Here is a 63,169-nt window from a genome sequence, read left to right as displayed (position 1 = left end):
TAAATCTGTTAATTTTAATTAAATTTTTCATTAACAGGGTCAGGGTCTTTTAGAATGGGACTTTTTGTTGATCTTTTAAAATGGGACTTTTTTTGTTGATTTGTCAGCAGTTTATGAAAAGAAAGAAAAGTCTGAACACCAGTGGAATTACTTCTGTCTATCACTATCCTAAAGCCTGAGTCTCAAAATAGTGGCCCATCAGGCTAAAGAATATTAGGGGTATGGGGTCAGTGGGTTATATCAAGAGTGTTTTAAAAGTTAGTTTATTGGGTGGATGTTACATTTGGCTCCAGCAGCCTAGCTCTTAGTGCCTTAGCAACTGGACTTACACAAATATTGTAAACTCTCCACAACCTACACATTTGTGGTGTAGGGTCTTGCTCACTAGTTCACATTATGTAGTTAAGCTCTATGTAACAGGCATGGACAAGCCACTGAGGAGTCCATAAATGCATACCAATTTATGAGGCTTATGACACTTAAAAGGTGATTATACTACAAGCCTGAAATTAAGATTTCAGAAGTTTGAGAGACCAATGAAATTATTTCCTTAGTTCAATTTACTATTGAATTTAAAAATAAATTATCACTTACTGTTTGTTACATTGATGGAAATAACATTACTGCCCACAAATGCATCCTTGAGCATATAAGATTTTTTTTTAATCCCTTTATTTTTATTGACTATCCCTTTATTATTATTCTATGAAGAATGGACATGTGTTAAAGCTTCAGAAATCTTACCATATTTGTTTTTTCATTCAGCAATTACTATTTTAAAATGACTGGCTATGTTTTTCTCTAGTTAAAACATATATTAATTATGCCTTGGAACTATACAGTTACAATTGCAATTCAGATTCCCAGATGCTGAAATGATAAAATCTGAGTGAATTTGACTAAGTTAAAGGAAAAGTCATAGGTTATAGTGAAAGAAAATGTCAAAGTATATCACAGTCTAATTGCAGTAATCATATTATTTACTGTTACTCAAATTTGCTTTTTATTTTTTAACAAATATTGCCTTTTTTCCCCAAAAACTTCTTCCTATAAAGAAAGGAAAGGAACACTTAAATCAAGGTTGTAGAATTCAGAAGCTCACTGTAGGCAGTGTTTTGCAGAAGTATATTTTTTTGGCCATGCCCTGCAGCATGCAAAGTGGCATGCGGAATGTTAGTTCCCTGACTAGGGATCGAAGCCATGCCCCCTGTGGAGTCCTAACCACTGGACCACCAGGGAAGTCCTTGGCAGAAACCTTCGAGAGAGTCGGTTGACGGTGTAGGCCATTTAACTTTTTTTTTTTTTTTAAGAGATTTTAGTAACTCAGTCCCTTTATTCATGTACCTTTCTTTACAGCAAACACAGACAGGGATTAGAGACCAAGTCTTTGCCATTTCATGGTTGAGATCCTTTTCCTCAAAACTGATGGATATATGTGATAATTTGCTGCCTTCGATAAGTATATTTTAACATACATTTATTACAAAATTGAGTTACCTATATAATAACATGTACAATTTTACCATTTCCTTAACATCTACTATTTATTGAGTAATTAATATGCATAAGAAACTATTAAAGTAGACATTCATTCAGAAGAAACCTACTGAAGGCCTTTTACATGCCAAGCATTACAGGAAGAGTGACAGACCAGACAGAGTTGGTCTCTTACGGAACTCAGGTAAGTAACAGTCTCACAGGGTGACATTAATACCCAACTAAGGTTATATGAGTAATAATAAACAGGGATCTGGGATTTAAACCTACCCCCTAACCAATATAAAACAGCACATATACCCTTACCCCCAACAACACACACCTTTATTTTAAAACTTGAAGGGGAGACTGCATCTTATGTTTCTCTGTACCCTCAGTCTAGGGCAGTCCTTACCTGGTTTAAAGGAGTGCCCTGTTGTGTTAGTCACTAAGTCGTGTCCGACTCTGCGACCCCCACGGACTGTGAAACTCAGTTGTGTCTGACTCTGCAACCAACTATACAGTCCATGGAATTCTCCAGGCCAGAATCCTGGAGTGGGTAGCCTTTCCCTTCTCCAGCCTTTACCCTCTCCAACCAAGGGATCAAAGCGAGGTCTACCCATGGATTCTTTACCAGCTGAGCCACAAGGTTCCTCTGTCCATGGGATTTTCCAGGCAAGAAGAGTGGGTTGCCATTTCCTTCTCCAGGGGATCTTCCTGACCCAGGGATCAAACCCAGGTCTCCTGCACTGCAGGCAGATTCTATACCTAATGTTACTTTACCCAGGGTTACATGGTAAATAGCAAAACCAGGGTTTGGACCTAAGCTTGATCAACTCCAGGCTGTGGTCTTAACCTAGAGTGTACCTTCTTAACGTGTGCTGGAAAGTCTGAAAAGCTTCACTGAATCTGCACTCGAATAGCACAGATTCTTAAAGATCTATTTAAATGTGTCCACTAGATGGCAACCTCCGTTCTAAAAAATCACAGAAGTTTTACAAACTTTAAAAATTACACGGAAAACTACACGTTACCATATCAAATCCTTGTACATGCACCATTCAGAATTAATAAATGTTAACATTTTGTTGCCTTCAGCTCATTTTCTGAAGAGGAAAAAATGCACAGATAAAACTCATCTTTCCCTAGTCCAATTTTTCTCCCTGAAGGGAACCACTATCATGAATTCAGTCTGGAACCAGTCCGTGTTTTTATGTTTACTACATGAAGCCATAAATAACATATCAGACTGTAGTATCTCTTTTAGAAGTTTATAAATGGTACTTTAACTCCCCAAATGAAAGATCAAGCAGACCAAAGAAAATTTAGGATTTTAGCTATGATAAAGTAATACTTTCTTTTGGAAAAAAACCTGAATATGAGAGCAATTTTTTTTTTAATCAGATGACAATTCTTAGAATTTACCATCAACTCTGAAAAAAATACTTGCCAACAAAAAAAATTTTTTTTAATCATAAGATGTGCAAGAAAGTTTAGACTTAGTTGATAAAACAGTAAACAAAAACACCTACAGTGAATTTTAAAAAGAAAAAAGTCACAATTTCTTTCCCCACTACCCACTGCCATCATAAATAAGCAATCAAATAAAATTTTGAGGAATTAACTGCTCAGTGAAGGATACTAATTAAACATGAAACATGGTGTTTCACAACCTCAACTACTTGGAGAAATGACAGAGGACATCGGAAGACCCCTCTACAAATCTATGCATATTAGTAATCATCATAAATGTAAATGTACTGAGCATTTTAAAGATTGCCATGTTCGATTAGAAAACAAAATTCAGTATATGTTGTTTATAGCCCTAAAATATAAGGATACAGCAAGGTTGAAAGTAAAAGCACGGAAAAGGTTATATCAGCCAATTATTAGCCAAAAGAGTACAAAGCATAAATATAGTACAGCTATATTTATGTTGAACATAAAAAATTATGGCTTGGGACAAAATGTCACTATAAAAAGATTTTAAGTCACTTGCAAGATAAAAATACATCTAAACTTAGGGTCAAGATGTTAAGCAAAATGCAGAAATAAGAGAAAAAAATTTCATAATCTTAGTAGAATTTAATATACCTGTCATCAGTTCAGTTGCTCAGTCGTGTCCGACTCTTTGTGACCCCATAAGCCGCAGCACGCTAGGCCTCCCTGTCCACCACCAACTTCCGGAGTTCACTCAGACTCACGTCCATCGAGTCGGTGATGCCATCCAGCCATCTCATCCTCTGTCCCCTTCTCCTCCTGCCCCCAATCCCTCCCAGCATCAGTCTTTTCCAGTGAGTCAACTCTTCTCATGAGGTGGCCAAAGTACTGGAGTTTCAGCTTCAGCATCATTCCTTCCAAAGAACACCCAGGGCTGATCTCCTTCAGAATGGACTGGTTGGATCTCCTTGCACTCCAAGGGACTCTCAAGAGTCTTCTCCAACACCACAGTTCAAAAGCATCAATTCTTCAGCGCTCAGCCTTCTTCACAGTCCAACTCTCACATCCATACATGACTACTGGAAAAACAATAGCCTTGACTAGATGGACCTTAGTCGGCAAAGTAATGTCTCTGCTTTTGAATATGCTATCTAGGTTGGTCATAACTTTTCTTCCAAGGAGTAAGCGTCTTTTAATTTCATGGCTGCAGCCACCATCTGCAGTGATTTTGGAGCCCCCAAAAATAAAGTCTGACACTGTTTCCACTGGGTCCCCATCTATTTTCCATGAAGTGATGGGACCAGATGCCATGATCTTAGTTTTCTGAATGTTGAGCTTTAAGCCAACTTTTTCACTCTCCTCTTTCACTTTCATCAAGAGGCTTTTTAGTTCCTCCTTACTTTCTGCCATAAGGGTGGTGTCATCTGCATATCTGGAGAAGGCAATGGGAACCCACTCCAGTACTGTTGCCTGGAAAATCCCACGGATTCAGAACCCGGGTAGGCTGCAGTCCACGGGGTCGCTAAGAGTTCGACACGACTGAGCAATTGCACTTTCACTTTTCACTTTCATGCACTGGAGAAGGAAATGGCAACCCACTCCAGCGTTCTTGCCTGAAGAATCGCAGGGGCGGGGGAGCCTGGTGGGCTGCCGTCTATGGGGTCGCACAGAGTCGGACACGACTGAAGTGACTTAGCAGCAGCAGCAGCATCTGCATATCCAAGGTTATTGATATTTCTCCCGGCAATCTTGATTCCAGCTTGAGTTTCTTCCAGTCCAGCGTTTCTCATGAGGTTTAACTTCTGCATTTAACTTCTGCATAGAAGTTAAATAAGCAGGGTGACAATATACAGCCTTGACGTACTCCTTTTCCTATTTGGAACCAGTCTGTTGTTCCATGTCCAGTTCTAACTGTTGTTTCCTGACCTGCATAAAGCAGAAATAGATGTTTTTCCGGAACTCTCTTGCTCTTCCGATGATCCAGCGGATGTTGGCAATTTGATCTCTGGTTCCTCTGCCTTTTCTAAAACCAGCTTGAACATCTGGAAGTTTATGGTTCATGCATTGTTGAAGCCTGGCTTGGAGAATTTTGAGCATTATGTTGCTAGTGTGTGAGATGCGTACAATTGTGCGGTAGTTTGAGCATTCTTTGGCATTGCCTTTCTTTGGGATTGGAATGAAAACTGACCTTTTGCAGTCCTGTGGCCATTGCTGAGTTTTCCAAATTTGCTGGCATATTGAGTGCAGCACTTTCACAGCATCATCTTTCAGGATTTGAAAGAGCTCAACTAGAATGCCATCACCTCCACTAGCTTTGTTCGTAGTGATGCTTTCTAAGGCCCACTTGACTTCACATTCCAGGATGTCTGGCTCTAGATGAGTGAACACACCATCGTGATTATCTGGGTCTTGAAGATCTTTTTGGTACAGTTCTTCTGTGTATTCTTGCCACCTCTTCTTAATATCTTCTGCTTCTGTTAGGTCCATACCATTTCTGTCCTTTATCGAGCCCATCTTTGCATGAAATGTTCCCTTGGTATCTCTAATTTTTTTGAAGAGATCTCTAGTCTTTCCCACTCTGTTGTTTTCCTCTATTTCTTTGCATTGATCCCTGAAGAAGGCTTTCTTATCTCTCCTTGCTATTCTTTGGAACTCTGCATTCAGATGCTTATATCTTTCCTTTTCTCCTTTGCTTTTGGCTTCTCTTCTTTTCACAGCTATTTGTAAGGCCTCCCCAGACAGCCATTTTGCTTTTTTGCATTTCTTTACCATGGGGGGATGGTCTTGATCCCTGTCTCCTGTACAATGTCACGAACCTCATTCCATAGTTCATCAGGCACTCTATCTATCAGATCTAGGCCCTTAAATCTATTTCTCACTTCCACTGTATAATCATAAGGGATTTGATTTAGGTCATACCTGAATGGTCTAGCGGTTTTCCCTACTTCCTTCAATTTAAGTCTGAATTTGGTAATAAGGAGTTCATGATCTGATACAAAAAGTAGGAAAGTAATCAGTATAGACACTTGAACAATGAAAAAACGACCTAACATACTGAATTTCATCATCTGTAAGCCATCACTGATTGATTATAAGACAAGCTATTATCTTAAGTACCACTAAGAAGGAAAGGCCATTGCCAGTTAAACTATACCATGCCATTGATGGCCAGATGCATACTTGATTTCAGAGATGTTTCAATGTGGAAAACATACATCTTTAAACCAATGAAATTTGATGTAGAAAATGCAACTGTAAATAATGTATGAATATTATTTATGAAAGTAGAACCATATAATATGGGCAATAAAGTAAGTCTCAACAAATTCTGAGGGCCTCCCTCCTGGCTCACCTGCTGAAGAATCCGCCTGCAATGCAGGAGACCTGGGTTTGATCCCTGGGTGGGGAAGGTCCCCTGGAGAAGAGAAAGGCTACCCACTCCAGTATACTGGCCTGGAGAATTCCATGGACTGTATAGTCCATGGGGGTTGCAGAGAGTCAGACACAACTGAGTGACTTTCCCTTTCAACAAATTTTCAGAGTTGGTTTGATACAGACTATGTTCCATTGGTCTATATGTGTCTATCCTTTCAATAAAACCACTGTCTTGATTACTGTAGCTTTATAATAAGTCTTAAAATCAGGTGGTATAAATTCAAGTTTGGTTTTTTTTTCCCCAAAATTATTTTAGCCATTCCAGTTCCTTTGCCTTCTATATGAATTTTAGAATCAGCTGGTTTGTATCTACAAAAGATCCTTCTAGGACTTTAACTGGGGTTGTGTTAAAAATATACGTAGATCAACTGGGGAAGTACTGACAACAATATTGAGGCATCCAATCCATAAATACAATATATCTCCACTTAGTGTTCTCTGATTTCTTTTTTTTCTTCACTGTTTTGTACTTTTGGGCAGAGACCATGTACATATTTTGTTAGATTGTACCTAATTACTTTTTCTTTTTTCTTATAGGTATTTTAAATGTTTAAATTGTTCTTGGCTAATACATGAAAAGAGAAATTTTGTCCTGGGATCATACTAAATGCACTTAGTAGTTCTGCTGCTGCTGCTGCTAAGTCGCTTCAGTCGTGTCCGACTCTTCACAACCCCATAGACTGCAGCCCACCAGGCTCCCCCGTCCCTAGAATTCTCCAGGCTAGAACACTGGAGTGAGTTGCCATTTCCCTCTCCAACGCATGAAAGTGAAAAGTGAAAGTCAAGTTGCTCAGTCATGTCCGACTCTTCACGACCCTGTGGACTGCAGCCTACCAGGCTCCCCCATCCATGGGAGTTTCCAGGCAAGAGCACTGGAGTGGGGTGCCATTGCCTTCTCTGTTATTAGTTCTAGGAGCTTTTAAAACAGATTTTCTTGGGGGGATGGGGGGCGGTTTCTATCTAGACAGTGATATTTGTGAATAGAGACAGTTTTGTATCTTTCTTTAAAGTATGTCTTTATCTTGCTTTATTGTACTGCCTAGGATTTTCTGTACAGTAGTAAATAGCACTGGTAAGAGTGGACTTTTTTTTTTCCTTTGGCCATGCTCTGTGGCTCGTGGAATCTTAGCTCCTGTCCCAGGGACTGAATCTGGGCCCCGGCCGTGAGATCACTGAGTCCTAACTATGGACCTCCAGGGAATTCCCACTAGTTTTCAACATCATACTGTTAAGTCCTAAAAACAAGAAAAGGAGATAAAAGGTATACAGATTGAGAGGGAAGAAATACAATTTTCTTTGCTTACAGATGACACGATAATCTATGTAGAAAATCCAAAAGATTTGACAAAGGAACTCCTGTAATTAATAAGTGATTACAGCAGGGGTGCAGGATACAAGGTTAACATATAAAAGTCAACTGCTTTCAAATATAACAGCAATGAATAACTGGAATTTTAAATTGAAAATATAATACTATTTACATTAACACCCCCCAAAATGAAATACTTAGGTATAAATCTAACAAAATATGTACAAGACCTATGTGAGGAAAACTACAAAACTTTGATAAAAGAAATCAAATAAGAACTAAATAAATGGACAGGTATTTCACATGTCAGTGGATAGAAAGACAACACTGTCAGGATGGTAGTTCTTCCAAACTTGTTCTACAGGTTCAAAACAAGCCCAATCAAAACCTCAGCAAATTATTTTGTGGATATTAACTTACTCTAAAGGTTATACAGAGAGGCTAAAAGGCTCAGAATAGACAACATAGTATTGAAGGAAAAGAACGGAGGTGAAGAGCTGCCAGTACCTGACTTAAAGATATACCATAGAGCTACAACAGCCAAGATGATATTCACAAAAGGACAGACAAATAGGTCAATCGAATAGAACAGAGAGCCCAGGGACAGGCTTACATAGGGATAGTCAACTAATCTTCAACAAAGGAGCAAAGGCAATAAAATGGAGTAAAGACAGCGCTTTTAATAAATGATGCTGGAACAACTGGAGATCCACGGTAAGCAAAAGGTGAATCTAGATATAGACCTTCTATCCTCCCCAAGAATTACCTCGAAATGGGCCACAGACCTAAATGTAAAACACAGAAGTGTAAAACTCTTAGAAGATAACATAGAAGAGGGCTTCCCTGGTGGGCCACGGGCCAGGACCCCATGCTCCCAATTCAGGAGACCCAGGTTCAATCCCTGGTCAGGGAACTAGATCCCACATGCTGTAACTAAGACCCAGCAACAGTTCACTAAATAAATAAATATTAAAAAAAAAAAAAACAGGAGAAAATCTAGATGACCTTGGTTTTGGCAATAATTCCTAAAGTATGATCCATGAAAGAAATAACTGATAAATTAGACTAAAAGTTTCTGCTCTGTGAAAGACAATGAAAAACTACAGACTGAGAGAAAGTATCTGCAAAAGACATACCTAACAGAGGACTAGGGGCTTTCCAGGCAGTGCTAGTGGTGAAGAACCCACCTGTCAATGCAGGGAACATAAGAGACGCAGGTTCGATCCCTGGGTCGGGAAGAGCCCGTATGCTGTAGAGCAGCTAAGCCCGTGTGCCACAACTACTACAGCCTGTGCACCACAACAAAAGCAGCCCCTGTTCACAACCAGAGAAAGGCCACAGGCAGCAGAGAAGACCCAGTGCAGCCAAGAACTAATTTTTAAAAAAATGAGATTCCACTAACACACTCACTCACTGCTCAGCTGCTAAGACTCTGTGGCCCCATAGACTGCAGCACACCGGGCTCCTCTGTCCTCTACCATCTCCTGGAATTTGCTCAAACATGTCTGTTGACTTGGTGATGCTATCTAACCATCTCATCCTCTGCCACCCCCTTCTCCTTTTGCCTTCAGTCTTCCCCAGAATCACGGTCTTTTCCAGTGAGTTGGCTCTTCACATCAAGTGGCCAAAGGACATGATGGAGTTTCAGTATCAATTCCTCCAGTGGATATGCAGGGTTAATTTCCTTTAATATTGACTGGCTTGATCTCTGTGCTGCCCAAGGGACTCTCAAAAGTTTCTCCAGCACAATTCAAAATCATCAGTTCTTTGGCGCTCAGCCTTCTTTTTGGTCCAGTTCTCACATCCGAACATGACTACTGGAAAAACCAAAGATTTGACTATACAGACCTTTGTTTGCAAAGTAATGGCTCTGCCTTTTTTTTAATTTATTTTTTAATTGAAGCATAATTGCTTTACAGAATTTTGTTGTTTTGTGTCAAACATCAACATGAATCAGTCATAGGTGTACATGTCTCCTCCCTCTGGAACCCCTCTCCCATTCCCTCCCCATCCCACCCCTCTAAGTTGATACAGAGCCCCTCCTTGAGTTCCCTGAGACATATGGCAAATTCCCATTGGCTACCTATTTTACACATGATAATGTAAGTTTCCATGTTACTCTCTCCATACATCTCACCCTCTCCTCCCCTCTCCCTGTGTCCATAAGTCTGTTCTCTATGTCTGTTTCTCCACTGCTGCCTTGAAAATAACTTCTTCAGTACCATCTTTCCAGATTCCATATATATGTATTAGTATACGATATTTATCTTTCTCTTTCTGATTTACTTCATTCTGTATAATAGGCTCTAGGTTCAGCCACCTGACTGAAATGTGAATATTCCATTGTGTATATGTACCACAACTTCTTTATCCATTCATCGGTCAAACATCTAGGTTGCTTCCATGTTCTAGCTGTTGTAAATAGTGCTGCAGTGAACACTGGGGTGCATGTGTCTTTTTCAGTTTTGGTTTTCTCAGGGTATATGCCTGGGAGTGGGATTGCTGGGTCATATGGTGGTTTTGTTCTTAGTTTTTTAAGGAATCTCCATACCGTCTTCTGTAGTGGCTGTATCAACTTACATTCCCACCAACAGTGCAAGAGTGCTCCCTTTTCTCCATACCCTCTCCAGCATTTATTGTTTGTAGACTTTTGGATGATGGCCATTCTGACAGGTGTGAAATAATATCTCATTATAGTTTTGATTTCTATTTCTCTAATAATGAGCATGTTGAGCATCTTTTCATATGTCTGTTAGCTATCTGTATGTCTTCTTTGGAGAAATGTCTGTTTGGGTCTTTTTCCCACTTTTTGATTGAGCTGTTTCTTTTTCTGGTATTGAGTTGTATGAGCTGCTTGTATATTTTGGAAATTAATCCTTTGTCATTTGCTATTATTTTCTCCCATTCTGAGGGCTGTCTTTTCACCTTGTTTATAGTTCCTTTGCTGTGCAAAACCTTCTAACTACATCCCACTTGTTTACTTTTGTTTTTATTGCCATTACTCTAGGAGGTGGGTCATAGAGGATCTTGCTTTGATTTATGTCATCAAGTGTTCTGCCTATGTTTTCCTCTAAGAGTTTTATAGTTTCTGGTCTTATATTTAGGACTTTAATCCATTTTGAGTTTATACTTGTGTATGGTGTTAGGAAGTGTTCTGATTTCATTCTTTTACATGTAGCTGTCCAGTTTTCCTGGCATCACTTACTGAAGAGGCTGTCTTTGCCCCATTGTATATTCTTGCCTCCTTTGTCAAAAATAAGGTACCCATAGGTGCATGGGTTTATTTCTGGGCTTTCTATCTTGTTCTACTGGTCTATATTTCTGTTTCTGTGCCAGTACCAAACTGCCTTGATGACCGTAGCTTTGTAGTATAATCTGAAGTCAGGAAGGTTAATTCCTCCAGCTCTATTCTTCTTTCTCAAGACCGCTTTGGCTATTCAGAGTCTTTTGTGTTTCCATATGAACTGTAAATTTTTTTGTTCTAGTTCTTTGAAGATGTGATTGGTAATTTGATAGGGATCACATTGAATCTGTAGACTGCATGTGGTAGCTTAGTCATTTTCATAATATGGATTCTTCCTACTCAGAAACATGGAATATCTCTCCATCTGTTTATGTCATCGTTGACTTCTTTCATCAGTGTCTTAGAATTTTCTGTTTACAGTTATTTTGTCTCCTTAGGTAGGTTTATTCCTAGATATTTTATTCTTTCTGTTGCAATGGTGAATAGGATTCATTTCTTAATTTATCTGATTTTTCATTGTTAGTACACAGGAATGCAAGTGACTTCTGTGTATGGATTTCGTATCCTGCAACTTTGCTAAATTCACTGATTAGCTCTAGTAATTTTCTGATAATATCTTTAGGGTTTTCCATGTATAGTATCATGTAAGCTGCAAACAGGGAGCACTCTACTTTTCTGATCTGGATTCCTTTTATTTCTTCTGTGATTGCTGTAGTCTAGACTTCCAAAATTATGTTGAATAATGGTGAGAGTGGACACCCTTGTCTTGTTCCTAATCTTAGAAGAGATGCTTTCAGTTTTTCACCACTGAAAATAATGTTTGCTGTGGGCTTATCATATACGGCCTTTACTATATTGAGGTAGGTTCCTTCTATGCCCATTTTGAAGAATTTTAATCATAAATGTGTGCTGAATTTAGTCTGTTTATCTATTGAGATTATCATATGGTTTTTATCTTTCAATTTGTTAACATGGTATATCACATTGATTCATTTGCATATATTGAAGAATCCTTGCATCCCTGGAATAAACTCAACTTGATCATGGTGTATGAGCTTTTTAATGTGTTGGTGAATTCTGTTTGCTAAAACTTTGTTGAGGATTTTTGCATTTATGTTCATCAGTGATATTGGCCTGCAGTTTTCTTTTTTCGTGTTGTCTTTGTCTTGTTTTGGAATCAGGGTAATGGTGGCCTCGTAGAATGAGTTTGGAAGTGTTCCTTTCCTCTGCAATTTTTTGAAAGAGTTTTAGAAGGATGGGTATTAGCTCTTCTGTAAATGTTTGGTATAATTCACCTGTGAAGCCATCTTGTCCTGGGCTTTTGTTTTCTGGGAGATTTTTTTATCACAGTTTCGATATCAGTGCTTGTAATTGGGTTGTTCATAATTTCTATTTCTTCCTGGTTCAGTCTTGGAAGATTGAACTTTTCTAAGAATCTGTCCATTTCTTCCAGGTTGTGCATTTTATTTCCATACAGTTGCTCATAATAGTCTCATAATCCTTTGTATTTCTGCATTGTCTGTCGTAACCTCTCCTTTTTCATTTCTAATTTTGTTGATTTGATTCTTCTTTTTTCCTTGATGAGTTTGGTGAAAGGTTCATTTTGTTTATCTTTTCAAAGAACCAGCTTTTATTTTTATTAATCTTTACTATTGTTTCTTTCATTTCTTTTTCATTTATTTTTGCTCTGACTTTTGCGATTTTTTTCCTTCTGTTAATTTTTTTCTTGGGGGGGGGGTCTGTTGTTCTTTTCCCAGTTGTTTTAGGTGTAAAGTTAGGTTGCCTATTCGATGTTTTTCTTGTTCCTTGAGGTAGGACTGTATTGCTATAAACTTCCCTCTTAGAACTGCTTTTGCTGCATCCCATTGGTTTTGAGTTGTCATGTTTTCATTTTGTTTCTTCTTGATTTCCCTTTTGATTTCTTCAGTAACCTGTTCCTTATTTATAAACGTATTGTTTACTCTCCACGTGTTTTCTACAGTTTTTTTCTTGTAATTGCTATCTAGTCTCATAGTGTTTTCGTCAGAAGAGATGTTTGATACGATTTCAATTTTCTTAAATTCACTGAGGTTTGATTTGTGACCCAAGATGTGGTCTATCCTGGAGAATGTTCCATCTTCACTTGAGAAGATGTATTCTTCTGCATTTGGATGGAATGTCCTGAAGATATCAATGAAATTCATCTCGTCTAATGTATCATTTAAGATTTGTGCTTTCGTATTAATTTTCTGTTTTGATGATCTGTCCACTGGTGTAAATGGGGTATTAAAGTCTCCTGCTATTATTGTGTTACTGTAAACTTTTCCTTTTATGTTTGTTAGTGTTTGTCTTATGTATTGAGGTGCTCCTATGTTGAGTGCATAGATATTTACAATTGTTATGTCTTCCTCTTGGACTGTTCCCTCATTATGTAGTGTCCTTCCTCATCTCTTGAAACCTTCTTTATTTTAAGGTCTATTTTGTATGTTATGAGGATTGCTACTCCAGCTTTCTTTTGATTTCCATTCACATGGAATATATTTTTCCATCCTTTCACTTTCAGTCTATATGTGTCTTTAGATCTGAAGTGGGTTTCTTGTAGACGGCATATATATGGGTCTTATTTTTGTATCCATTCATCCAGTCTGTGTCTTTTGGTTGGAGCATTGAATCCATTTACATTTAAAGTAATTATTGATATATATGTTCCTATTGCCATTTCCTTAATTGTTTGGGGTTTGTTTTTGTAGATCTTTATCTTTTCTTGTATTCCCTGACTATATACGTCCCTTTAACATTTGCTGTAAAGCTGGTTTGGTGGTACCGACTTCTCAACTTTTGCTTGTCTGTGAAGCTTTTGATTTCTCCATCAATTCTGAATGAGATCCTTGCTGGGTAGAGTAATTTTGGTTGTAGATTTTTCCCTTTCAGTACTTTAAATATATCCTGCCATTCCCTTCTGGCCTGCAGAGTTTCTATTGAAAGATCATCTGTTAAACATATGGGGTTTCCCTTGTATGTTACTTGTTGCTTTTCCCTTGCTGCTTTTAACAGTCTTTGTGTTTAATCTTTATTAGTTTGATTTGTATGTGTCTTGGCGTGTTTCTCCTTGAGTTTATCCTGTATGGGACTCTGCATCTCTTGGACTTGATTGGACTATTTCCTTTTCCATGTTGGGGAAGTTTTCAACTATAATCTCTTCAAAAATTTTCTCATACCCTTTCTTTTTCTCTTCTTCTTCTGGGACCCCTATAATTTGAATGTTGGTGCATTTAATATTGTCCCAGAGATCTCTGAGATTATTCCCAGTTCTTTTCATTCTTTTTACTTTATTCTGCTCTTCAGCAGTTATTTTCACCATTTTATCTTCCAGCTCACTCATACATTCTTCTATTTCAGATATCCTCTTGATTCCTTCTAGAATATTTTTAATTTCAATAATTGTGTTGTTTGTATGTTTATTCTTTAATTCTTCTAGGTCTTTGCTAATTGATTCTTGCATTTTCTCCATTTTCAAGACTTTGGATCATTTTTACTATCATTATTTTGAATTCTTTTTCAGGTAGATTGCTTATTTCCTCTTCATTTATTTGGACTTCTGTGTTTCTAGTTTGTTCCATCATTTGTGCAGGATTTCTCTGCCTTTTCATTATTTTTTTTAACTTATTGTGTTTGAGGTCTGTTTTCCAGATTTAAAGGTTGAATTCTTTCTTTCTTTTGGTTTCTGCCCTTGTAAGTTTGGTGCAGTGGTTTGTATAAGCTTCAGGTAGGGTGTGACTTGTGCTTGTGTTCTGGTGGAAGGAGGTGACTTTTTTTTTCCCCCTCTGATGGGCAGGGCTGAGTGAGGTGGTACTCCTGTCTGCTGATGATTTGGTTTGTGTTTTTGTCTTGTTTGTTGTTTGGATGAGGTGTCCTGCACAGGGTGCTACTGATAGTTGGGTGATGCCGGATCTTATATACAAGTGGTTGCCTTTGTAGGAGTTCTCACTATTTAATATTCCCTAGGGTGAGGAGTTCTCTGGTAGTCTAGGGTCTTGGAGTCAGTGCTCCCACTCCAAAGGCTCAGGGCTTGATCTCTGGCCAGGAACAGAGATTCCACAAGTGGTCTGTTATGGCATTAAATGGGATTAAAATAAATACCCCAAAACGAGAAGCGAAAAACAACCCCAGACAAATGGCAATTACAAAATCAGGCAAATAATAATTAAAATAATGGACTATACACACATACATGTTCACCGATAAGCAAAATCAAAACAGTCCAACAAAAATAAAGTACAGTAGATTGACTCAGTAAACAAAGGAAACCAAAAATGTTACCCAGCAGTTAAGAACAAAACTAACTAAAGCACAAACTGGAAAACAAAACTAAAGCAAGGTGCCAAGTGGGGAATAAAGCATGAAAGCAAAACTAACAAATATGGTGAGAAAAAGAAAGAGAGAAGGGAAATGCAAAGTTAAACAGAAGTAGATAAAGAATATTTATATATATTAAAGATTAACAGCAAGGGGTAAAGAACAGTAGGAAAAACAAACAAAGGAATAAATGTAGAAAAAATAATAAGTTTAAAAATTTAAATAAAAAGAGAGAGAGAGAGAAGGAAAACTACAGAACTGCAAAAGGCCAACATAGAGACAGAAGTCTATAGCAGAAATAAAAAGTGTAATTGGAAAAAAAAATCTCAAAAGCTTAAATAGATTTCATAGTGCTAATAAGATCAACAACTACAACAGGAGGGGGGAAAAAAAAACAAAAATCAAAGAAACTACAGAACAAGTCAAAATATAATAATAATAAATGTTTTTCTTGAGCCTCTGCTGTCAGCGTCCTTTCCCTCACTGAGAGTCACAGTCCACCTCACCTCGCTAGGATGCCCTCCAACACTGCGCTGGTCTCTGGACCTGCTGTGAGGGCAGCTCACACTATAATCTGGTCCTACTCCTGTGTGTTCTTGCCTCCAGTGTCCACAGCTGTCAGAACTAGTGCATTTTCTTTTGTGGGAGCGCTCAGTGTCTTTTTACATATTCCATAGACAACAGGGTCTGAGTAGTTGATCATATGGATTTAATCTGCAGCTTGTACAGCTGGTGGTAAGGTTTTGGGTCCTCTTCCTTAGCCACACTGCCCCTGGGTTTCAGTTGTGGTTTTATCTCCGCCTCTGCGTGTGGGTAGTCCACTGGGGTTTGCTCCTGATGCTGCCTTGAAGAGCTTAGGTCTGCTCCAGTGAGTGCCAGGCATTGAGGTAGTGCAGCTGCTTGGGTTGCGGGGACCCTGGTGGCGCCAAGTGTGCAGGGACACAGACTGCCTCAACCACAGGAGTTAAAGGAGCGTATGAGGGACTTAAAGGGGCACCCTGGGCGGAGTCCTACTCTACTGTTCCCCTCATCAGGCAGTTGATGGGCTAGCGTCTCTATTGTTCAGCTGCCAGTGCTGACATGCGGGGAGAGAGAGGCTAAGGTGATAGCTCCACCCCCCATGCATGACTCAGCAGTATCCCTGCTTCCATGGCTGCCTGGCTTTCCTCTACAGGCACTTCCTCCCTCACGTCCTCTCAGTCTGTCTCCAAGCAGTCAACAGCAGCCTTCACCCTGGGATTGTTCCACAATCTCTATGCTCCAGCTCCCACCTGCTGCACCTTCTAGGGGACCTGTGTCCCTGTCCAGGGCACATATGTCTGTAGCAAGGATTGTCTGATTCTCATTTCATTTAGGCTGTCACAGATCAGCTGCTTTATGTTTCTTAGCCTCAAATGTTTCTCCTCTGACCCAGACAATTGCCCCAATGTGGGGATTGGACCCCTGCTTCAGTTCCCCCACCCGCCAAGGGCAGGTCCAGTCCTACTAACACTCCATGTTTTTCCCCCTAGTTCCTTCATCCTACCGAGTTTTGAGTGGTTCTATATATTCTTGTCCAGTGGTCAGGTACTCCTGCCTATTCTCAGTAGGTGTACTGCAAGCCCTTCTGTGTCTGAAGGTGTATTCTTGATGTATCCGTGGAGAGAGATGTACTCCATGTCCACCTACTCCTCTGCCATCTTGTTCTCTCTCGAAAACTTTTCTGCTTTTTAATACGCTCTCTAGGTTGGTCACAGCTTTTCTTCCAAGGAGCAAGCGTTTTTTAATTTCATGGTTGCAGTCACCATCCACAGTGATTTTGGCACCCAAGAAAATTAACCCTGTCATTGCTTCTACATTTCCCCCTTCTATTTGTCATGAAATGATGGAACTGGATGCCATGATCTTAATTTTTTGAATGTTGAGTTTCAAGTCAGCTTTTTGACTCTCCTCTTTCACCCTCAAGAGGTTCTTTACTTCCTCTTCACTTTCTGCCTTTAGAGTGGTGGTGGTAGTTGTTCAGTCACTAAGTTGTGTCCAACTCTTTGTGACCCCATGGACTGCAGCCAGGTTTCCCTGTTCTTCATCATCTCCTGGAGTTTGCTCAGATCCATGTCCATTGAGTCGGTGATGCTATCTAACTATCTCATCTTCTGCTGCCCTCTTTCCCTTTTGCCTTCAATCTTTCCCAGCATCAGGGTCTTTTCCAATGAGTTGGCTCTTCACATTAGGTGGGCAAAGTATTGAGCTTCAGCATCAGTCCTTCCAATGAATATTCAGGGTTGATTTCCTTTAGGATCAGAATGGTATCATCTGTTTATCTAAGGTTGTTGGTATTTCTCCCAGCAATCTTGATCCAGCTTACAATTTATCCAGCCCAGCATTTTACATGATATACTCTGTTCAGTTCAGTTCAGTTCAGTTCAGTCATTCAGTCGTATCCGACTGTTCGTGACCCCATGAATCCCAGCACGCCAGGCCTCCCTGTCCATCACCAACTCCTGGAGTTCACTCAGACTCGCGTCCATCGAGTTAGTGATGCCATTCAGCCATCTCATCCTCTGTCGTCCCCTTCTCCTCCTGCCCCCAATCCCTCCCAGCATCAAAGTCTTTTCCAGTGAGTCAACTCTTTGCATGAGGTGGCCAAAGTATTGGAGTTTCAGCTTCAGCATCATTCCCCCCAAAGAAATCATAAGCAGGGTGACAATATATAGCCTTGATGTACTCTTTTCTCAATTTTTAACCAGTCTGTTGTTCCATATCTGGCTCTAACTGTTGCTTCTTGACCCATATACAGGATTCTCAGGAGACAGTTTAGGTGGTCTGGTACTCCCATCCACAGTTTGTTGTGATCTACAGTCAAAAGACTTTAGTGTAGTCAATGAAGCAGATGTTTTTCTAGAATTCCTTGCTTTCTCCATCGTCTAACAGATGTTGGCAATTTGATCTCTGGTTCCTCTGCCTTTTCTAAATCTAGTTTGTACATCTGGAAGTTCTCAGTGCATGTACTGCTAAAGCCTAGCTTGAAATATTTTGAGCATAATCTTACCAGCATATGAAATGAGTGCAACTGTGCAGTAGTTTGAACATTCTTTGGCATTGCCCTTCTTTGGGACTGGAATGAAAACTGACCTTTTAGAATAGGCAAATCCAAATCACCAAATGCTGGTAAGAATGTGGAACAGGAGCCCTCACTCATTGCTAATGGGAATGCAAGAATGGCGCAGCAAGTTTGGAAGACAGTTTGGCCATTTCTTACAAAACTAAACATACTCTTACCATATGATCCAGCGATTGCACTGTTTGATATTTGCCCAAAATAGCTTAAAACTTATGTTTATACAGAAATCTGCACAAGGTATTTATAGCAAATGTATTCCTAATTGCCAAAACTTGCAAGCAACTAAGTTATTCTTCAACAGGTGAATGGATAAGCTGCGGTATATCCAGATAACAATATTACTGATCACTAGAAAAAAGTGAGATCTCAAGTCATGAAAAGATATAGAGGAATGTTAAATGCATATTGCTAAGTAAAAGAAACCAATCTGAAAAGCCTACATATTGTATGTATGTATTATATGATATTCTGAAAAAGGCAAAACTATGGAAACAGTACAAGATGAGTGGCTACATTAATGAAATCCATAAGACAAACACATAAAAGACCTAAGCAGGTACTTAACATGACATAATTAATGTCCCTTAAATACAGGATGAAAACATGAAAACATATTCAAATACTCAAATTCATTTAAAGTCAGGAAAATGCAGATTGAAACCATGAGTCTTCAATTCATACCCATAAGACTGCTAAATTAAAAAGCAGCAGAAAGGAGTACAGCAAGGCTGTATATTGTCACCCTGCTTATTTAACTTCTATGCAGAGTACATCATGAGAAACGCAGGGCTGGAGGAAGCACCAAGCTGGAATCAAGATTGCCGGGAGAAATATCAATAACCTCAGATATGCAAATGACACCACCCTTATGGCAGAAAGTGAAGAAGAACTAAAGAGCCTCTTGATGAAAGAGGAGAATGAAAAAGTTGGCTTAAATCTCAACATTCAGAAAACGAAGATCATGGCATCTGGTCCCATCACTTCTTGGCAAACAGATTGGGAAACAGTGGAAACAGTGGCTGACTTTATTTTTGGGGGCTCCAAAATCACTGCAGATGGTGATTGCAGCCATGAAATTAAAAGACGCTTACTCCTTGGAAGGAAAGTTATGACCAACCTAGACAGCATATTGAAAAGCAGAGATATTACTTTGCCAACAAAGGTCCATCTAGTCAAGGCTATGGTTTTTCCAGTGGTCATGTATGGATGTGAGAGTTGGACTATAAATAAAGCTGAGCGCCAAAGAATTGATGCTTTTGAACTGTGGTGTTGGAGAAGACTCTTAAGAGTCCCTTGGACTGCAGGAAATCCAACCAGTCCATCCAAAAGGAGATCAGTCCTGGGTGTTCATTGGAAGGACTGATGTTGAAGCCGAAACTCTAATACTGTGGCCACCTGATGTGAAGAACTGACTCATTGGGAAAGACTCTGATGCTGGGAAAGATTGAGGGCAGGAGGAGAAGGGGACAACAGAGGATGAGATGATTGGATGGCATCACCGACTCAATGGACATGGGTTTGGGTGGACTCTGGGAGCTGGTGATGGACAGGGAGGCCTGGTGTGCTGCAGTTCATGGGGTTGCAAAGAGTTGGACACGACTGAGCAACTGAACTGAACTGAGTAATAATATACACAGTGGGAACTTTTACATGTTGTCATTGGAGAGTGTATTGGTACACTTTAGAAAACGATCTGGCATTATTTAGAGAAGGTGATGGCCTTCCCTGGTGGCTCAGTGGTAGAGACTCTACCTGCAACGCAGGAGAGGTGGGTTCAATCCCTGGGTCGGGAAGATCCCCTGAAGGAGGGCATGGCAACCCACTCCAGTATTCTTGTCTGGAGAATCCCATGGACAGAGGAACCTGGCGGGCTACAGTCCATAGGGACTCAAAGAGTCAGACACGATTGAAATGACAGAGCATACACACATGCAAAGAAGGTAATGGTGTATATTCACAGAAGGTGATGGTGTATATTCTGCATGACTCAGCAAGCCCAAAGTAGTGTATAATCCAAAGAAACTCAGAGTCATACTCTTAACAGTTATCAGTTAAGAAAAGAATTCAGGAAACAATTCAAATGTTCATCGATAACAGATGCCAATGTAGGTAAATACATTGTGGCATATTCACACCATGAGTATGGTAAAAATGATGCTGTGATCACTCTCACCTAGAGTCTCCAGAAAGTCTCTAGGTGAATAGTGAGAGAGAAAAAAAAAAAGGTAAATTTTGCTGCGGGGGGTGGGGGGGTGGGGTGGGGTGGAGGGGTGGGGTGGGGTGGGGTGGGGGCGGATCCCAACAAAACAATGCACCTAGAGCCAGACATCCTGGAGTGTGAAGTCAAGTGGGCTTTAGGAAGCATCACTATGAACAAAGCTAGTGGAGGTGATGGAATTCCAGATGAACTCTTTCATATTCTAAAAGATGATGCTGTTAAAGTGCTATACTCAATATGCCAAAAAATTTGGAAAACTCAGCACTGGCCACAGGACTAGAAAAGGTCAGTTTTCATTCCAATCCCAAAGAAGGCCAATGCAAAAGAATGTTCAAACTACCACGTGCTAGCAAGGTAATGCTCAAAATCCTTCAGCTCGGCTTCAATAGTACATGCACTAAGAACTTTCAGATGTAAAACCTGTATTTAGAAAAGGCAGACAAACCACAGATCAAACTGCCATCATCTGCTGGATCACAGAAAAAGTAACAGAATTCCAGAAAAAAAACATTGACTTCTGCTTCATTGACTACACTAAAGTCTTTGACTGTGAGGATCACAATCAACTGTGGAAAATTCTTAAGATGGTAATACCAGCCCACCTTACCTGCCTCCTGAGAAACCTGTATGCAGCTCGAGAATTAACAGTTAAAACCAGACATGGAACAATGGACTGGTTCAAAACTGGGAAAAGAATACATCAAGGTTGTATACTGTCACCCTGCTTATTTAACTTATATGCAGAGTACATTACGTGAAATGCTGGGCTGGATGAATCACAAGTTGGAATCAAGACTGCCTAGAGAAACATCAATAACCTCAGATATGCAAATGACACCACCCTTATGGCAGAAAGTGAAGAAGAACTACAGAGCCTCTTGATGAAAGTGAAAGAGGAGAATGAAAAAGTTGGTTTAAAGCTCAACATTCAAAAAATGAAGATCATGGCATCTGGTCCCATGGCAAATAGAGGGGCAAATAGATGGGGAAACAATGGAAACAGTGACAGATTTTATTTTCTTCGGCTCCAGAATCACTGTGGACGATGAATGCAGCCACAAAATTAAAAGATTCTTGCTCTTTGGAAGACAAGCTATGACAAACCTAGACAGCATATTAAAAAGCAGAGATATTACTTCGAAGATTAAGGTCCATATAGTCAAAGCTTTGGTTTTTCCAGTAGTCATGTATGGATGTGAGAGTTGGGCCATAAAGAAGCTTAGTGCCAAAGAATCGATGCTTTTGAACTGTGGTGCTGGTGAAGATTCTTGAGAGTCCCTTGAACAGCAATGAGATCCTAGGAAATCAACCCTGAATATTCGTTGGAAGGACTGATGCTGAAGCTGAAACTCCAATACTTTGGCCATCTTATGTGAAGAGTCAACTCATTGTAAAAGACCCTGATGTTGGGAAAGATAGAAGGCAGGAGGAGAAGGGGACAACAGAGGACAAGATGGTTGGATGGCATCACCAACTGAATGGACATGAGTTTGAGCAAGCTCCAGGAGATGATGAAGGACAGGGAAGCCTGGTGTGCTGCAGTCTATGGCATCGCAAAGAGTCAGATACTACTGAGTGACTGAACAACAGTTACAGGTAACTACATGAATGAAGGTTTGGAACATAACACTGAAAGAAACAAAGCTAGCTACAAAAGAAAATGAACTGTCTGATTCAACTGCTATCAAGTTTAAAAACATGCAAAACTAAAATTGTTTAGAGCACTGCTGTCCAACAGAATTTGCAATGATGCAAATATTCTATAACTTGGCTATTCAGTATGGTAACCACTAGCCACAAGACTAAAATGACTGAGAAACTGAATTTTAATTTAAATTTAACCTTAAATGGTCACCTGTTGTTAGTTGCTACCATACTGTACAGTCAGGTTTATAAAGAGAATCAATGGAATAGTAAGTATAAAATTTAGAATACTGTTTTTTTTTCTAAGGGAAAGAGAAAGGGACAGAATCAGGGATGGGTACACAGAGGATTTCCAAAGTAACAATAACGTTCTTTTTCTTAAATAGGTGGCCTTATATTATTTTGATTCTTTAAACTGTACCATAAATATTCATAACAAGCAAAAATTTCAAAAGGATTAAATATTTCATAACAAGCAAAAGGATTAAAAATTTCATAACAAGCAAAAATAGTGAATGAGGTGGTAGATACACAGAAATTTATTTTGTTATTATTTACAGTCTATATAATAAAATATTTTTATTAAAAAGATTTCTAGCACTAACTCAAGTGGACAAGGGAAAACTAGGAAGAATAAAATCTCCCCTAACTCAAGACCCAGTCAACCCTACCATCCTACATCCCCGCATTCAACCCCAGGCCCAGCATTAATGCCCTCATCCTCTTTCAAAGACAGGAGAAACAAGATGCATTATCTGCTATGGAACAAATTATTCCAAAACTGTCCACTGTACTTTTCATTGCCAGTTCATGACTTGGCTGCAAGCACCTATTTTTGACCAGGATATTGAAAAGAAATTTGTCAAAGCTCTATTATTTGCCACAGCAAGACCCAACATCTTGCCCTGCTTACAATGCATACCCAATCTGATCGCATCTCTCCCCCACAGAAACATACCCCAACTGTGTTTTCCCACTTTCAGGTATCACCTTCCACCAAACTATTTGGGGAACAGGAAATTTGCTTCCTTCTCTGCCCCTGGGTTGGGTCAGTTTGTGCTGCAATGTGTTTGCAGTTTGTGCCTGGCCTCCCTCCCAGTGAATTTCCGTTCAGCCCTAAACTTCTGTTCTCTTTTCACTTCTTAATACCTGTAAGCCTCAACTAATAGCCTCCTTAGATTTAATGCTGCCAGCCATGACGACCTCAGAGGATGACATGAGCTAGGCACTGTCCTTTTGCTGACCCTTACTTCCAATCCCCACCATGTGACCAGACTACCACAGCCCACACTGTGCCCTTGTTATTGAAGTAGTTGGGTTAACAGAGGCAAACTTTAGCACAGTTCAATATAGCAATGATAAAACAATTTAAAACCAAATGTTACACATCATTGTTCATAAAAACCCTGGGTCAACCTACCACAGTGATACTCTCACAGACATCTTTTTGGCTCAAACCTGGCCTGCCATGTAGTTGGGCAGCTCGCTTCTCTCTTCTCTCTCCCCCAGCCTCCTCTGCACACTGAAAAATTTCTCTTCATTATGCTGAGCATACTTACACCCTTAAGTACAAAGCAGGGTCCAAGGCTACTACTGCATATCCAAAACCAAAGTTTAATTGTTCTGCTAAAGGGAAGAAGGGCCATACATGATCCTGAACTCCAAACAGAATCAAATCAAACGCAAAACCAGGAAGAAGACTTCAACTTCGGTTTTTCTCTTATATACCCTGATTAAAATTTTTAAGACATGGTTTCCCTCTTTAGACTCTGTAAAACAACAGAAAACAGTTAAAAAAAAAAAAGCTAAAGTTATAAACACACACTGTATTATCATTGTTGTTCAGTCACTCTTTGAGAGCCCATGGACCACAGCACTCCAGGCTTTGTTGTCTGTCCTTCATCTTCTCCCAGAGCTTGCTCAAACTCATGTCCATTGAGTTGATGCTGCCATTCAACCAGCTCATCCTCTGTCCCCCCCTTCTCATCTGCCCTCAATCTTTCCCTGCATCAAGGTCTTTTCTGATGAGTTGGCTCTTCGCATCAGGTGGCCAAAGTATTAGAGCTTCAGCTTCAGCATCGGTCCTTCCAATGAATATTCAGGACTGATTTCCTTTAGGATTGACTGGTTTCATCTCCTTGCTGTCCAAGGGACTCTCAAGAGTCTTCTCCAGCACCACAGTTCGAAAGCATCAATTCTTCAGCACTCAGCCTTCTTTATGGTCCAACTCCCACATCTGTACATGACTACTGGGAAAACTATAGCTTTGACTATATGGACCTTTGTCAGCAAAATGATGTCTCTGCTTTTTAATATGCTGTCTAGGTATTATCATTATTGTGGTTAATTTTATGTGTCAATTTGATAGGGCTAAAGGACACCAAAGTCACTGGAAAAATATTATTTCTGGGTGTGTCTATAAGGGTGTTTCTGAAAGAGATGAACATCTGAACTGGTAGACTGGGTAAAAATCTGCCCTCACTGATGTGGATAGATATCATCCAATACAATTCATTAAGGGCCGAAACAGAACAAAAAGGTGCAGGCAGGGCAATGTCTACGTCTTTATTCTTGAGTAGGGACATCCATCTCTCCTGCCATCCCACTTAAGAGCTCCTGGTCTGGTTCTCAGCCCTTTGGCTTGGGATTGAATTATAACACTGGTTTTTGCCCTCCCACTTTAGAGCTCCTGGTTCTGGTTCTTAGGCCTTTGGCTTGGGATTGAATTATAACACTGGTTTTCCTAGTTCTCCAGCTTGCAGATGGCATATCATGGGACTTCTCAGCCTCCATGATTGTGTGAACCAATTCCCATAAAAAAAAATCTCCTCTTATATATCTCTATACATCTATCGAGCTTCCTTGGTGACTCAGTGGTAAAGAATCAAATGTGGGTTCCATCCCTGGATGGGGAAGATGCCCTGGAGAAGGAAATAACAACCCACTCCAGTATTCTTTCCTGGGAAATCCCACGGACAGAGGAGCCTGGCAGGCTACAGTCCATGGAGTCACAAAAGGGTCAGATATGACTTACTGAGTAAAACAATACATCTGTATATCTATATCTGTATATCCTATCAGTTCTGTTTCTCTGGAAAAACACATAGATATATATATCTATGCCTTAGTCTGTCTTTACTACATCTCTTTCCTCTTCTTGATCTTCCCCTTCTAAGTCCAGCTCACATCCTCCTCTTACAGGCAGTCTTCCCAGACTGCCACAACTGACACCAATCCCCTGTGTCTGAATTCATACTAGGCTTGGGTGTCAGGACTTCCTTCATCATTAACTCCAAGTGAATGATCCCTGATTTTCTCCACTAGCCAAGGTATAATGTTCTCTGGGTTGGAGGGCCAGGTCTTAACATATCTCCCTTAATATGATACTTATTTTGGTGTATGGTACAAAATGTGAAGTTAATATCTACTTGTTCAATGGATCGATTAACTAAGGCCATTTATCTGCACTCTCTTTCCACAGTGTTGCAACCACAGTGTTTGCCATGTCGGCGTTCTAATGGGGCAGGAATATTCTCTCTCAGGCTGGGGCCTGAAGAGTGTATGTGTGTGTGTGTGTATTTGGGGTGAGGTACAATGATCTCCAGTCAGGCTTTGTCCTCACCTTTGTAGGTCCTTAAATTTGATCAGTTTTCATTTCCATCCCAAAGAAAGGCAATTCAAGAAAATGCTCAAATTACCGCACAATTGCACTGATCTCACATGCTAGTAAAGTAATGCTCAAAATTCTCCAAGCCAGGCTTCAGCAATACGTGAACTGTGAACTTCCAGATGTTCAAGCTGGTTTTAAAAAGGCAAAGGAACCAGAGATCAAATTGCCAACATTCGCTGGATCATCAAAAAAGCAAGAGAGTGCCAGAAAAACATCTATTTTTGCTTTATTGACTATGCCAAAGCCTTTAACTGTGTGGATCACAATAAACTGTGGAAAATTCTGAAAGAGATGGGAATACCAGACCACCTGACCTGCCTCTTGAGAAACCTGTATGAAGGTCAGGAAGCAACAGCTGGAATTGGACATGGAACAGACTGGTTCCAAATAGGAAAAGGAATACATCAAGGCTGTATATTGTCACCTTGCTTATTTAACTTATATGCAGAGTACATCATGAGAAATGCTGGGCTGGAGGAAGCACAAGCTGGAATCAAGATTGCTGGGAAAAATATCAATAACCTCAGCTATGCAGATAACTCCAGCCTTATGAGGAAGAACTAAAGAGCTTCTTGGTGAAAGTGAAAGAGGAGAGTGAAAAAGTTGGCTTAAAGCTCAACATTCAGAAAACTAAGATCAACGCATCTGGTCCCACTACTTCTTGGCAAATAGATGGGGAAACAGTGGAAACAGTGATGGACTTTATTTTTTTGGACTCCAAAATCACTGCAGATGGTGAATGCAGCCATGAAATTAAAAGATGCTTACTCCTTGGAAGGAAAGTTATGACCAACCTAGACAGCATATTAAAAAGCAGAAACATTACTTTGCCAACAAAGATCCGTCTAGTTAAGGCTATGGTTTTTCCAGTGGTCATGTATGGTTGTGAGCGTTGGACTATAAAGAAAATTGTGGTGTTGGAGAAGACTCTTGAGAGTCCCTTGGACTGCAAGGAGATCCAACCAGTCCATCCTAAAGAAAGTCAGTCCTGGTTGTTCACTGGAAGGACTGATGTTGAAGCTGAAACTCCAATATTTTGGCCACCTGACACAAAGAGCTGACTCATCTGAAAAGACTTTGATGCTGGGAAAGATTGAGGGCAGGAGAAGGGGACGACAGAGGATGAGATGGTTAGATGGCATCACCGACTCAACAGGCATGAGTTTGAGTAAACTCGGGGTGTTGGTGATGGACAGCGAGGCCTGGCATGCTGCGGTTCATGGGGTCACAAAGAATCGCACACGACTGAGCGACTGAACTAAACTAAACTGAAATTTGATTCTATCAGCTCACCCTAAGATGATCAGTTGAAGGTAAACTACTATCAAACTATAGTAAGATCAATGTGTACAGCTGAAACTGGCCTCAGATCCCCACCTCCGTACTTGTCTGCCTTCTGCTTTACGGCTCCCTTCTCCAGCTTACCCACTTCAGCTTAGATGCTCTTCGTTCTGGAAGCCTTCCTGGCCCTGGAAATCTGAGCTAGCAGCGCCCTCCAGCAGCTCCCTTCTTACCACAACTGTCTTACAGTACAGTCTAAGCGTGTAGATCTGGCTCAGTTAGCGAATCCCCAGACCCTGGCTGAGGGCGAGATACTCCGTTTGTCCGGTAACTAGAACAAGGGGGAGGCCTGACTCATCCAGGTTATCTCGGCAGCCTCACAGGCCTCACGTATGGCTCCTCGCCTACTTCACGTGCACAGTCCTTCCCCGCCGCTCCGCGCGCGCCTCGCCACCGCCTTCCACCCCCCTCTCTCCCACCTCGCAAACCACATTACCTAGACCGCAGGCCTACGAGCTCGCGGCGAGGCGGGAGCCGGCAAGAAATGCCTGCCGCCATCTTGCCCACCGGGAGCTCAGACATGGCGCTGGGGCTCCTGAGCGCAGCGCTGTTGTTTCTGGCGAGCGCGCTCATAAGCTCAGAACACTACTCGCTCTTCTCTGAAAGGAGTAGGCGCGGCTCCTCGCGGGAACAGGCTGGCAGTCTGGGGTGGCCTGAGGCCGTGAGCAGCAGGCCCAGAGCACAGAAGGCGCGCGAGGCCCGGGAACAGGAAGAGTTGGACTCAAAGGGCAGTAGCTGTTCTCTTCTTTAGTCAGTCGCCCTTTCTTTGTTTGTCCCATTTTAAGTAGTGTTTGAATTTGGGGCCCTCCTTTTCTGTTTTTACCAACTGCCCTTACCTAAAAATTTACAGACCCTAGCAGTTCTATTTTAATGACTGTAATAGTAGTACTTACGGTAGAAATGCCACGCACTTGTGCGTCTGTATATATGCACCTTAGAATATTCTGGGGTGTGTCGTTCCCATTTTACAGATTAATAGTTGATTGAAATTCAAAGCTGAAAGGGCTGTTAGGTGACTTTTTCATGCTACAGTTCAGAAAAATTAACCCCACAAGTTAAATGGCAAGTATCAGAAACTGTAGCTCTTGGTTCACCAGTCCCAGGAGCTCTCAGTTGCCATTTCAGATAGGGAAAAATGTGTTACCTGACCAGAGAAACTTATCTCACTATTACACTTTTCAGAAGTAAAGTTTTAAAATTCATGAATTGAGCTTATTTGATATCTATTTATAAGCAATTTGACATCATGTTTAACTCGCTAAGATTTTTTTTTGTCAAACTATGGACATAGCTTAGGTATCCAGCTTGCTCTATCAGTTTTTTTTTAAATAGGAATTTAAAGATTATATTAATGTATTAAGATTAGAAACTAATACATATAATAATATGTTCAGTTCAAATAATATATCATTTTTATTTTTAGATTGTGGAATAGCACCACTTATGCGTATGTTCAAGGGGTCTCGGATTGTAGGGGGCAGAGAGGCTCAAACTGGCGCATGGCCGTGGCTAGTTAGCCTACAGATTCATTCCGGCAGATCTGGTGCTCATGTATGTGCGGGAAGCTTAGTGAAAAATAGATGGGTCCTCACGGCTGCCCACTGCACTAAGGACGCTACGTATGTATTCAGAACATTCCTACTTTATTCCTTTAGGGGATATTTTGAAGCTCTTCTCACCTATTAAGTCCTGACATTGCACCTTTACTGGTCTGTTCCTTGGACACGGTGGGGAGACTAACACATTTGGAGAGGGGCAACCTGTATCCTAGTCCTCCTCTGACTCTTTATGGTGCAGTGGTTTTAAGTAAGGTTCCAGAACCTACTAGATGTACCAACTTGATCAAATAATATAGCTGTGTTATACTGTCACAGAATCTTAGAGTTCATAGAGGTATTATAAGGGTTTAGTTCAATTCTCTGTCCTATAGTTGCATCCTTCTTACAGTACTGAAATGAAGGGTTCTCTAGTCTGAAATAATTGTTCTTTAATGCATTGAGCCAGGCATTTTGTCATACACAATTTCCACTACTCCCCGCAACCAGTCTTTGCTAGAGAGAGACCCTGCCTGGAAAGCAACAAAATCAGGGATCAAATCCAGGTGTGTCAGAATGGAAATCCACACACATGACCATAACTATACCATTTGGCTTGCTACTTAAAATACCTTTTGTGATGATGAACCTTGGAAAGAACCTCATTTAAATTTTGTACAGCTTTTTTTCTTAGAAAGCCTTTCCTTATGCTGAATAAGTGTCTTGACTTTTGTTCTGCCTGTTGAAGCCATATGTATTCAATTTCATTCCTCTTCCAAGCATTTGAAGATAGTATTAATTTTCTACCTAACAGTTCTCAAGGCTAAATCTTATTGATATTTTTACCTTTTCACTCAACAAAAATTTACTCAATATATGTTATATACTAGGAATTGGGCAAGATGCTGAAGAAGTCAACATTACTGAGTATATTTTTTAGGAGTTCCTCCTGTTTCAGAAAAGTCTGCCACTTCTATTCCTGTTCCCCTTCATTTTCTAAATCTTACATCAGCTGTCCCTTATTCCTTCTTAAAACAACTATTTATCAAAGACCTGCTCTGAGATTAGGTACTGTTTAAGGATGTTACATAGAATTCTGTATTTAAATAAAGTCAGACACGACTGAGCGACTGAACTGAACTGAACCCTCCCAGTAGCCCTCTGAAATTGCTGTTACCTTCATTTCACACTTGAGGAATCCAGAGATCAGAAAGATTTGGTAACTTGCCCAAGATCACACTGCTGTAAAGTGGCAATATATTGATTTAAACCTATTCTCAAATCTAAGCTGTTTCATTATATCTCACTGTCTCTTTAGTATTTTTCAATATTTTCCTCGTTTCTTCCCTACAGCTTTCAAACATGTAGCTCAACTCACCATTATTTAACAAACAAACGAACCCTACCTGTTCCTGTTCTTCTTTTCACTACTAGATTCCTTGAAAAAAAGGCTCCTTTTGTTTCACTTGCATTGACTCATAAAATCCCAGTTGCAATCTGATTTCTGTGGCTAGAACACGCTATTAAAGACCTACCTCCATGTCAAATCCAATGAGCTCCACTCAATCCTCATCCTATTTTATCTCTATAACATTTGGCAAAGTTGATTACTGTTCTCTTCTTTCTTTCTGGCTGTGCCACGTGGCTTGTAGGATCTTAATTCCCTGACCAGGGATCCAACTCACACCCTCTGCATTGGAAGTGTGGGGTTGAACCACTGGACCAGGGAAGTCCTTGTCATGTTTTAAATGACAGTATTTTCAAGAGTTTCACCTTCTATCCTCTTGCCTTATCATCTGAACTCTTTCTGAGAGATGTCTCATCTCAGAAATGAGATGAGACTCATTTTAGGAGTCATCATGTGCTAGTAACTCCCAAGTCTCTCCAGCTGAGTCATATTTCCAGCTCCCTCCTGTACATATATATTGGAGTCACATTCTCAAGAAGTTAAAACATGAAATTTTAAAATCTTCTAATTCTTTCCCTTCTCTATTTTCTTAGATTATAGTTTCACCAACAGTTCCATTACCCAGAGGGTTAGTTGACTCTCTGCAGTATCTCTTAAATTTGTTTCTTTCTGTCTCCCAATACTACTCCCCACTGATTAGAAGTAGATTCAGAATATCAGTCTCCATATCCTTGGTTCATTACTTATACTACTTACACTGTTACTGTGGTAAATATCTGAATGAGTGTGAAGTGGTATCTCATTGTGGTTTTCATTCACATTTCCCTAATGATTAGTGATGGTGAGCATATTTCCATGTGCTTTCTGGCCATCGTATTTTTTCTTCCTTTTTTTAAAGTTTGTTTTATTTTTGGCTGCACCATGCATCATGTTCTGTATGCAAGTCAGGAAGCAACAGTTAGAACTGGACACGGAACAACAGACTGGTTCCAAATAAGAAAAGGAGTACATCAAGGCTGTATATTGTCACCCTGCTTATTTAACTTATATGCAGAGTACATCATGAGAAATGCTGGGCTTGAAGAAGCACAAGCTGGAATCAAGACTGCTGGGAGAAATATCAATAACCTCAGATATGCAGATGACACCACCCTTATGGCAGAAAGTGAAGAGGAACTAAAGAGCCTCTTGATGAAAGTGAAAGAGGAGAATAAAAAAGTTGGCTTAAAGCTTAACATTCAGAAAACAAAGATCATGGCATCCGGTCCCGTCACTTCATGGCAAATAGATGGAGAGACAGTGTAAACAGTGATGGGCTTTCTTTTCTGGGGCTCCAAAACCACTGCAGATGGTGACTGCAGCCATGAAATTAAAAGACGCTTACTCCTTGGAAGGAAAGTTATGACCAACCTAGACAGCATATTAAAAAGCAGAGACATTACTTTGCCAACAAAGGTCCATCTAGTCAAGTCTATGGTTTTTCTAGTAGTTGTGTATGGATGTGAGAGTTGGACGATAAAGAAAACTGAGCACAGAAGAATTGATGCTTTTGAATTGTGGTGTTGGAGAAGACTTGAGAGTTCCTTGGACTGCAAGGAGATCCAACCAGTCCATTCTGAAGGAGATCAGTCCTGGGTGTTCATTGGAAGGACTGATGCTGAAGCTGAAACTCCAATACTTTGGCCACCTCATGCAAAGAGTTGACTCATTGGAAAAGACTTTGATGCTGGGAGGGATTGTGGGCGGGAGGAGAAGGGGACGACAGAGGATGAGATGGCTGGATGGCATCACCGACTCGATGGACATGAGTTTGGGTAAACTCCAGAAGTTGGTGATGGACAGGGAGGCCTGGCATGCTGTGATTCATGGGGTCGCAAAGAGTCAGACATGACTGAGCGACTGAACTGACTGACTGAAATATATATGATTTGCAAACATTTTCTCAAATTCTGTGAGTTGTCTTTTCACTCTATTAATAGTGTCCTTTTATGCAAAACTTTTAACTTTGACCAACTCCAATTTATTTTTTTCTTTTGTTATTTTATGTTTGATGTCACATCTGAGAATCATTGCCAAATCCAATATCATGAAGCTTTTCTTCTGTGTTTTCTTCTAAGAGTTATATAGCTTTATTCTTACACTTAGGTCTTTGATCTGTGTTGACTTAACTTTTGCATATGCTATAAAGTAAGAATCCAGTTTCATTCTTTTGTATGTAGATATCCAATTTTCCCAGCACCATTGCTGAAAAGTCTTTCCTTTCTCCATTGAATAGTCTTGGCACTCTTGTCGAAAATCACCTGACCACATATGCAAGAGTGTGTTTCTGGGCTCTCTAGTCTTTTCATTGCCATATATGTCTGCCCTTATGCTAGTACCACACTGTTTTGATTACTGTAGCTTTTCATTAAGTTTTGAAAACTAGAGATATGATCCTCCAACTTCATTCTTCTTTTTCAGGTTTATTTTGGGTTCTTGGGGTCTTTTGATATTCCCTATGAATTTTAGGATTTTTTTTTTAATTTCTGCAAAAACATTGATATTGGTATAGGTACTGCATTGACTCTATGGAGCATTCTGTGTAGTATTGTCATTTTTAACAGTATTAAGTCTTCTAGTACATGAACAAGGGATGTCCTTCCATTTATTTACATCATCTTTAATTTTTTTTAGCAAAGTTTTATAGTTTTCAGTGTATATAACTTGCTTTCTTAATCTTATGGTCTGAATATAAATTGAAGTCACTTCAGTTCAGTTGCTCAGTCATGTCCAACTCTTTGTGACCCCATGGACTGCAGCACTCCAGGCTTCCCTGTCCAGCACCAACTTCTGGAGCTTAAACTCATGTTCATTGAGTTGCTGATGCCATCCAACCATCTCATCCTGTCATTCTCTCTCCTGCCTTCAGTCTTTTCCAGCATCAGGGTCTTTTCCAAGGAGTCAGTTCTTAGCATCAGGTAGCCAAAGTATTGGAGCTTCAACTTCAGCATCAGTCCTTCCATGAATATTCAGGACTGATTTCCTTTAGGATTGACTGGTTGGATCTTCTTGCAGTCCAAGGGACTCTCAAGAGTCTTCTCCAACACCACAGTTCAAAAGCATCAATTCTTCAGTGCTCAGCTTTCTTTATAGTCCAACTCTCACATCCATACATGACTCCTGGAAAAACCATAGACTTGACTAGATGGACCTTTGTTGGCAAAGTAATGTCTCTGCTTTTTAATATGCTGTCTAGGTTGGTCATAACTTTCCTTCTAAGGAGCAAGCATCTTTTAATTTCATGGTTGCAGTCACCATCAGCAATGATTTCGGAGCCCAAAAATATAAAGTGTGTCACTGTTTCCATTGTTTCCCCATCTATTTGCCATGAAATGATGGAACCAGATGCCATGGTCTAAGTTTTCTGAATGTTGAGTTTTAAGCCAGCTTTTTCACTTTCCTCTTTTGCCCTCATCAAAAGGCTCTTTAGTTGTTCTTCACTTTCTGCCATAAGGATGGTGTCATCTGCATATCTGAGGTTATTAATATTTCTCCCAGCAATCTTGATTCTAGCTTGTGCTTCATCCAGCCCAGCATTTTGCATGATATACTCTGCGTTTAAGTTAAATAAGCAGGGTGACAATATACAGCCTTGATGTACTCCTTTCCCAGTTTTGAACCAGTCAGGTTCTATGTCTGGTTCTAACTGTTGCTTCTTGTCCTACATATTGGTTTCTCAGAAGGCAGGTAAGGTGGTCTGGTATTCCTGTCTCTTTAAGAATTTTCCAGTTTGTGGTGATCCACACAGTAAGTAATATAAACTGATTTAGCTATTCTTTGTCATTTGATGGAGGATTTAATCTGTTTACATTTAAAGTAATTATTGATAGGTAAGGACTTACTATTGCCATTTTGTTAATTGTTTTCTGTTTTTTTTTTTTTTAATAGATCCATTATTCCTTGTTTATTAGCCTGCTGTTTTGTGTGTGCATGTGGTTTGATGTCTTTTGGTATCAATATGCCTTGACTTCTTTTCTTAAATTTATTTTTAATTGGAGAATAATTGTTTTACAAAGTTGTGTTGGTTTCTGCCATACAACAACGTGAATCAGCCATAAGTATACATATGTCCCTGCCCTCTTGACACAGAGCACAGGGTTGGGATTCCTGTGTTATACAGCAACTTCCCACTATCTGTTTTACATATGCTAATGTTGCTTTGACTTCTTTATTGTGTCCTTTTGTGTAATTGCTACGTCTTTCCCTTGAGATTATCAAGAAGTTTACACAAACTATCTTAAAATTATAACACCATATTTCAAGCTGTTACAACTTCAATAGAATTCCTAAACTTTACACTTTAGCTTTTCCTCCACCTCACATTCTAGGATACTGCTGTCATGATTTATGTATTTTTATGTAACTAATGGATGATTATACTTATGATTATTTTTACTACATTAATTTAACTTTTAAACTAAAGTTGCAAGTAAATTATGTGCCACTATTACCAAGTTACAGAATGTAAGTTTGACTGTATGTTTACCATTATCCATGAATTTTGCACCCTTTTAATGTCTTTATGATGTTGATTAGTGTCCTTTTACTTTCACTCAAAGAACTTCCTTTAGCACTTCTTGTAAGGCTGTTATTCAGTCAATCAGTTGTGTCTGACCCTGCGACCCCACGGACTGTAGCATGCCAGTCTTCCCAGGCCATTCACCATCTTCCAGAGTTTGCTCAAATTCATGTCCATTGAGTCAGTGATGCCATCCAACCATTTTGTCCTCTGTTACCTCCTTCTCCTCCTGCCTTCAATCTTTCCTAGTATCAGTAAATGTGTTAGTCACTCAATCATGCCTGACTCTTTGCGATCCCATGGACTATAGCCTGCCAGGCTCCTCTTTCCATGAAATTCTCCAGGCAAGAATACTGGAGTGGGTTTCCATTCCTTTCCCAGCATAGGGTCTCTTCCAGTAAGTCAGCTCTTCACATCAGGTGGCCAAAGGACTGGTACTTCAGCTTCAGCATCAGTCCTTCCAATGAATATTCAGGGTTGATTTCATTTAGGATTGACTAGCTTGATCTCCTTGCTGTCCAAGGGACTCAAGAGTCTTCTCCAACACCACAATTCAAAAGCATCAATTCTTCGGCACTCAGTCTTCTTTATGGCCCAGCTCTCACATCCATACATGATACTGGAAAAACCACAGCTTTGACTACATAGACCTTTGTCAGCAAAGTAATGTCTCTGCTTTTTAATACACTGTCTAGGTTTGTCACAGCTTTTCTTCCATGGAGCAAATGTCTTTTAATTTCATGGCTGCAGTCACCATCCATAGTGATTCTGGAGCCCAAGAAAATAAAGTCTGTCACTGTTTCCATTGTTTCCCCATCTATTTGCCATGAAGTGATGGAACCAGATGCCATGGTCTTAGTTTTCTGAATGTTGAGTTTTAAGCCGGCTTTTTCACTCTCCTCTTTCACCCTCATCAAGAGGCTCTTTAGTTTCTTTTCACTTTCTGCCATTAGGGTGGTTATCATCTACATATCTGAGGTTGTTGATATTTCTCCCAGCAATCTTGATTCCAGCTTGTGATTCATCCAGCCCAGCATTTCACCTGATGTACTCTGCATATATGTTAAATAAGCAGGGTGACAATATACAGCCTTGACGTACTCTTTTCCCAACTTTGAACCAGTCCATTGTTCCATGTCCAGTTCTAACTGTTGCTTCTGGACCTGCATACAGGTTTCTCAGGAGGCAGGTAAGGTGGTCTGGTATTCCCATCCCTTTAAGAATTTTCCACAGTTTGTTGTGATCCACACAAAGGCTTTAACATAGTCAATGAAACAAAAGAAGATGTTTTTCTAGACTTCTCTTGTAAGGTTAGTCTAGTAGTAATGAACTCCTTCAGCTTTTGTTTGTTCAGGAAGTCTTTATCCAACAATTTGCTGTCTACAAGGGACTCACTTTAGCTTTAAAGGCACACATAGGGGACTCCCCTGGTGGTTCAGTGGTTATGAGTTTGTCTTGCAATGCAGGGGGTGCGGTTCAATTCCAGGGAACTAAGATCTCATATGCCATGGAGCAACTGAACCTGCATGCCACAACCAGACAGCACACACATCACAGTGAAAGTTCCTACATGAGGCTATGAAGATCCCATGTGCAGCAATAAAGATCTGAAGCAGCCAAATAGATTTTAAAAAAAAATTTTTAAGGCACATATAGACTGAGAGTGAAGGGATGGAAAAAGATATTTCAAGAAATTGGTAACCTCCTAAAAAGCAAGGGTATTTAGACAAAATAGACTTTAAGCATAAAATGGTAAAAGAGACAAGAAAAGATCAGCATACAATGGAAAAGACCCTGATGCTGGGAAAGATTGAAGGGAAAAGGAGAAGAGGGTAGGAGAGGATGAGATGGTTAGATAGCATCATCTGCTCAATGCACATGAATCTGTGCAAACTCCAGAAGATGATAAAGGACAGGGAAGCCTGTTGTGCTGTAGTCCATCAAAGAGTCAGACACAACTTAGTGACTGAACAACAATAATAAAGGGGTCAAGCCATCAAGAAGATATAATAACAGTAAATATTTATGCATCCAACTTTGGAATGTCTAAGTATATAAAGCAAGAACTAACAGTTAAAAGGAGAAATAGATAGCAATTCAGTAATAGTTGGGGACTTTAGTTGGGGATCTTAACAATTGACAGATCATCTAGAGAGAGAATCAGTAAGGAAACAGCAGATTTAAACAATGCTATAGATCAAGAAGGACTGAACAGACATAGACAGAACCTTCTAGCCAACAGTAGCAGATTATACATTCTTCTCAAGTACACATGGAACATTTTCTATGACAGACCATATGTTAGGCCACAAAACAAGTCAGCAAATTCAAGGAGACCGAAATCATACCAAGGAGCTTCTCTGACCACAATAGGATGAAAGTAGAAATCAATAAAAAGAGGAAAATTGGAAAATGCATGAATACATGGAAATTAAACAATACTCTCCTAGGAAACCAATGGATCAAAAAAGAAACTAAAAGAGGAATTTTAAAAGGATTTTGAGACAAAAATGGAAACACAACTTATGCAGCAAAAGCAGTTCTAAGAGAGAAGTTCATGGCAATAAATGCATATATTAAGAAGGAAGATGATACCAAATAAAGAACCTACCTCTGTACCTGAAGGAACTAGAAAAAGAAGAAACTGAACCTAAAATTAGAAGGAAGGAAATGATAAAGATCAGCACAGTGTTAAATAGATACCAAAAATATATAAAACATTAACCAAACTAAGAGTTGGTTCTTTGAAAAGATAGACAAAATTGAAAAACCCTTACTTACCAAGGAAAAAAGAGGGAGGACCCAAACAACAAACTTATAAGTGCAAAAGGACATAGTATAACTTATACCACAGAAATACAAAGGATCATAAGATTTTTTAAATGGGTATAGAATCTGAATAGATATTTTTCCAGAGAAGATAAATGAATGGTCAACAGGTACCTGAAAAGATGCTCAGCTCACTAGTCATTAGGGAAATGTAAATTAAAACCACAACGAAATATTACCTTACAATGACCATCATGAAAAAAGACAGCTAACAAATGCTAGTGTGGATGTGGAGGAAAAGGAACACTTGTGAACTGCATATGGGAGTGTGTAAATTGGTACATTCACTATGGAAAAACAGTATGGAGGGTCCTCAAAAAATTAAAAATAGTACTATAACATGATCCAGCAATTCTATCTCTGGGACAATATCCAAAAGGAGTGAAATATTAACTTGAAAAGATATCTGCACCCCATGTTTATAGCAGAATTATTTACAACAGCTTCTAAGTGACAAGCGATGGATGAATGGATAAAAAAGTAAAGAAATATGGTGTGTGTGTGTGGGTGTGTGTGTGTGTAATTTAGCCATAAATAATGAGGAAATCCTACCATTTGTGACACTGTGGATGGATCTTGAAGGCATCATGATAAGTGAAATAAGTCTGACAGAAAAATTCATACTGCATGTTCTCATAAGTAGAATCCAAGAAAAACAAAAAATCCCCACCAAATTTAGAGAAAAAGAGATGAGATTTGTGGCTGTTCCCAGAGGCAGGCTGTGCGGAGAAGGGATATTGGAGGAAAGGTAGTCAAAGGTACAGACTTCCATCATAAGGTAAATAAGAACTAGGAATATAACATACAACATGATGAGTATAGTTAAGACTGCTGTATGATATACAGGAAAATTATTAACAGAGTATATCCTAAGAGTTTTCACCACAAGGAGAATGGTTTTTCTTTCCTTTTTATTGCATATAAATGAGATTATGGATGTTAATTAAACCTATTGTAATCATATTACAATATATGTAGATCAAACCAATATGCAGTACACCTTAATCTTATACAATGATGTATGTCAATTATTTCTCAATAAAACAAAAAAATTTTAATTCAAGGAAGATAAATTAATTTTATCTTTATCTTTAAAATAAAGATAATTTAATTCAAGAAAGAAAAGAAACATTATTTAAAAGTTCAGTTCAGTTCAGTCGCTCAGTTGAGTCCGACTTTGCAACCCCATGAACCGCAGCATGCCAGGTCTCCCTGTCCATCACCAACTCCCAGAGTCCACCCAAACCCATGTCCATTGTGTCGGTGATGCCATCCAACCATCTCATCGTCTGTCATCCCCTTCTCCTCTGGCCCTCAGTCTTTCCCAGCATCAGGGTCTTTTCAAATGAGTCAGCTCTCCTCATCAGGTGGCCAAAGTATTGGAGTTTCAGCTTTAGCGTCAGTCCTTCCAATGAACACCCAGGACTAATCTCCCTTAGGATGGACTGGTTGGATCTCCTTCCAGTCCAAGGAACTCTCAAGAGTATTCTCCAACACCATAGTTCAAAAGCATCAATTCTTCAACACTCAGCTTTCTTTATAGTCCAACTCTCACATCCATGCATGACTACTGGAAAAACCATAGCCTTGACTAGATGGACCTTTGTTGGCAAAGTAATGTCTCTGCTTTTGAATATGCTGTCTAGGTTGGTCATAACTTTCCTTCCAAGGAGCAAGTGTCTTTTAATTTCATGGCTGCAGTCACCATCTGCAGTGATTTTGGAGCCCCCCAAAATAAAGTCTGACACTGTTTCCACTGTTTCCCTATCTATTTGCCAAGAAGTAATGGGACTAGATGCCATGATCTTAGTTTTCTGAATGTTGAGCTTTAAGCCAACTTTTTCACTCTCCTCTTTCACTTTCATCAAGAGGTTCTGTAGTTCTTCACTTTCTGCCATAAGGGTGGTGTCATCTGCATATTTGAGGTTATTGATATTTCTCCCAGCAATCTTGATTCCAGCTTGTGCTTCTTCAAGCCCAGCATTTCTCATGATGTACTCTGCATATAAGTTAAATAAGCAGGGTGACAATATACAGCCCTGATGTACTCCTTTTCCTATTTGGAACCAGTCTGTTGTTCCATGTCCAGTTCTAACTATTGCTTCCTGACCTGCATATAGGTTTCTCAAGAGGCAGGTCAGGTGGTCTGGTATTCCTTTCTCTTTCAGAATTTTCCACAGTTTATTGTGATCCACACAGTCAAAGGATTTGGCATAGTCAGTAAAGCAGAAATAGATGCTTTTCTGGAACTCTCTTGCTTTTTCGATGTTCCAGCGGATGTTGGCAATTTGATCTCTGGTTCCTCTGCCTTTTCTAAAACCAGCTTGAACATCTGGAAGTTCATGGTTCACGTATTGCTGAAGCCTGGCTTGGAGAATTTTGAGCATTACTTTACTAGCATGTGAGATGAGTGCAATGGTGCGGTAGTTTGAGATCCATTAGTTGCTTCTTTTACATTTAGTGTCTTGCTTTATAAAGTCCTTTCTCACAAAGATACAGTCCAGTGGAATATATAAAGTCCTTCCCAACATCAAAGTTGTATATTCATCTATATTTTCTGTCTGGTTTAAGTTTTAAACCTCTCATCCTAATTTAATATCCAAATGTTTTATTCAAGGATTTCAAAAATGTTAAAAAGTAAATAGTTTAGTGAATTCCCAATACATATTATGCAGCTTCAGTTCATCAGCTCATGCCTAATCTTATTTCATCTTTATTCTTGCCAACTCCCCCTTCAATTATTTTGAAAGAAATCTCAGACATACCACTTTATGTATCTCTGAAAGATAAGTTTTTATTTAAAAGATCTGTGTATTTAAATATTTAATCCATTTGGAGTTTATTTTACTGTTTAATATTTTTCAGAGATTTAATTTTATTTCACTTTTCTAACTTGTTAGTTCCAATATCATGTATTGAATAATTCATCCATTTGTCCATTGATAAGAACTGCTACCATATATTAAATTCTCAGGTACTTGAATCCGTTTGAGACTTTCTGTTCCACTGATCTTTTTCTCCTTTTCTACATCACAGTAGTTAGGTTTTTCCATCATATGACTTTGTCAGATGAAAGTAGGATTAATTTTTTTTGTTGTTATTAATCTAACCTGAGAAAAACAAAAACTAGTGGGAGAAAAAGAATATTTACTTAAATAAACATGTTTATAACAAAAGCATTTACTTTCTTTCAGAAATCCTGTAATGTGGAGAGCTGTGATTGGAACTAATAATGTAAAAGGGAGTGAGCCACACAGCAAGAAGATCAAAGTTAATGCAATCATTATCCACCCAGACTTCAACGTGGAGTCTTATGATAATGATATTGCACTTTTTCACTTAAAAAAAGCAGTGCGTTATAATAATTACATTCAGCCTATTTGTCTACCTTTTGGTGTTTTCCAAAGACTAAACAGAAACACAACATGTTTTATAAGTGGCTGGGGAAGAACAGAAGAAGAAGGTAATTATAATCTGAATTTTGCTGATATAGATTTTCCTGATAATTGGCAGAGGGTGAATTCTTTTATGTATGTCTTTATATCTCTTTATATCATGAGTTTAAACAGTAGGTCTTTATAAACCAGTGAAAAGAAAATGTGTTTTAATTTTCTATGTTTTTTTCTTCCTTGTGGGAGAGAGAAATTTATCTTCCAAAGCAGAAATAGAGACTTCTTTTGTTATACATGCCTACATGCCAAGACACTTAAACTTTTAGACTTTCTCAGAGAGAATGATGGTTCCAAGTGTTTCTATAGTTTCTGAGACTCCTAGGTGATAAAGCAAGTTCTGTGGCAGATTTGCTTATCTTAAACGATAAGCTTCTGGCTATCAGGAATCAAATTTAGTATCCTTTTTATTTAGTGTACTGTTTAGTATCAAACAGGTTGATTGCTATGTATTTTCTATAGTGCACAAAGGTGCACAAAAAATTGACTATCTGAACTAATGGAAGGAATAAAAAAACATAGAAAACAGTCTCTGCAGACAATATTAAAGAAAAATAGAATTGTATGACAAACATTATAACTTCCTTATGATAGTAGGGAATTTTCACACAACTCTTTTATTATTGGCATATTAAGCAGATGGAAAATTAGTAAAGATTTACAATGTTTGCCTTTCCAGTAAGCGGCCTGAAGTGACCTCTAAAAATGGTGCTCTATTCATTCGACCCAGAAAACCCCACAAAATCATGCAAATCAGGAGGTTCAAATGTTCGTGTTCACTTTAAGAACATTTGTAGAACTGCCCAGGCCATAAAGGGTATGCACATCCAAAAAGCCAGCAAGTATCTGAGGATGTCACTTTAAAGAAGAAATGTGTGCCATTCTGTCGTTACAACGGTGGAGCTGGAGGTATGCACAGGCCAAACAGTGGGACTGGACGCAGGGTCAGCGGCCCAAAAAGAGTGCTGAAAGTTTACTGCACATGCTCAACAATGCAGAGTCATGCTGAACTTAAGGGCTTAGATGTAGATTCTCTGGTCACTGAGCACATCCAGGTGAACAAAGCCCCCAAGACGTGGCACAGGACTTAGAGAGTTCACGGTTGGATCAACCCCTACATGAACTCTGTCATATTGAGATGATCCTTACCGAAAAAGAACAGATTGTTCCTAAACCAGATAAGGAGGCTGCACAGAAGGAAAAAGATATCCCAGAAGAAACTGAAGAAAGAAAAACTTATGGCCTAGGAATAAATACCGCAAAAAATAAATGCAAATAAAAGTGTTGGTTGTAAAAAAATAATAATAAAATTATAATGTTTGAATTAGCAAGTTTGATTTAATAGCCAAATCAGAAAATTCTGCACCCCAAAATCAGACACTTTCATCTTTTCAAGTACAGGTAGAACCTTTATAAAAACTGACTGCTTACTAGGCCATAAAGAAAATCTCCAAGTTCGAAGGACAGGTAATGTACAAACTATATACTGTGATTACAATTAATTTAGAAATAAGAGAGATGGGAATATGATGGAATAAGGAGGTTGGCAAATCCTCATCCCCCAACATAAGCACAAATTGGAAAAAAAACCTCAAAAACTGTCAAAAGCAACCATTTCAGAGCCCTAGAAATAAAAATGCACAATAAATTGAGGAGTATTTGTTTATTATAAACATCTAGAAATTTGGGTAAAAAGAGGAACTTGTAGTTTTCTTGCTGTGGCTGCTCCTAACTCCCTTTCTGATCAGTCAGTGTAATAGCTTTACCAAGATCATGAGGATCATGAGGGAAAAGGATCTTGCTACCAAAGGATATGGACTTGATTTGGAGTAGTAGTTGATAATCCAGGCCAGTAGCACTGTCAATAAAAGTAATTGATTCAAAAAACTAAAAAATTTTTAAAAATAAATTTTAAACAAGTATTAGACTCAGCAAGAGATGAAGAGGGGAAACAAACAGCTCTGCTGGTCTGGGATTGTGATCCTAGATGCAGCCAGGAGTGGAAAAGATCAGAAATTTGACAAGAAGAACCTCAAAATGAGACAGCTACAGAATGGCTAGATAAGCTCTCCAAACATCCTTGGTTTACTGGGAAACATACATGTATACACATGTGGGGAAAAAAAACCTGAGAGAGCTTAGCATACAGTGAAAACCAAGGCAGAGTTGAAATCTGACTGAACTCTGAACACACTCCCCAAACCATACATAGATTCATCAGCAGAGGATGAAAGCCAAAATCATTAACTGATAAGTAAACTATGCAGACACATGGGTAAGCCCTGTGAAGGCAGGTTAAAAGGTAAAAATCAGAATTAAAAAACTGAGCAGAGACATCAACAGTCACACAATGTGGGACACACAGATTCTACAATTTAAGTCCAGGCAAGTTATTTTTAAGAAAACACAACAACATTGTTGAGAAGAGAAACAAAACCCAGAGTTGTTACAGTACATTAATCTGAAAATGCACAATTTTCAACAGAAATACTGTAAGACATACAAAAAACTAAGAAAAAAACAGAAATGTGATCTATATTTCCCCCCTATATTCAGGGGGAAAAAGTAGTCAATAGATACTGACTCTGGACAGGTTTAGATGTTGAATACAGCAAAGACTTCAAAGAAGCACTTTAAATAGTTTGACAAATTAAACAGAAATTATTATCCAAAGAATTAAAAATGTGATGACAATGACTTAACAAATAGGGAATGCCTGTGGAGAAATAAACAATTTTAAAAAGAACCGAATGGAAATTCTAGAGGTTTGATATGGCACAAGAGAACATCTGTGAATTTAAACTACAGCAACAGAAATAATATAATCTAGAGAAAACAGAGAAAAAATTCTTGAAGAAAAATAAACACACTCAGAGAGGCCTGTGGCACAACATCAAGTATACCAGCATGCATATAGTGGGATTTCTGGAAAGGAAAGAGAGAAAAAATGGGGACAAAAAAATAGCTGAAGAAAATAATAGCCCCAAACAACCTGAATTTCATGGAAAAAGAAAAACAACACAAAACTTTAATTTATAATAAAGAAGCTCAACAAATCCCAATTAAGATTTTAAAAAAACTAAAAATGTGCAAAACATGTATACTTAAAACTACAAAATGTTACACAGGGAAATTAAAGAAGACCTAATAAATGGAAAGACATCCCACATTCATGGATTCAAAGACTCAATATTGTTAATATGGCTATTATCCTCAGATTGACCCATATTTTCAATGCAATCCCTATCAAAATCCCAGCAAGGTTTTTCATACAAATGGCATTCCACTTCAGGACTATTGCCTGGAAAATCCCATGGACGGAAAATCCCATGGACAGAGGAGCTTGGTAGACTACAGTCCATGAGGTCGCAAAGAGTCGGACACGACTGAGCGACTTCACTTCACTTGACAAGTTGATCCTAAAATGTATATGGAAAGGCAAAGAACCTAGAATAGTCAAAAAGTTTTTTGAAGAACAACAAAACTAAGTTACTCTACCTAATTTAAATTTACCTAATACTAAAAACTACAGCCATTAAGACAGTGTGGTATTGATTTATCTTCTGGTAGCATGTTTAGAATTTTCTATGTGTAGTATCGTGTCGTCTGCAGATAATGACAGTTTTACTTCTTCCTTTCCAATCTGGATTCCTTTTCTTTCTTTTTCCTCTTCAACTGCTGTGACTCAGACTTCCAAAACTATGTTGAATAAAAGTGGCAAGAGTGAGCATCCTTGTCTTGTTCTTCATCTTAGAAGAAATGCTTTTAGCTTTTCACCATTGAGTATGATGTTAGTTATAGCATTTATTATGTTGAAGTATGTTCCCACTATGCTCACTTTCTGGGGAGCTCTTATTGTAAACTGATGTTGAATTTTATAAAAATTCTTCTGTATCTATTGAGATGGTCATATTGTTTTTATTTTTCAATTTGTTAACACAATGTACCAAACTGATCAATTTATGGACCTTGGAAAACCCTTGCATCCCTGGGCTGAATCCCACTTGGTCATGATATATGATCCTCCTAATGCATTGTTAGACTCTGTTTGCTAGTATTTTGTTAAGGATTTTTGCATTTATGTTCATCCGTGATACTGCCCTATAATTTTTTCTTTTTTGTGATATCTGTAGAATTCAACTGTGAAGCCATCTGGTCCTGGATATTTGTTTGTTTGCTGGGAGTTTTTAAATTACTGATTCACTTTCAGTACTGTTAATTCAAATTTGGTTTCTTTTTGGTTCAGTCTTGAGAGATTGTACCTTTCTCAGAATTTGCCCATGTCTTCTAAGGTATCCATTTTATTGGTGTATATTTGCTTGTAGTAGTCTCTTATGACCCTTTGAATTTCTGCAGTGCTGGTTGGTTAAACATAGCAGAAATCAATGGAACACAATACAGAGTCCAAAAAAACCCCCAAACAACCCAACTTATGTTTATGATCAACTGATATATTTATACAAAATTCCTAGAAAAGGCAAACCTACAGAGACAGAAATCCTATCAGTCATTTTCTGAGGGTGAGGTTGGAGGTGAGAACTGACTGCAATTGGCATGGAGAGGACTCACTGGAGTGGAAGTATCCTAAAACTGGATGTGGGCCTGGTATAAATTTACAAAAAATCATTGAGCTGCTTTCTTACAGTGTGAGAATTGTTATGTAAATTAAACATAAATAAAGCTTCTTTAAAAATGACCCCCCAAAATTTAAATCACACATTTGAAAACTTTAAAATATACTACTAAATAACTCCTATGTCAAAGAAGAAATAATAATCTTAAATCCTTATAACTATATAATAATGTATATCAGTTCAGTCACTCAGTTGTGTCCGATTCTTTGCGACCCCATGGATGCCAGGCTTCTCTGTCTATAACCAGGGAAGTTTACTCAAACTCATGTCCATTGACTCAGTGATGGCATCCAACCATCTCATCCTCTGTTGTCCCCTTCTCCTCCCACCTTCAATCTTTCCCAGTATCAGGGTCTTTTCCAATAGTCAGCTCTTCGCATCAGGTGGCCAAAATATTGGAGTTTCAGCTTTAGCATCAGTCCTTTCAATGAACATTCAGGACTGATTTCCTTTAGGATGGACTGGTTGGAGCTCCTCGTAGACCAAGGGACTCTCAACAGTCTTCTCCAACACCACAGTTCAAAAGCACCAATTCTTTGGTGCTCAGCTTTCTTTATAGTACAACTGTCACATCCATACATAACTTCTGGAAAAACCATAGCTTTGACTAGATGGACCTTTGTTGGTAAAGTAGTGTCTCTGCTTTTTAATATGCTGTCTAGGTTGGTCATAACTTTTCTTCCACGGAGCAAGCGTCTTTTAATTTCATGGCTGCAGTCACCATCTGCAGTGATTTTGGAGCCCCCCAAAATAAAGTCTCTCACTGTTTCCATTGCTTCCCTATCCATTTCCCATGAAGTGATGGGACCAGATGGCATGATCTTTGTTTTCTGAATGTTGAGCTTTAAGTCAACTTTTTCACTCTCCTCTTTCACTTTCTTCAAGAGGCTTTTTAGTTCCTCTTCACTTTCTGCCATAAGGGTGGTGTCATCTGCATATCTGAGGTTATTGGTATTTCTCCCAGCAATCTTGATTCCAGCTTGTGCTTTCTCCAGCCCAGCGTTTCTCATGATGTACTCTGCATATAAGTCAAATAAGCAGGGCGACAATATACAGCCTTTCCCGATTTGGAACCAGTCTGTTGTTCCATGTCCAGTTCCAACTGTTGCTTCCTGACCTATATACAGATTTCTCAAGAGGCAGGTCAGGTGGTCTGGTATTCCTTTCTCTTTCAGAATTTTCCACAGTTTGTTGTAATCCACACAGTCAAAGGCTTTGGCCTAGTCAGTAAAGCAGAAGGAGATGTTTTTCTGGAGCTCTCTTGCTTTTTTGATGATCCAGCAGATGTTGGCAATTTGATCTCTGGTTCCTCTGCCTTTTCTAAAACCAGATTGAACATCTGGAAGTTCATGGTTCATGTACTGCTGAAGCCTGGCTTGAGAATTTTGAGTATTACTTTGCTAGTGTGTGAGATGAGTGCAATTCTGCCGTAGTTTGAGCATTCTTTGGCATTTTGAAAACTGACCTTTTCCAGTCCTGTGGCCGCTGCTGAGTTTTCCAAATTTGCTGGCATATTGAGTGCAGCACTTTCACAGCATCATCTTTTAGGGTTTGAAATAGCTTAGTGGGCATTCATCACCTCCATTAGCTTTGTTCATAGTGATGCTTCCTAAGGCCCACTTGACTTTGCATTCCAAGATGTGTGGCTCTAGGTGAGTGATCACAACATCATGGCTATCTAAGTCATGAAGATTCTTTTTTGTATAGTTCTTCTGTGTAATCTTGCCACCGTTTCTTATCTGCTTCTGTTAGGTCCATACCATTTCTGTCCTTTATTGTGTCCATCTTTGCATGAAATGTTCCCTTCATATCTCTAATTTTCTTGAAGAGATCTCTAGTTTTTCCCATTCTATTGTTTTCCTCTATTTCTTTGCACTGATCACTGAGGAAGGCTCTCTTATCTCTCCTCTTTGGAACTCTGCATTCAAATGGGTATATCTTTCCTTTTCTCCTTTTTTTTTTTTTGTTTCTCTTCTTTTCTCAGCTATTTGTATGGCCTCCTCAGACAACCATTTTGCCTTCTTGCATTTCTTTTTCTTGGGGATGGTCTTGATCACTGCCTCATGTACAATGTCAAGAACCTCCGTTCATAGTTCTTCAGGCACTGTCTATCAGATTTAATCCCTTGAATCTGTTTATCACTTCTAGTGTATAATCATAAGGGATCTGATTTAGGTCATACCTGAATAGTCTAGTGGTTTTCCCTACTTTCTTCAATATAAGTCTGAATTTGGCAATAAGGAGTTCGTGGTGTGAGGCGCAGTCAGCTCCCGGTCTTGTTTTTGCTGACTTTATATATAGAGTTTCTCCATCTTTGTGCAAAGAATATAATCAATCTGATTTCGGTATTTACTATCTGGTGGTGTCCATGTGTGGAGTCTTCTCTTGTGTTTTTGGAAGAGGGTGTTTATAATTGATCAGTATTGTATTTGTGCAAGGATATTCTAAGTAACCAGTGGAACAGAACAGAAAACACAGGCATCTATTTCTGGACTCTCTTTCTCCTATTTACTTCAAAAACCTCTAGTTATTTTGAATAACCCTACACCAATATCACATTGGATTAGTATTGTTAGTAAATCAGGTGGTAGGTTTACAGATGTTGAATTCATTGTTATATCTGGTTAATGTCTATGTTACATATACTCTTTTATATACAGCCAGTATTACTTTAATTATTTAAAAACAAAGGGTAGAAATGCATCTTTCCTCTAGGAAGCCTTGATCCAGGAATTTGGATGTCATTAGATATACTTTATTTTTATTTCCTTTTCTTATTCTCTATCCATGTTGACTTTACTTTCTCAGGCTGCCTGTCCTCATAAATGTGGAAGTATGGCTGCAGGCTGATTTGAACTTATATTAATACCTAATCATGTGACTAGGGTGAAACAGATTCTTCTCTGGCACCTCCAGTTAAAAAAGCTGGATAAGTATTCCAATTGACGAGGCTTATACCAAATATAATCACCTCTAGACTAATTCCAGGAGAATGGAATTCTGTGAATGGAACAGTTTGGTCATTTTCCCACTTGCAGTAAAGGGGAAAATGTCTATTACTTGAAAAGCTAAGGAAGAATGTGGCGCACATAAAATATTCAGCTTCCACATATGACAACTGCAATTCTGAGACAGCCTGATGGTATCAGATGCTGCTGTTACAGTAGCTTTTCTGTGGATAAATCTTAGAATAATCTGAAGTGTTATCTTATATCTTCCTATCTTTTCTGTAGCAAAGAACCACTTTATGTTCAAGAATAAGCAGAGAAGTTAGGGGAGTACATGAATTAGAAATCTGCTTTATTTTCACATTCAACATTTTGCAAGACAGCGTCATTAGAAAACTTAATTAAAATTATTCACAACTTACAACATAAGACTGACCTCAGCATTTACCTCTCTCAGTTCAGTTCAGTTGCTCAGTCATGTCTGACTCTTTGCGACCCCATTTACCTCTTTAGCCCTTGATAATCTTTATAGTTTTATTTTGTAACACTACAGATCCTTCTGTGAGACCTCCAAGAAACATAAGAGAGCAAAGATTTTTAAAAAAGTAACCTGAAATTCCTACTATCTAGAGATAACTATCATTAAGACTTTGTCGACTTTCTTTCACCGTATTTCCAGGCATTCATACATGCATACATATCTGGATACAATTTTACATAATTGTTCAATCAGTCACTATGGAAAGAAAACCTGTTGAACATGAACATTTTATATTGCTGTCAAAATGTCTGCTCTCCAAAATAATTTAACTGGTATTTCTTTTTGTTGTTGTTAATAGGTAATGCTACCAAAGAGTTACATGAAGCAGAAGTGCATTATATTTCTCGAAGTTTCTGTAATTCTGAGAGGAGCTATGGCGGTATAGTTCCGAACACTTCATTTTGTGCAGGTGATGAAGATGGAATTTTTGATTCTTGCAGGGTAAGACCAAATACTTTTCCTTAGCAATATTTTCTAAAGACAGAAAGGAACTTGAACAAATCTTTGATCACTTTCTGGTGAAGTCTTAATTCTCAAGTCTAAATTATTTTTCTCCTTTTTAACTATTCCATGCTTGCCTAATTCCTTGGTTTCTACAATCACGATCAACCTAAGAAATATTTGCCTTGAATCTTTTTTTTCATTACCACCTTTATTGAGATACAATTTACAGTTCACCCATTTAAAGTATAAAACTCACTGGGGGATTTTATATTTAGAGTAGTGAACCATTATCATAATCTAATTTTTAGAACACTTTTGTCACACCCCCCCCAAAAAAAAAAAACTCTTCCCATTAAGGCAACCATTAGTCTGTAGAGATTTGCCTATTCTGGAAGTTTCCTATGAACAGGATCATTCAATTTGTGGTCTTTTGTGACTAGGTTCTTTTACTTAGCATAATGTTTTCAAGGTTTGTCTCCATTATAGCATGTATTAATACCTTATTCATTTTATTGCCAAATAATATACCATAGTTTGGATATGTCACATTTTATTCATCCATCCATTTGTAGATGGACATTTAAGCTATTTCTGCTTTTTTGGCTATTACAAATAACATGGCTATAAATATTTGTGTACATGTTTTTATGTGTAAGTATGTTTTTATTTCTCTTGGAAATTCTACCTAGGAGTGGAACTGCTGAGTCAATTCTTAACGTTTTAAAGAACTGTCAAACTGTATTCCAAAGTGCCTACACCATTTTACATTCTTATGCAACAATATGAGACTTCTTCTGTTTTTTATTGGAATATAGTTGATTTGCAATGTTGTGTTAGTTTCAGGTATAGAGCAAAGTGAATCAGTTATATATATACACACACACACATGTATATTCACTTTTTAAAGGTTCTTTCCTCATATAGGTCATTACAGAATATTGAGTAGAGTTCCCTATGCTATACAGCAGGTTCTTTAGTTATCTGCTTTAAATTTAGTCGTGTGTATATGTTAATCCCAATCTCCCAATTTACCCCTCCTCTCTGATCCCCTGTTAACCATAAGTTTGTTTTCTACATCTGTGACTCTAATTCTGTTTTGTAACCAAGTTCATTTGTACTCCTTTTTTTTAGATTTCACATATAAGCAATATCATATATTTGTCTGTGTCTGACTTACTTCACTCAGTATGACAGTCTCTAGGTTCATCCATGTTGCTGCAAATAGCATTACTTTTTTAATGGCTGAGTAATATTTCATTGTATATATGTATCACATATTCTTTATCCATTCCTCTGTTGATGAACACGTAGGTTGTTTCTGTGTCTAGGCCATTATAAACAGTGGTGCAACGAACATTGCAGTACATGTAATCTTTTTGAAATATATTTTTCTCTAGGTGTATGCCCAGGAGTGGGATTGCTGAGTCATATGGTAGTTCTAGTTTTAATTTTTAAAGGAACCTCTATACTGTTCTCCACAGTAGCTATACCAATTTACATTCCCACTAACAGTGTAGAAGAGTTCCCTTTTCTCCACACCTTCTCCAGTATTTACTCTTTGTAGATTTTCTGATGATGGCCATTGTGACTGGTGTGAGATGATACTTCATTGTAGTTTTGATTTGCATTTCTCTAACATTGATAATTAGTGATGTTGAGCATCTTTTCATGTGCCTTTTGGCCATCTCAGCAATGTATCAGTTCAGTTCAGTCGCTCAGTCAAGTCTGACTCTTTGAAACCCCATGGACTGCAGCACGCCAGGCCTCCCTGTCCATCACCAACTCCCAGAGTTTACTCAAACTCACGTTCATTGAGTTGGTGATGCCATCCAACCATCTCATCCTCTGTTGTCCCCTTCTCCTCCCGCCTTCAGTCTTTCCCAGAATCAGGGTCTTTTCAAATAAGTCAGCTCTTTGCATCAGGTGGCCAAAATATTGGAGTTTCAGCTTTACATCAGTCCTTCCAATGAATATTCACGACTGATTTCCTTCAGGATGGACTGATTAGAGCTCCTTGCAGTCCAAGGGACTCTCAACAGTCTTCTCCAACACCACAGTTCAAAAGCATCAATTCTTCAGCGCTCAGCTTTCTTTATAGTCCAACTCTCACATCTATACATGACTACTAGAAAAACCATAGCCTTGACTAGACGGACCTTTGTTGGCAAAGTAATGTCTCTGCTTTTTAATATGCTGTCTAGGTTGGTCATAACTTTCCTTCCAAGGAGTAAATGTCTTTTAATTTCATGGCTGCAGTCACTATCTGCAGTGATTTTGGAGCCCCCCCAAATAAAGTCTGCCACTGTTTCCACTGGATCCCCATCTATTTGCCATGAAGTGATGGGATCAGATGCCATGATCTTAGTTTTCTGAAGGTTGAGCTTTAAGCCAACTTTTTCACTCTCCTCTTTCACTTTCATCAAGAGGTTCTGTAGTTCTTCACTTTCTGCCATAAGGGTGGTGTCATCTGCATATCTGAGGTTATTGGTATTTCTCCCGGCAATCTTGATTCCAGTTTATGCTTCTTCCAGCCCAGGGTTTCTCATGATGTACTCTGCATATAAGTTACATAAGCAGGGTGACAATATACAGCCTTGACGTACTCCTTTTCCTATTTGGAACCAGTCTGTTGTTCCATGTCCAGTTCGAACTGCTGCTTCCTGGCCTGCATACAGATTTCTCAAGAGGCAGGTCAGGTGGTCTGGTATTCCTTTCTCTTCCAGAATTTTCCACAGTTTATTGTGATCCAAACAGTCAAAGGCTTTGGCATAGTCAATAAAGCAGAAATAGATGTTTTTCTGGAACTCTCTTGCTTTTTCGATGATCCAGCGGATGTTGGCAACTTGATCTCTGGTTCCTCTGCCTTTTCTAAAACCAGACTGAACATCTGGAAGTTCACAGTCCATGTACTGTTGAAGCCTGGCTTGGAGAATTTTGAGCATTACTTTGCTAGTATGTGAAAGTGAAAGTGAAGTCGCTCAGTCGTGTCCTACTCTTAGCGACCCCGTGGACTGTAGCCCACCAGGCTCCTCTGTCCATGGGATTCTCCAGGCAAGAATATTGGAGTGGGTTGCCATTTCCTTCTCCAAAGGATCTTCCCAACCCAAGGATTGAACCCAGGTCTCCCTCATTGCAGGCAGACACTTTAACCTCTAAGCCACCAGGGAAGTGAGATGAGTGCAATTGTGCAGTAGTTTGAGCATTCTTTGGCATTGCCTTTCTTTGGGATTGGAATGAAAACTATCTTTTCCAGTCCTGTGGCCTCTGCTGAGTTTTCCAAATTTGCTGGCATATTGAGTGCAGCACTTTCACAGCATCATCTTTTAGGATTTGAAATAGCTCAACTGGAATTCCATCACCTCCACTAGCTTTGTTCCTAGTGATACTTCCTAAGGCCCACTTGATTTCACATTTCAGGATGTCTGGCTCTAGGTGAATGATCACACCATCATGATTATCTGGGTTTCTAATTTCTCCACATTCTTGTCAGCACTTGTTATTGTCTGTCTTTTTTAAAATAGAAATACAATTGATTTTCAATACTGTATTAGTTTCAAGTGTACAGCAAATTGATTCAGTAATATGTGTATACTTTTCCAGACTATTTTCCATTATTGTTATGACAAGATACTGAAATCCTTGTTGCTTATCTATTTTATGTATAGCAGTTTGTATCTGTGAATCCCATACTTCTAAATAATTTATTCCTCTCTATATCCCTTTCCCCTGTGGTAATCATAAGTTTATTTTCCATGTCTGTGGTTTGTTTCTGTTCCATTTAATGATTTTTAAAAACAATTTTATTTTTGGCTGTGCTGGATCTTCACTGCTACGCAGGCTTTACTCTAGTTGTTGAGTAGGAGCTACTCTTTGTTGCAGTGTGCAGGCTTCCCATTGTGGTGCTTCTCTTGTTGCACAGCAAGAGCTCTAGGCATGCAGACTTCAGTAGTTGTGGCACGTGGCTCAGCACATGCAGCTCCCAGGATCTAGCGCACAGGCTCAGTAGTTCTGGTACATGGGCTTAGTTTCTCCACAGCATGTGGGGTCTTCCTTGACTGAGGATCAACCCGTGTCTCCTGCACTGGCAAGCAGATTCTTCACCGCTGGGCTACCAGGGAAGGGCTGTCTTTGATTTTTTTTTTTTTTTAATATTCACTTGGCTGCGCTAGGTCTTAATTGTGGCACTGGGATCTTCAGCCTTCATTGCGGGATCTTCAGTTGTGGCAATTGAACTCGCAGATCTGGGAAGTGGGATCTAGTTCCCTGACTAGGGATTGAACTCAGGCCCCCTGGATGGGAGCACAGAGTCTTAGCCACTAGACCACCAGGGAAGTCCCATCGTGTCTTTAATGTATCTCACTGTCTGTTTTGGCTGCCCTGGGTCTTCTTTCTGCACATGGGCTCCTCCGGTTGCAGCAAGGGCGGGACGCTCTCCAGTCAGAGTGCACAGGCTTCTTACCGGAGTGGCTTCTCTTGTCGCAGGGCACGGGCTCTAGCGGGTGCAGGCTTCAGTAGGTGCAGCGTGCAGGCTCTAGAGCAGGCTCAGTAGTTGCGGCACACAGGCTGAGTTGCCCTGCACCTTGTGAAATTTTCCAGAACCAGGGCTCAAACCCATGTCCCCTGTATCAGCAGGTGGATTCTCAACCATTGGACCACCAGCGAATTCCCATCTTTGATTTTTTTTACAAAATCAAATGTATCTTTTTTTTGTTTTGTTCCTTGTGGCTTTTAAATCTTTCTTTATTCCTTTTTTTTCTTCACTGCTTCTAAATCTACCAGCACATCGCTCCCAAACAGTGTCCCATGCTCTGATCTTTTCCTACTCATTTTGATTTCTGCTCTTCAGGGTTTATCTTTCCGGTATCCTTTTCCTTAAAAATCTTACTGAATAGAAGAAATCAATCTAATTTAATTGCATTCATAAATGAAACATTCTCATCGTCAAAAAATAATTTTTTAATGCTTTCCTTATATAGAGAATTTGAAAACACCTTAGAAACACTGTCCTTAAACTTTAAGCATTAAACAGTTATCTTAGTGTCCTTATTGTTTTGAATGATTAATACTCTTCAGTAATGGTGTTTTGGTGTATTAACAGTCTAGTATAAACTATGACAAAGATTTGTTATTTTAATACTATTAAATGTTAGCTGCTCAGTCATGTTGACTCTGTGATCCCATGAACTGTAACCCACCAGGCTCCTCTGTCCATGGAATTCTCCAGCCAAGAGTACTGGAGTGGGTTGCCATGCCCTTCTCCAGGGGATTTTTCTGACTCAGGGATCGAACCCCGGTCTCCTGCATTGCATGCTTAGCTATTTATTCCTATGATCCTGCACCAGTTAATGTCAACACTTAGAAGGATGCCGTGTCTTGCAAGATGCCCGTTCACTCCTGTCCTCTAGTTAGCAAACCACACACACACCTAAATGAATCCATTATTTATCTTAGTTCTACCATTCCTACATAGCATTAATACAAGTATTCTAATAGACAATATTTATAGTATTTTGCACAACTCCTAAATTATATTCCTCCTGAGTAACTACATTAAAAAATCCAAACAATTTGATTATAGTATTTTGGTTCAAAACTATGCAGGTGGAAAATTTATCCACCAGCTATATGGTTCCTCAGAAATAACAGGCCAGACTGAATACCTGTTTCAGTTGGAATATAAAACTGAAAATCTATGCATCTTTATAAGTTAGAAGTTTAAAAATGTATATTTATATAAATATATAATTAATGTGATTAATTTATTCCAGATTTATTGCTGTTTAAAGACTACTGGAAGTAACTAATACTATTTTGGGACTTTTTTAATAGGGTGATAGTGGTGGACCATTAATGTGCTACCTACCAGAACGTAAACGATATTTTGTAATGGGAATTACCAGTTACGGATATGGCTGTGGTCGAAAAAATTTTCCTGGTGTCTATAGCGCACCATCCTTCAACCAAAAGTGGCTGACAGAGCAACTCTACCAGTCAAGCAATAAAGGCACATTTAATATAAATATTCCACTCGGACAGGTCCTTATAGCCTTAGGTTCTGCTGTCTTACTTGCAACTCCATAAAAAAATTCTGAAGAATCTTTATTTTGCATCGTGTCCCTTTCCATGTTCTACATAATGAAAATCATTTATTCTTTTGACAAATAATTGCCCATTCTAGAGTTCTCATGTGAACATTTTTTGGAATAAAAGGATTGTGACATATTAGATACGTGATTACAGATTTGGCACTCAATCACATTCTTCCTTGATGTATCTTGTTATACTTTATAATCATAATTTTGCATTTGGAATATCTTCCTAGAGTTTGTATAAACAGCTATATATATACTTTATGTATATAAATGTCAAATAATAAAGAGCTAATAGTTAAAAGAAAAGTTGGTTTTTGTTAAATTAATCAAAACTTTTAAGTTAGGTTTTATTTTATTCAAAAACATTTGGTTGTATGATATATATTTTTTGAATCATCATCTTGTTTCTGACTCTTAAAGGATATTTGAAGAAGTAAGTATCTGCCTATTAATCAAATTCTAATTAGAACTATTTAATATTAATACTTCCTTTCCGATGCCAAGAGAGAATTGTGGTGCAAACACCTCCAAATAATTTACTTCTTATCTAGAAATGTATACTAAGACTTTTTTTTTGGCAACATTATAACCAACTTTCTGAACGTTATTTTCTCGAAGCCCATGCTAAAAGTCTGTATTCCTTGGGCCCTTGAATTAAATGTGAGGTGACTGAGAAGCATGCTTAGAAAGGAAGAATACCAACCTGGGATTAACTTTATGATGACTAATCTATAATATGAATTATTAAAACAAAAAAGACAAGATTAGAATCTCCCTTAAACTCTGGAGAACTCATGCATAAAGGAGAAGTAATTATTTTCTCATCCTTCCTTTTAACATTCAACCAGTTAAAACCATGTATTTTTGTTGTTTTGCTTTGCTTAGCTTAAACCTAATTTTAGGATTTAACTGAAAGTAAGCATGCATTTTCCATCAATTAATTCCCTTGGGGATCATCAGCAGTTTAATGTTCAAGAGGCAGAAAACTGACTTTTTTATAGACATGTGAGCAACATTCAGGGGATACTGACTCTTCTTTCTTGAAGGAGACCCTAGTTTATCCATTGACAAGGTCTTATAAGGAATTAGTGGGTGATGCTTCTATAACAATCAGTATAATGCATTAGTCATTTTCTGTTTATTCTACCTGACTACCATTCAGATTCACTTGATAAGCCCTGGATATTAATGTTAAGAAACTCTTCAGAATGTATTGACAGCACTGGAGGGAAAATCCTTGCTTTTCAATTCAAAGGTATGTCCTACTTACTGCTTAGGTCTGCCTATCTAATCAGGCAGCATCTATTATTTGCAACCTCTTATCTTTTTGCCCAGTTTAGTTCACTTATTTCAGCCAACCAGAATTCAGTTATATAACATTTCTCTCCACCACAAGAGACTATTAGAGGATAGATTTTGGAACCTAAGACAGACTTTGTTTCAAATTTCATTCTGTTAACTTAGTATTTGTAAGAGTTGGGACGATTACTGATACCTACTTGGCACCAGTGTTGTGATGATTAAACAAGTTGATTATACAAAGTTTTGATATACTGAAGGTGCTCAGTTCCTATTATTATTATCCCAGGTAGCACTAGGGGTAAAGAACCCACCTGCCAATGCAGGAGATACAAGTGATGCGGGTTTGATCCCTGGGTTGGGAAGATCTCCTGGAGGAGGAAATGGCAACCCACTCCAGTATTCTTGCCTGCAGAATCCTATGGACAGAGGAGCCTGGCAGGCTACTGTCCACATGGTCGTACAGAGTCGGACACGACTGATGCAATTTAGCACACACATGATTCATATGGTCTTTTCATTATATAGATATATATATCAGATAGATACTTTATTTCTTTCAAAATCTGAAAAATTTACTAGAACAAAGGACTTGTTATTACTTATAAACTCAAATTTTAAAGTATATTATTTTTAACATAAAAGAAGCAGACTCACAGATATAGTGGTTACCAGTTTGGGGTGAGGATGATATAGAGGTGGGGAGTGGGAGGTACAAACTACTGGGTGTAAGATGGGTTCAAGGATGTCCTGTGCAACATAGGGAATATAGCCAATATTCCATAGTGGAAAGTGGAGTGAAGTGAAGTTGCTCAGTTGTGCCTGACTCTGTGACCCCATGGACTGTAGCCTACCAGGCTTCTCAGTCCATGGGATTTTCCAGGCAAGAGTACTGGAGTGGGTTGTCATTTCCTTCTCCAGGGGATCTTTCTGACCCAGGGATCAAACCCAGGTCTCCTGCATTGTAGGCAGACGCTTTACCCTCTGAGCCACCAGGGAAGCCCAGTGGAAAGTGGAAAGTTACCTTTAAAAACCGTATGCTGCCGCTGCTAAGTCGCCTCAGTCATGTCCGACTCTGTGCGACCCCAGAGATGGCAGCCCACCAGGCTCCCCCGTCCCTGGGATTCTCCAGGCAAGAACACTGGAGTGGGTTGCCATTTCCTTCTCCAATACGTGAAAGTGAAAAGTGAAAGTGAAGTCACTCAGTCATGTCCGACTCTTAGCGACCCCATGGACTGCATCCTACCAGGCTCCTCCATCCACGGGATTTTCCAGGCAAGAGTACTGGAGTGGGGTGCCATTTAAAAACTGTATAAAATAGGGCAATTCCCTGGTGCTTCAGTGGTTAGGACTCAGTGCTGTCACTGCTGTGGTCTGGATTCAGTCCCTAGAAGATCCCACAAGCTGTGTGGCGCAGCAAATAAAATATTTTATAAAATTTTAAAATTAAAAATTAAAGTGTACTATTATAAATGTTAATTTATTTTTCCACTTCCCGAAATAGTCTATCCTCATATTGTACTATCAAAATCTGAAGTACAGAAAATAAGTAGAGAAAAAGTCATACATAAGCGTACTATGCAAAGGCAGCTACCATAAGTTCTGCCTATTTCATTTATAAGGAGGATTTTTACGTACTCTTCTTAAGCATTATTTTATCCCAGCTATTTTTAAAATTTTCAGTCTAAAAGGTGAAAGATGAGTACTATGACTGTCCACCTTTATTCGCCAAACATTAAACTCTTGCCCTGTTTGCACATTCTTTTTCTCTCTCTCCACACACACACACACACACACACACACACACACACACACACACATATATATATATATATATATATATATTTGGTTTAACAATCTGAAAGCAAATACAACACATTATCTTCCAAGAGCAAGAATCACAATACCATTATCCCACCAATGAAACTTAACAATAATTTATTAATACCATCTAATATAGGGTCTGTATTCCAATCTTCCTGTCTTAAAAATGTTTTTATAGTCTCTGCCCTACTCCAGTATATAATCCAAATTCCACACATTGCAATGTCCTTTAATTTAAAATAGTTTCCTCTGTCCTTATTTTATATTCTTTTTTGTCTTTCATAACAGTGATAGAGTCCAAGTCAACTATCTTATAGAATCCTCTGCATTCGGGCTCACCACAGGGACGGGGATACTGGCAGCAGCAGTCCTGGAAGATCCCCCTAGGCATAAGCACTCTTGGAGGTCACCATTAACCTCACCATACAGCCCACAAACCCCAGGCCTGGGTTGCTTCAGGCCAAACAACAGGAAGAGAGCAAAACCCCAGTTCAGTTCAGTCACTCCTGTCGTGTCTGACTCTTTGAGTCCTCATGGACTGCAGCACGCCAGGCCTCCCTGTCCATTACCAACTTCCAGAGCTTGCTCAAAATCATGTCCATCGAGTTGGTGATGCCATCCAACCATCTCATCCTCTATGTCATCCCTTTCTCCTCCTGCCTTCAATCTTTCCCAGCATTAGAGTCTTTTCTAAGGAGTCAGTCCTTCACATCAGGTGGTCAAAGTACTGGAGTTTCAGCTTCAGCATCAGCCCTTTCAATGAGTATTCAGGACTGATTTCACTTAGGATTGACTAGTTTGATCTCCTTGCAGTCCAAGGGACTCTCAAGAGTCTTCTCCAACACCACAGTTCAAAAGCATCAATTCTTCGGCACTCAGCTTTCTTTATAGTCCAACCCTCACATCCATACATGACTACTAGAAAAACTGAGCAAGGCTCTGCCCACCAGAGCAAGACCCAGTTTTTCCTGGTCCTTCCCATTAGGAGGAGCTTCTCTCACAGGTAAGTCGGTAAAGAATCTGCCTGCAATGGAGGAGACCTGGGTTTGATTCCTGGATCAGAAAGATCCTCTGGAGAAAGAAATGGCAACCCACTCTAGTATTCTTGCCTGGAGAATCCCATGGACAGAGGAGCCTAGCTAGCTACAGCCCATGGGGTTGCAAGAGTTGGACAAGACTTAGCAACTAAACCACTAGGTAGTAGTTCTATTTTTCTGTTTTTTGGGGGAGGGTCAGTTGGTAAAGAATCCGTGTACAAAAAAGATCTTCATGACCCAGATAATCACGACGGTGTGATCACTCATCTAGAACCAGACATCCAGGAATGTGAAGCTAAGTGGGTCTTAGGAAGCATCACTAGGAACAAAGCTAGTGGAGGTGATGGAATTCCAGTTGAGCTATTTCAAATCCTAAAATATGATGCTGTGAAAGTGCCGCACTCAATATGCCAGCAAATTTGGAAAACTCAGCAGTGGCCACAGGACTGGAAAAAGTCAGTTTTCATTTCAATCCCAAAGAAAGGCAATGCCAAAGAATGCTCAAACTACCACACAATTGTACTCATCTCACATGCTAGTAAAGTAATGCTCCAAGCCAGGCTTCAGCAATACGTGAACCATGAACTTCTAGATGTTCAAGCTAGTTTTAGAAAAGGCAAAAGAACCAGAGATCAAACTGCCAACATACGCTGGATCATCGGAAAAGCAAGAGAGTTCCAGAAAAACATCTATTTTTGCTTTATTGACTATGCCAAAGCCTTTGACTGTGTGGATCATAATAAACTGTGGAAAATTCTAAGAGAGATGGGAATACCAGACCACCTAACCTGCCTCTTGAGAAACCTGTATGCAGGTCAGGAAGCAATAGTTAGAACTGGACATGGAACAACAGACTGGTTCTGAATAGGAAAAGGAGTACGTCAAGGCTGTATATTGTCACCCTGCTTATTTAACTTATATGCAGAGTACATCATGAGAAACCCAGGGCTGGAAGAAGCATAAACTGGAATCAAGATTGATGGGAGAAATATCAATAACCTCAGATATGCAGATGACACCACCCTTATGGCAGCAAGTGAAGAAAAACTAAAGAGCCTCTTGATGAAAGTGAAAGAGGAGAGTGAAAAAGTTGGCTTAAAGCTCAACATTCAGAAAACTAAGATCATGGCATCTGGTCGCATCACTTCTAGGCAAACAGATGGGGAAACAGTGGAAACAGTGTCAGGCTTTAATTTTGGGGGCTCCAAAATCACTGCAGGTGGTGATTGCAGCCATGAAATTAAAAGACGCTTACTCCTTGGAAGGAAAGTTATGACCAACCTAGATAGCGTATTCAAAAGCAGAGACATTACTTTGCCAACAAAGGTCCATCTAGTCAAGGCTATGGTTTTTCCAGTAGTCATGCATGGATGTGAGAGTTGGACTATAAAGGAAGCTGAGTGCCAAAGAATTGATGCTTTTGAACTGTGGTGTTGGAGAAGACTTGAGAGTCCCTTGGACTGCAAGGAGATCCAAATAGTCCATCCTAAAGGAGACCAGTCCTGGGTGTTCATTGGAAGGACTGATGTTGAAGCTGAAACTCTAATACTTTGGGCACCTGATGCGAAGAGTTGACTCTTTTGGAAAGACCCTGATGCTGGGAAAGATTGAGGGCAGGAGGAGAAGGGGATGACAGAGGATGAGATGGTTGGATGGCATCACCAACTCAATGGACATGAGTTTTGTAAACTCCGGGTGGTGATGGACAGGGAGGCCTGGCATGCTGTGGTTCATGGGGTCGCAAAGAGTTGGACGTGGCTGAGCAACTGAACTGAACTGGTAAAGAATCTGCCTGCAGTGCAGGAGACTCCAGTTCAATTCCTGGGTCAGGAGGAAGGCTAGGATAGGCTACCCACTCCAGTATTCTCGGGCTTTCCTTGTGGCTCAGCTGGTAACGAATCCGTCTGCAATGTGGGAGACCTGAGTTTGATCCCTGGGTTGGGAAGATCCTCTGGAGAAGGGATAGGCTAGCCACTCCAGTATTCTGGCCTGGAGAATTCCATGGACTTTAGTATCCATGGGGTTGCAAAGAGTCGGACATGACTGAGTGACCTTCACTTTCCCATTAGGAAGCTTACACAAGCCTCTTAGCTTCCTCCATCACAAGGCAGACAGAAGAAACAAGAAGAACCACAATGCCACAGCCGCTAGAACAAAAACCACATTACAGAAAATTAATCAGGAGGAAAAAGCAGAAGTTATGTCCCAGATGGAAGGACAAGATAAAACCCCAGAAAAACAACTAAATGAAGTGGAGTTAGACAACCTTCCAGAAAAAGTTTTCAGAATAATGATAGTGAAGATGATCCAGGATCTCTAGAAAGCAATGGAAATGAGGCAAGAAATGGTTACCAAAGACCTAAAAAACAAGCCAAGAGGAAAAACACTCTAGAAGGAATCAACAGCAGACTAACTGAGGCAGAAGAACAGATAAATGACCTGGAGGACAGAATGGTGGAAATCACTACCACAGAACAGAATATAGAAAAAAGAATGAAAAAAAAAATGAAGACACCCTAAAAGACCTCTGGGGCAACATGAAATGCACCAACATTCACATTATAGAGGTCTCAGAAGAAAAAGAAAGGACCTGAAAAAATATTTGAAGAGATAATAGCTCAAAAATTCCTGAACGTGGGAAAGGAAGTAGTCAACCAAGTTCAGGAAGCACAGAGTCCCAGGCAAGATAAATCCAAGGAGGAACACACTCAGACACATAGTAATCCAACTGACAAAAATTAAAGACAAAGATAAAATATTAAAAGCAACAAGGGAAAAACAACAACATACAAGGGAACTCCCATCAGGTTATCATCTGATTTCTTAACAGAAACTCTATACACCAGAAAGGAATGGCACAATATATTTAGAGTGATGAAAAGGAAGAACCTACAACCAAGAATATTCTACCTAGAAAGATTCTCATTCAGATTTGATGGAGAAATTTAAAGCTTTCCAGACAAACAAAAGTTAACAGAATTCAGATCACCAAACCAGCATTACAACAAATGCTAAAGGAACTTCTCTAGGCAAGAAACACAAGAGAAGGAAAATATCTACAGAAAATAAACTCAAAACAATTAAGAAAATGGTAATAGGATTGTAAACATTGAAAATTACCTTAAATGTAAATGGATTAAATGTATCAACCAAAAGACATAGACTAGCTGGACAGGTGAAAACATGTTCATCTATGCACTTCCACTTACCACATCGCTCTGCTTGAACACCCCAAATTGTATATAATTATTCTATATTGTTAGGTTAATCATGTTCCCATTACAGCCTGAAGTTATAATTATCTTTTATTTTCTGTCTGGCTATTGATTGTGAAAACTGATAAATATCTTTTACTATTC

The 63,169-nt window shown here is 39.2% G+C and overlaps 1 protein-coding gene across 1 annotated transcript; it reads left to right on the top strand.

Annotated features, from left to right (window-relative positions):
- Positions 1-27,732: 27,732 nt before the first annotated feature.
- On the top strand, positions 27,733-55,639 carry TMPRSS12 (transmembrane serine protease 12). The gene is made up of 5 exons (XM_069581951.1): positions 27,733-27,943; positions 28,636-28,831; positions 40,737-41,005; positions 49,413-49,555; positions 55,388-55,639. The coding sequence occupies exons 1-5, from the start codon at positions 27,733-27,735 to the stop codon at positions 55,637-55,639; spliced, it is 1,071 nt and encodes a 356-aa protein (XP_069438052.1).
- Positions 55,640-63,169: the final 7,530 nt, after the last annotated feature.

The sequence above is a fragment of the Ovis canadensis genome, chromosome 3, assembly GCF_042477335.2.
Source record: "Ovis canadensis isolate MfBH-ARS-UI-01 breed Bighorn chromosome 3, ARS-UI_OviCan_v2, whole genome shotgun sequence".
NCBI lineage: Eukaryota > Metazoa > Chordata > Mammalia > Artiodactyla > Bovidae > Ovis > Ovis canadensis.
Note: the sequence above shows the minus strand (reverse complement) of the source record. Positions and strands in the feature narration are given on the sequence as shown.

Excerpts from the sequence above, each read along its gene's own strand:
- TMPRSS12 (XM_069581951.1), top strand. The coding sequence starts at position 27,733 with ATGGCGCTGGGGCTCCTGAGCGCAGCGCTGTTGTTTCTGGCGAGCGCG. Across the intron at positions 28,832-40,736 it reads CACTGCACTAAGGACGCTAC|AAATCCTGTAATGTGGAGAG; the intron begins GTATGTATTCAG and ends ACTTTCTTTCAG. Across the intron at positions 49,556-55,387 it reads GAATTTTTGATTCTTGCAGG|GGTGATAGTGGTGGACCATT; the intron begins GTAAGACCAAAT and ends CTTTTTTAATAG.